The following is a 72089-nucleotide window of genomic DNA, read 5'->3' as shown; positions in this document are numbered from 1 at the left end:
GTCTACAAACGATAAATGCTAAAGGGCTTTTAGAGAACTCTGTACCTTCTAGCTGCTGGTGGAATGTAAAGTGGTAACAGCACTAACGAAAACTGAATGGACCTGCTTGAAAAGGTAAAAATTGAGCTACCAGATGATGCGGCAGGGCACCTTTTGGGCCTATAACCTAAGACCACAAGAATCGGAAAGACAGAGGCAGGCAAATGTCTAAGTCTGTATCTGTTACCATGTTACCATGTCTTTAACGAGGAAATGTCAGAACTGACTTATCAAAAAAAAAGTGTTTGTTTGTTTGTTTTAATTACAGTCACGGTGAGTAAGACGTAGCTCAGAATAGCTAATGTGACTTAGTGATTCTCTCATCAGGAAATACAGTTTCTACTTCCCTGTTTATTCTCCACATCCTGTAGTAAGCAGAGTTTCAATGAAAGATAAATCTACAGGGCGAAAAGAAAAGAAAACTTACATGTGTTGATAAGATCATTTTGACAGGTTGCACCACGTATGTCAGTGTTTCTGGGGATGGACACAAGCCAGAGCTCCTTACTCTGACATTTTCACTGATGTCATTCCCCTTGATCCTCAATTTGAAAGTGGATAAAAATATTTTCTATGTTTTCTTCTTTAAGGAATTAAATAAAGAATGCTTTCTAGACATGACTCTCTAATGATTTTCAGTCAGTGGTCATCAACGGAGGTAAAGCACAGAATCTCATCACCACAGAAGGGTGACATTCAGTCAGGTAAGAAAATTCTCCCCGAAATCAGAGCTTCATCTTTAACATGAAGTCAAAGGCTTTCACAGGTTCTTCATCACTCTGCACTCAGCCCTACCATATGGGATTGGCTCTGAGAATCTCACATCAGATGACTGACAAACATGGCATAGTACACTGATCTGGTACCAGATCCTACCTCTCTTAATGATCTCCTGCAGGGACATTGGAATATTCTAGGATATTTCCTGGAGCCCTCTACTCTATACAGGTACACTTCCAAGTAGAAACAGAAGCTTTGATTTTCACTGGGACCCCTGCTCTGTCCAACCAACCTCTCTAGAAATATGATGTTCTAATCTCTCCTGATTAGAACATTTCAAGGTCTCTCCCTGTGCTAATTTAGTAAAGAGAAAAGAGAAACAAGAAAGAGCAAACTATGCAGGGAGCAATATATAAGATTCCTTTACTTAATGTATTTACCTGATATACCCAAATATTGAGAAATATAGATTCATTTCATAATGGTCAAGAAAAGAGGAGGAGGAACCTCCATGCCAACAGTATATATAAAATGGAATCAATATTGCATAAGCTCCAGCTTAAGCTTAGCTACGAGGTACTAACTCTTCTCATAAAGAAGCAATAGTTCTCCATCATTTGAAGCACACTGAGGACTCAGACAGCTGGACACTGAGGGTGCAGTCTCCTCACTCGAATTCTGTACCTGCATCACAGAGCCATGAAATATTCCCAAAGAATTATTAAGGATGAGGTGGGGAGCCGAAATAAAAAAGATGAATCCATAGTCTGCCCTACCATCTGTTCTGCTGGATATTACCACCATCTTGGCCCAATATGACATTCCCACTTCTCTCTGGGCCTCCCTACTTTCTACCTCCATCCTCTCATTATATCTTACCTACACTTGGAAACGACTCTAGTTTTTCCACTTATCTTTATCAACAAGTAATCCAAATAGCAACTGTGTATATAAATCCTTAGAAACCTCAGGACTGACTCACTAATACATGACCTTCGAAGTCCACAGTTTTCCTAATTCCCTTTATTATTTTTTTCTAATTTCCATGTACTTACACTCTCAGGACCTCCACTGTTCTCAAGTTCGTCTTCCCTGCAAAATCTGTCAACCTAGACATAGACTTAAGTACCACCATCTAAATATCTCCTAGGGAATCCAGTTTTTAAAAAAGCCTCAGCAAGCCTTATGGACTTTATTAAAGACTCTTTAAGATAACCCATGGGAGATAGCAGTACACCCATAGATATCTATTTAATACACCCTCAGAGTAATTTTTTTTTATAAAGTCTCTTCTGGCCAATGAAGACTCTCAGTTCTTCTTCTTCAACATATGCAGGGTCTCACCCTTCTGATTACTCTCTGCTCTACCCCAGGTCCACTCCCTTTCCTGATATTACATTCTTTCCCAATTGTGTATGTTGGTAAAATCAAATAACATAAAATATAACATGTTAATTATTATAAAGTGCACCATTCAGTGATATTAAATACATTCATATTATTGGGCGATCAACATCACCATTTATCTTTCTAATTCTTTTCTACGTTTTAAAACTGTAACTCTGTATCCTTTCAACATAACTTTCCTTTTTGTTCCATAACCACCTGAAAAGCATCATTACCCTCCCAATTTCTATGGTTTTGACTACACTAAGTACCCCATATAATTGAAATAAGTAGTTGTATTGTTATGACTCACTTAAAGTCACAAAAAATGGCATTTTTGGTAGCTCAATTTCCTCAAGATTCATCCATGTTGTAGCATATTCCTAGATCTTTTCCTTCTTAAGGCTGAATAATATTGTGTTATATGGGTATACCACACTTTGCTTATCCAGGAACTAGTGGATGAACACTTAGGTTGCTTTCATATTTTAGCTACTGTGATTATTACTCCTCTAAACACTGGAGTACAAATATTTCTTTAAGACCCTGATTTCAATTCCTTTGGGTATACCTCATAGTAAAATTCTTGGATCATGTAGTAATTCTATTTTTCAATATCTGAAAAATTGCCATACTCTTTTGCAAAGCAGCTGTATCATTCTACATGCCCACTGTCATAGCACAATGGTTCCAACTCCCTCACATCCTCACCAGTACTTGTTTTCTGCTTGTGTATTTGTGTGTGTATGCATGCACACAAATATATAAACATGCATTTAGTGATATGGAGCATCTATTCAAGTGCTTAGTCATTTGTACATCTTTCTGAAGAACCATCTATTCAAGTCTTTTATCCATTTTTGAAACAGGGTGTTTGCTTTTTATTGAGGTATAGGAATTCTCTGTGTATTCTGAATAGAAATCTCTTGTCAGATACATGGCTTTCAAATATTTTCTCCCATCTTGTGGGTTGCCATTTTATTCCGTTTACATTTCTTTGATACACATTTTTTTTAAATTATGTACTGCACATTTTTAATTGTTTTGTTAGCTGTACCTTTGTTGTTCTGTTGTTTCATATTGAGGAAAACACTGCCAAATCCAATGTCATAAAGCCCTTGTCCTGTATCTTCTAATAAGACTTTTTATTTTATTAGGTCTTATAGTTAGTTTCTTGATACGTTTTCATTAATTTTTGCATATGATGTTAGGTATGGGTCCATCTTCCTACTTTTGCATGTTGACAACATGACTTCTCAGCACCATTTGTTGAAAATACTATCCTTTCTACTTTGAAAAGCCTTGGCAACGTGTCAAAAATCATATGGCCATATATCAGGGTTTATTTCTGGGTGTTCTATTCTATTCTATTGGTCTTGAATAAGGGAGAAAATAGTATAACCTATCCAGGTTGATGAAGAACATAAAGAAAGACCAGGACTGAGAATTAGGAGGGCAATATAAAACAGCAGGGAGTAAAAGACAGTGTGAGAGAAGGTCTTGTATTTGCGAGTTCATGGAAATAGGATCATGCTAAAACCACTAAACGCCTGACTTTGAACAATACGGTAAATGTGCTAGCAAGAAACATAACACTTACCCATCTCTGGGAAATATAGTATGGGCATAAAGATAAACTACACACAAATATATTAAACAGGGAAGGGTTTTCATGGTGTGAAAATATTGTGGGATTTGAAATACAATTCACTTCTGTTCTACCATTGTCTCTAAAATTTATGAAAGTGTATATACAAGCAATACCAATTCTAGTAATGTGCTTGACAGGTTTATATATGAACTCCAGCAGACCAGTAAATGTACATTCATACTAGGACTCTTCCCTAAACCAAAAAACAAAACTCAAAAACTGGAAAGACTAGAGTTCACTTTGTCAACACACATACAGATGCAATGATGGTTAACGGTCCAAAAACAGAAAGTGAGCATGGGTGCAAGAGGTTAATCCCCAGGCTGGGGTGGGGTGCAGAGTTTGAGGGTAACACAGGTCGAAAAGGCTTTTGTCCTATCCTTGATTTTTGAGGTATGGAAATTCACCGGCCACTACCTTCATTTCAAACTGAATGAATGCACTATTCAATTTCTTTAAACAGGCGAAGTAAACATGAGTGATAATAAATTTCAAACTGTCGCTAATCAAATAAGATACTAAGAAAAATTAAATAATGTGATTTAAGAAAGAAGTGGACAGATTGTCCAATATGGTAGCATTCAAAGACCCAGAGCTTGATGCCTCTCATGGGGACACCAAAGTCACAACAGTTTACAGAACAGCAATTGATGAAAAAGACCGGGACCTACCGTAAAAGATGTTTTACAGCTAAAGACATAAGGACGGCACCTCGACAAGACAGGAAGGAAGGGCAAAATCTCAATAGAGTCAAGACCCATACCACCAGGTGGGTGGCCCACAAATGGGAGAATAATTACAATTGCAGAGGTGCTCCCAGGTAGCAAGGGATATGAAGCCAACATCAGGCTCTCAAGCCCAGGGATCCTGTTCTGGAAAGAAGAGTTCCTAGAAAGTTGGGCTTTGAAGACCAGTAGTGCTTATTTTCCAGAGAGCCAGAGGGTTGTGGGAAATAGAGATTCCACTCTTAAAAGATGCTCACAAAATCCCACATGATCCGAGAATCAGAACAGAAGCAGTCAGTCATTTGAAAGGATCCCGGGTCACACCTACCTCCTGATCTTGGAGAGTCTCCCAGAGAGGCAAGAGGCAACTACAGCACAGCCTCAGGGACAGAGACACTGGCAGCAGCCATTCGGGGGAGCTCCTTCTACCTCGTGGACACTGGTACCAGCAAGCATAATTTGAGAATCTTCTCTCTATCTTTTTAGCCTCAGGACCTACCCCTACCCATTTCCACCAAACTAGAGACACAAGTACTAGGATGCTGCAGGCCAAGCAACTAACTGAGCAGGGGCATAGCGCCACCCACCGGCAAACAGGCTGCCTTCAGACCCTCTCAATGCACAGCTGCCCCTGGACATGGGCCCAGCCACCAAAAGCCCCAGGACCAGCCTCCTCAGTGGACAGGCACCAGCCCCAGAGTCCCTGGCCCCTCTGACAAGTGAGTCTACTCTGGCCTTGGAGTCAGCCTCACCATTGGCAGGTGATAACTGCACAGGGACTGGATGGAGCTTGGACCTACCCAACAGCAAACCTGCTCTAGCATTGGGATCAGCCTCATACACCAACAGGCACACACCAGCTCCAGGAATACCACAGCCCAGCAGCCTGTGTGACCAGAACACTCACTTGCAGGCCAGAAGCAGCCATGGACTCAGCTGGGTCCTGACCCTGCCCATCAGAATGCCAACACAAGATTAGGGACACCCCAGACCCTGCAGATAGCTGTGTCAGGAACAGTGATCCAACACCAACTCTGCAACTCCTGGGCCCTGCAGCCAGAACTCAGGACCTGTCTCTTCCTCCCAGTAGCCAGCATAGCCCCAGGACCAGTGACTGGGCACTAACCCTGATATCACATGGACTGCAGTTCTACCCATAAGTGAACCAGCACTAGATTTGGTGTCCCCCAGAGTTGTGCAGCCAGCTGCCTTATGATTTAGTCTCACCAAGCAGCACAGACAGCCTCCATACAAGGCAGAGCCTGGCAAACAAGCAGCCTGGGGGCAGCCAAGCCTACCAGACCACCCACAGTAGTCAGCCCACCACAACAGAAGAGCCCAAGCAGCCCACATAGGGGGTACACCTAGAACATATAGTTCTAGTGACCAGGGGACACTGGGTTGCTGGGACACATAGGACCTCTCCTACAAAAGGCCACTTCTCCAAGGTCAGGAAATGTAACGAACCTACTACATACATAGCAATAAAAACAGCAAGTTAAGAAAAATGAGGTGACACAGAAACACGATCCAAATGAAGGAACAAGATAAGAACTCAGAAGAAGATCTAAGTGAAGTGGAGATAGCCAATCTGCTCAAGAAAGAGTTCAAGGTAATGACGGTAAAGATGATCAGAGAACTCAGGAGAAGAATGGACGACCAGAGCAAGAAGTTAGAAGTTTTTTTAAAAAGAGTTAGACCATTAAAGAACAACAAAACAGAGATGACGAATGCAATAACTGAAATGAAAAATACACTAAAAGGAAACTACTGTAGACTAAATGATACAGAGGAATGAATCAGAAAACTGAAGGACAGAGTACTGGCAATCACTGAAGATGAACGGTAAAACAATAGATTAAAATGAAAAGAGGAAAGTTGAACAGACTTGTGAAACAACATCAAGTGTACTAATATTTGCATTATACAGGTCCCAGAAGCAAAAGGGAAGAGAAAGCAGTGTAGAATCTACCTGAAGACATACGAGCTGAAACCTTCCATAACCTGGGAAAGAAAACAGACATCCAAGGCCAGTAAACACAGTAAGGCCAAAACAGGATCAACCCAAAGAGGACCACACCAAGACTCACTGTAATTAAAATGGCAAAAAAAATAAAGATAAAAAGACACTATTAAAAGGAGCAAAGGAAAAGCAACAAGTTACAAACATGGGAACTTGCATAAAGTTATCAGCTGACATTTCAGGATAACCTCTGCATGCCAGAAGGGAGTGGCACGGTATATTTAAAGTCATGGAAGGGAAAAGCCCATAACCAAAAATACTCTACCCAGCAAGGCTCTCCTTCAGACTTGATGGAGAGATCTAAAGTTTTACAGAGAAGCAAAACTAAAAGAGCTCAGCATCGCCAAACCAGCTTTATGAGAAATCTTAAGGGGGCTTTTCTAAGTGAAAAAGAAAAGGCCACGACTGAAACATAAAAATTAGGAAAGGAAATTTACTAAAGGAAAAACCTCATTGCTTAAGGCAAATATTCAACAGAGGTAGTAAATCAACCATGTACACAGCTAATAGGAAGGATGAAAGAAAACAGAAATAAAACCATCTATATTCACAATAAGAAGTTAAGGGACACACAAAACAAGTAGATGTAAAATATAAGGTCAAATTCAGTAACTGTGGGGGAGGAGGGTAACAATGCATGGTTGGTAGTGTCCATGTGAAATTAAGAGCTCAGCAACTTAAATAATCACACACATACACACTCACACAAAACTGAAAGAAATCCAAACATAATATTAAAGATAGTCCTCACGTCACAGATGAAGGGAATAAACGGGGAAGAAAGGAACACTGAAGAAATTAAAGAGGGATTCTAAAAATACCCAAGACAAATGAAAATGAACACACAATGATCCAAAATCTATGGGACACAGCCAACGCAGTTCACGGGGGAAGTTACAGTGATACAAGCTTATTCTTAGGAAACAAGAAAAATATCAAATAAACAACCTAACACTACACCTGAAGGAATTAGAAAAAGAAGAAAAAACAAAACCCAAAGTTGTCAGAAAGAAAAATTAAGAAAACTATACCATATGCAATCACATCGAAAAGAATAAGAGGGCTTCCCTGGTGGCGCAGTGGTTGAGAATCTGCCTGCCAATGCAGGGGACACGGGTTCGAGCCCTGGTCTGGGAAGATCCCACATGCCATGGAGCAACTGGGCCCGTGAGCCACAATTACTGAGCCTGCGCGTCTGGAGCCTGTGCTCCGCAACAAGGGAGGCAGCGATGGTGAGAGGCCCGCGCACCACAATGAAGAGTGGTCCCCATTTGCCGCAACTAGAGAAAGCCCTCGCACAGAAACGAAGACTCAACACAGTCATAAATAAATAAATAAATAAATAAATAAATAAAAGAACGTGAATTTCTTTAAAAAAAGAATAAGATACCTAGGAATAAACACACCTAAGCAGGTAAAAGACATGTGCTCAGGGCTTCCCTGGTGGCGCAGTGGTTAAGAGTCTGCCTGCCAATGCAGGGGACACGGGTTCGAGCCCTGGTCTGGGAAGATCCCACATTCCGCGGAACAGCTGGGCCCGTGAGCCACAACTACTGAGCCTGCGCGTCTGGAGCCTGTGCTCCGCAACAGGAGAGGCCGCAATAGTGAGAGGCCCACGCATCGCGATGAAGAGTGGCCCCCGCTTGCCGCGGCTGGAGAAAGCCCTCGCACAGAAACGAAGACCCAACACAGCCAAAATATAAATAATAAATAAGTAATAAATAAATTAAAGAAATCACTATAAAAAAAAAGACGTGCTCAGAAATCTATCAGCCATTGGTGAAAGAAGTTGAAGGCAACACAAAAAGATGGAAAAACATAGCATGTGCATGGACTGGAAGAATTAATACTCTTAAAATAACCATACTACCAAAGACAGTCTACAGATTTAATGCAATCCCTATCAGAATACCAAAGCATTTGCACAGAACTTGAAAAAGTAATTTTAAAATTTGTATAGAAACACAAAGGCCCCAAATAGCCAAACAATCTTGAGAAAGAACAGAGCTGGAGGCATCACGCACCTTGACTTCAGACTATACTGCAAAGTGACAGTAATCAGAGAGAATCGTACCAGAGCAAAAACAGACACAAAGATCACTGGAAGAGAACAGCGATCCCATAAATAAGCCCACACACTTATATTTAATTGATTTATGACAAAGCAGGCAATATGGAGAAAAAACTGTCTCTTCAATAAGTGGTACTAGGAAAACTGGTCAGCTACATGGAAAAGAATAAAATTAGATTATTTTAGAACACCATATATAAAATAAATGCAAAACTGAATAGACACCTAAATGTAGGACCAGAAACCATAAAACCCCTAAAGGAAAATATAGAACATTCTTCAACATAAATGATAGCAACAGTTTTAGGTTCAATCTACTAAGGCAAATGAAACAAAAGCAAAAATAAACAAATGGGACTTCACTAAACTTAAAAGATTTTGCACAGCAAAGGAAACCAAAGACAAAATGAAAAGACAACCTGCTGAAGGAGAGAAAATATTTGCACATGATAAGAGGTTAACACCAAAAAGATGACTAAGCAAGGGTTCATAGCTAAACTACAGAAAGAGCACATACAACTCAATATCAAAAAAACACCCAAAATCTTTTTTTTTAAAAAATGAGAAGACCTAAATAGACACTTTTCCAAGGAAAATATACAGATAGACAGCCAGAACTCACAAAGATGCTAAACATAGCTAATCGGCAGTAAAATGCAAATCAAAACTATGAGATATATCACCTCAGTCTTGTCAGAATGGCTGTCATCAAAAAGATCACAAATAACAAAGGTTAGTGAGGATGTGGAGAAAGGGAAACTCTTGTACACTCTTGATGTGAATGTGAATTAGTGCAGCTACTGTGGAAAGCAGAATGGAGGTTCCACAAAAAACTAAAAATAGAACTACCATAATATCCAGCAGTTTCACTCTTGGGTATATCAGAAGAAAACAAAAACACTATTTCAAAAAAATAACTGCACCCCAATGTTCAAAACAGTGTTATTTGCCATAGCCAAGATATAGAGTCAAACTAAGTGTTCATCAATAGCTTAGTGGATAAAAAAGATTTTTTATGATGACTTCAGCAAAAAATAAAATTTTGCCATTTGCAATAACATGGATGGACTTGGAGGGTATTATGCTTAGTAAAATAAGCTGCAGAGAAAACAAGCATGGTATGTTATGAGAAAACAAGCATGGTATGTTATCACTTACACATGGCATCTGAAAAATTGAATACAACAACAACAACCAAAAAACAGACTCACAGATTAAAAAACAGACTAGTGGTTACCAGCAGGGAGAGATAGGGTGGAGGAGCAAAATAGTGGTAGGAGATTTTGAGGTACAATCCACTATGTATAAAATCAATAATCTACAGTGGTGTACTGTATAGCATGGGGAATATAGCCACTCTTTTATAATAACTATAAATGGAGAAGAAGCTAAACATTTATGAATCACTGTTGTACCTCTGAAACTAATATAATAATGTAAATTAACTATAGATCAATAAAATATAAAGTAAGAAACAATAAAGGGGAGACAGATTATTAGATAGAAATCAATTAAATAAACACAAGTTTTGGAAATCAGGAATTAAAACACAACATGTAAGACACAACATTGGCATTTAAACTGTACAATCTATTCATTTAAAAGAAATCATTTAAGTGGTAAAAAATGGTACCCATTCTCACAATTTTGTATATCTAGGATAAATTATTATCTACAAAAATATGTTACAAATATTCACTCAAAAAGAAAGAGAAAATTTGGATAAACCCATTTTAGTATACAAATTTAATATCAAAGTCTCTAGGTAAAATTGATTTGAATAAGTTCTGTTAGCCACTTCTAGTTTCTTTGTGATGTAAAATCTTTTAAAGCATAAAAATCAGCCTTTCTACATTATACCACTAGACATACATGGAAGTTAAAAGAAATGAGAAGACAGAACAATCAACCAGGAAGGTGAATTTACTGAGAAACAGTCATTCGTTCTCCCTCCTCCTTTTCTTTTCCTCCTTTTCCAGGTCTCTTTCGGTTCCAATCAAGAGAAGTCTTGAGAGTTCTGAGAATATTTCTTTGACGGCTTCAAATCACCATACCTACATCCTCTGACACAACTACACACACGGGAACAAAAATAAACCTCTGCTATCTACTCATGTAGGAGGGATTCATGCAAAATTAACTCCTACATGGAGACCAACAGGTGAGTTTTCTACCTGTTCTTTATAATGTCCTTCCATTATAGTAAATCCCACACATTATGAGGCAGAAGTGGTTACGTGAGCTTTTCCTTCAAGTCAAAAATCTTGCATTCATTTCAAGCACCTGGTGATCATAGGGTACAGCCAGGGAAGGTGCCATCCCCCCTGGGGGTGGGGGGTGGCGGTGAATGGGCTCCCACACCCATGCACCTCCTGATGTACAGATTCTGGAGAAAAGAAGGGCGATCATACCGCAGTCAGCCTGTCAGGCTGTCGGGCCACTGGGCGACCGGACCAGCCTGGAAGGGTCCCATCAGCTGCTGAAAGCAAAACTCTGTCCCCCCCCTGTGACGTCAGGCAATTTGGGCCAGAGAGTCAGAGGATAATCAAATCAGAGAGTCAGAGGACAATCAGAGGTAATCAACTCCTCCTCTCTGCTCACCTCCTTGGGGTTACAGCAACCCCATCTCCAAACCCAAATCTGACCCTGGAGTGCCAAACTGGGAGTGGCAGGTGGGCTCTGCCCGTGCTTCAGCGCCCTCTGGAGGTTGTCTGCTCTAAAGGCAACTCTCAGCCCTTCCTTCTCCTTCCCTAGTCATGGGGGCTGCCTTGGTCTCCTGCAGCTGCTGGCCTGATTTCATTCTTCTTTTTTCTCCAATTACAATGAAGTGTCTTACAGAAGTTTGGAATCTCTTGAAGAAGGAAGATCTTTTAGTCAATACACCTTAACTGTGAGAAGTTGGTATCAAGAATGAACCTGAAATACTGTATTTTTCTCCTGATGATTCCAAGGAGAGACAGCACAAGTTTTCTAAATCATAAGAAGAACCAAGGTAAATATGATATTCTGAGCCAGAGATGAAAAAGCAGTTTCTAGCACCCCTTCCTCATGTCATTTAACTGGGATTTAAATCAAACAACTGCCACTGGATTTTAAATCACATGACCCAACTTTAAATCAATCAGCTGCTTCCCTGTAACTCACGTGACTTGGCTTTGAATAGTAAGAAATGCAGAGGTATAAAAAGGATGTTCTGAACAATAAATGGAAAAACAACATTTTAGAAAGTTTTTTTCTTTTCGAATGGACCATTCATTGCCTACAGAATAAAGGATTCTCTTGTGGATTTCTTGAACTGTAAACACATACAATGTCTCCGTTGGCTTGATTGACTTAGATTTGGGTTTTTTTGTTGTTGCTATTGTTAACATATTTCTTGGAGTATAATTACTTTACCTTGTTGTGTTAGCTTCTGCTGTATAACAAAGTGAATCAACTATTCGTATACATATATTCCCATATCCTCTCCCTCTTGTGTCTCCCTCCCACCTTCCCTAACCCACCCCTCTAGGTGGTCACAAAGCACTGAGCTGATCTCCCTGTGCTATATGCAGCTGCTTCCCAATAGGTATCTATTTCACCTTTGGTAGTGTATATATGTCCATGCCACTCCCTCACTTCATCCCAGCTTACCCTTACCCCTCCCTGTGTCCTTAAGTCCATTCTCTACATCTACGTCTTTATTCCTCTGCAGCGACTCCTGCTAGGGATGGATACTTCCTTTTATGCTCAAGGAAATCCCCTAGTTTGAATATGATTTGAGTTTGATCCTGTGAAACCATCAGAACTTCCCACCAGAGATAAATGAGGAGATTCTGGCCTTTATTAGTATGCACGATGAACACGGGTGTCCTGGCTGTACTTGCCAACCCTCCTATTTACCTACCTATTTTTATCCACCTTCCTCCCTGTGAGTACCTTTGACCAACCCTGAGCTCAGACTCCTGACCTATTCCAGTGACTTTGTCAGTCTTTCTTTAAAAATGGACAGGTAATGAAATGAAATTGACCTAGAAGCAGCAGCTCAGTAAGGGAAATAAAATCATCAGAAGTTATCTAATCACAGCCACAGCCATCCAGGGCTCTGTCTTATCTCCTGGGTCATAAGAATGGTACCTTCCTAAACTTGAAGGACATCCCATCAAATAAGCAAAAGTGTTGCTCACCTCTGGCTCTTGGAGGGATTGCTAGGCAATCTACACAGTGTATACTAACTGCAAAACACTGTCATGGTTTTGAAACACCTATGATCCAGGAAAGCTTTTTGGGGTGCATGGGGAAGGTTTCTTTTAGACATCAAGCAAAAAATAAATCACCAAGCTCTTTGAGCACAGGGGTTCTTAAGAGGGCAGTAGAAGGAAGGAATGGGCAGAAAAGATGATCTCCAATGAAGTTAAGGAAATTTTTCCAAAAGAGTAGGATTTAGTCTCAGTTTAAGGAGAACACTTTTAAATAGCTGGGACAGCTCCAAACTGCAGTTTAGGGAACGAGTGCTTCAAAAGAACAGTGCTTTAAAAGTCCTGGCAAGGCAGCAAGAGGATGAAGAGTTGGTTTTGCATAGTTTTGAACACAGGAGTAAAGAAGCAGAGGCATCTCTGACTAAAAGGCCCTGAGATCCTATGGCATCAATGCGTCAGTTGCAGGGGCAGGGGTGTGGGGGGCGATATTTCTCTCAATGTCTCCCAGGGCAGCCACCCCTCCCTACCCTAACCCCCAGTCCCTTCACCCTTCCTCCCTCCACTGTTGGGTCCCCAGGGACAGCACTTCTTACGCTGGAGTGCTCAGGCACCATTTCTGCAGTCTGGATTCTTCCTGGAGCCTGGCAAGTTCTGGGACAGGAAGACAGGTCTGCAAGCCCGCTGTGGTGCAGTCGGACCTGGAGGCCTGGAGAGGAACTGGAGCCCTGAAGCCCACCCACGTCCTTGAAGCCGAGGGAGGAACACATCCTCCTAACAGTACTTCTCAGGGGTCAGCATGCTCCCCACCCGATGGTGATCCATACTCACTTGAGGCAGCAAGCACTGCCTCTAACTGGCCCCCTCGATTCCGCCTTAAGGGTCCTCGCACATGTGTGATAGCGCAGGCCCCGGATCTCTTTAGTCAGCTGAGGCCAGTGCTGCCGGGATCCCTCCAGTCCCATCCCCCAGCCCCTCCCTCTCGGACTGTATGTAACAGAAGAAAGAGCACAGAGGAATAGGCTGAATCAAGGGATCTGGGAGCCTGGGTATGAGTTTGAAGACCGAGAACCTAAGGCGCAATTACATATTACTGAAAACTCTTGTGGGGTGTGTGAGGGGAGGTTAGGGGGCTGAGAGGCTGAGTCGACCTGGTGAGTCCAGCCCCAGGACACCACACAGCCCCGCCCCCCTTTCCTTGCCATCAGACAAGGGTGACGCAACTCCAGCTGGTACTCTGCACTTCCCCCTCCCTGATTCTCCAGAAGAGCAGGTGGCCCCCCTCTGAGGGCAGGGGCAAGACCACGGACCAAGTCCCCCTGCACTAAGGCACTACTGGAAGCTCTTCCTGAATAGCAGTCCTGGCTTGGAGCGAACCCAGGTACCGCCAAAGCTGGTCTCGTCCTGCAGCTGAGGGACACAGGCTTTAAGTCAGCTGCCTTGGCTTTAAATCAATCAGTCCCCCCTTTAAGTCAGGTGACCTGATTTTAAATCACTGTGTGCCCCTCAAGCCTGCAACTTCAAAAGTTGGGAACTTCACTTTGATCCCAGCACCTCACACAGCTGAATGCACACTGTAGTCACCCCCAACCCTGGCTTAGAGGCAGGATATAAGGTAAGGGGATGGGCGTGCACACATGGTGATGAGGGTGTACTTCATGTACCAGAAGGGTCCAGGTACTCTGGGCACAGCAAGCAGTGCACGATACAGCAGCTCCCTGGCAAAGCTGGTGATGCACAGGGGGAGCAGGCACACCCAGGCATGCAGAGGTTCCAGGGCGGGAGCTGGGGCACAGCCAGCCGGGAGGGTGTGAAAGCGGAGGATCTGAGCCTTCTGGTGAAAGGCAGACACAGAATATGGATGAGAAACAAAGACCAGATGAAACATGGATTTGAAAAACACACCATGCTCTTGAAATTGGGGTGGGGGGCACCCCAGATTTGAGTCTTCTTACTCCCCAGTAGCTAGTGCTTTGGCATTTGCCCAATTACTTATAAAATGTGACTGATAATATCTAACCCATAGAATACAGCATTTGGAGTGGTTTGCGTGTTTATGTTTCTATAGGGGAATAAACTTTTCTACAAGAAAAATGTATATTTTCTGAAATAAATTAAAACCCCTTTTTAAAAAGTACCGTATCGGACTTCCCTGGTGGCGCAGTGGTTAAGAATCTGCCTGCCAAGGCAGGGGACCTGGGCTCGAGTCCTGGTCAGGGAAGATCCCAAATGCTGCGGAGCAGCTAAGCCCATGCGCCACAACTACTGAGCCTGGAGGCCACAACTACTGAAGCCTGCGCGCCTAAAGCTGGTGCTCCACAACAAGCGCAACAAGAGAATCCACCGCAATGAGAAGCCCACGCACCGCAACAAACAATAACCCCCGCTCCCTGCAACTAGAGAAAGCCCACACGCAGCAACGAAGACCAAACGCAGCCAAAAATAATTAAATTAATTTTTTTTAAAACTACTATATCCTTCTATACATCTTCTTGGGGAAGAACAGAGGGAAGGAGTGGGAGAGTGAGAAAGACCAATACTTAGTGCACATCCCGGATGCAGGTGCTCTGCTGGCTCAGATAGTTTTATCCCCACTTTACAAAGGAGGAAGTAAGCTCAGAGAGGTTTAGTAATTTTCCCAAAGCCAAACAGCTATTGAGTGGCAGAACCAGGATCTGAACCAAATCTGTAACCTTCAAAGCCTAAGCCCTCATCACACCAAAACTCAATTAATATTTACATTTATCGAATTACATTGCAACCTGGGGAGTTCTTGGCACAGTCCTGAATAAGAGTGAGAAAGAAAGAAATAGCGTTGTTCATCCAGTCAACCAAATTTTTTTTTAATGCTATTCTTGTCTGCTTACATTCTTTTTATTTATGTATGTATGTATGTATGTATGGCTGTGTTGGGTCTTCGTTTCTGTGCGAGGGCTTTCTCTAGTTGTGGCAAGCGGGGGCCACTCTTCATCGCGGTGCACGGGCCTCTCACTATCGTGGCCTCTCGTTGCCAAGCACAGGCTCCAGACACGCAGGCTCAGTAATTGTGGCTCACAGGCCGAGTTGCTCTGCGGCATGTGGGATCTTCCCAGACCAGGGCTCGAACCCGCGTCCCCTGCATTGGCAGGCAGATTCTCAACCACCGCACCACCAGGGAAGCCCAACCAAAATTTTTGAAGCAGCTGCTAGATGCCTGGCCCTGTTTGGAGTTCAGCAGTGATCAAGACAGGAAGAGTCCTACTTTCATGAACCATGTAGTGGGGAGGAGAGAGAGGTGCAACTTGGGTGAGGGATTTCACCTTGCTGGGCCTCTGTTTTCTCATCTGGAAAATGGGATGGGTGTTTCTCATTTTCTGGGATTGTCCACCCCTCACATTCTCTGATTCCATAAGAAGCATTTGTTTTCCTGTTTTTTAAAATTCAATCAGGCCATGAGCTGTGATGAATGTCGTTAGCTGCTCCCCAAATCACTCTATTTCCACCCATTTCCTGTGATCAGGTCTATCCCCCAACATGACTCAAAATCAATCAAGTCACAGAAGCTAAGGGGCAACCAGCAGAAGAATTCCAACCCTGGCTTCTCAGGAGCTCTGCGGTCTACCTGGCCAGGTAAACTTCACGCACCTGGCACAAGGTGGCCATCCCTGGTTTCACATCAACATGATCTCAGGCACAAACCTCCTTGTTTTTCCATCTTTTCTTTAAGTTACTTGCTGAAACAACTGCACAAATATGAAAAAGATATAAAAATCAGGCATCCTCTGCCCTCACTGCCTACTAATAAATGATTTTCTGCCACTTTAATGATAAAGATACAATATTTCAGCATTCCGCTGCCCTTATTATTTTTCATTTTGTTGATATTTCTACTGAATACATCTTTCAATATTTTAACAATGGAACATATATTTAGGTTGTTCCACACACAGCCTTTGGTGGTAAGGGTTTTGTTGTTATATTTCTATTATGTTTCCTTTAAAAATAATTATCCTGTTTAAATGGATTATGTCAACTTTATAGGCATTTTTTATATGATACTGATGAAATTAATACATAGAGGGCAGTAGTACAAATTGATTGGAATTGAGAGTCTCTATTAGCACAGTTAAATATAAATATTATATATATATATATATATATATATATATATATATGCCAAATTACATGCTGAGTGAGATTCTCCTACTCTTTTTCACTCTCTGCCCCTCAAGCCTGTAAGAAATGGAATATTTCTTGCCATATCAGTAAAAAAAGGATGTCACAGACATCAGCACTTGCAGCCCTCCAGTGTGAGCCAGCAGGCCCTGAGGAACTCAGGATATGCAAATACAGAATGCTGGCCCCAGCGAGCTGAGGTGCATATCAAAGGAATGATTTCAGTGAGCCCAGACGCTTGCATCTTCCCATACAAAGAAAAGCGCTACATTCCTCACCTTGGGAGAGCTGGTTTTCCTTAGTTAACAATCACCTTTTGATGTTCCCCATTACCTGCGCCATTCCCCTCCCCTGTCCCCTCCCCCCAGTACTTTAGCTCAGGGAGGAAGGAGCGCAGAGAGACTCGGCTGAACAAGGGACCTCCGAGCCTGGGGATGCGTTTTCAGCTGCTTTCCCCGCAGTCAGGAGGAGGGGCGCTGACGCTCCAACCGGACCCTGCGCCTCCCTTTCCCCGTTTCCCCTCAGGACGCTCAGGCCGACCCACTCCCCACGCCCACCAGGCCCCGCGAGCCAGGCCGAGGGCAGGGGCGAGAGGAGGGACCGAAGTTCCCCGGGACCAGAACGCTGGGGGCCGCTCTTTCTGCACAGCAGCGGCGGGTGGCAGCGAACCCCTGCCCCTCAGAAGCTGGTCTTGCACTGACGCCCGGGCACCAGACCAGGAGGAGGGTTGGCGCCCACTTACCCGGCCCGCGATCCCCAGGACTGTCGCGGCTTTGGCCGCCGGGGCCCCTCCAGAGCCGGCAGCCTCAGTGAGGCCGCCCTCCCTTCGGGCTCCGGGGCACTTCAGTGACGGCGGAGGGAAGAGACCCCGAGCCGGGAGTTCCAGCTCTGCGGAAACGCGGGATCCGTTCTGGGCGAGGAGGTGGGACCGCTCTGCCCCCAGGCCTTCCGGGAGGGAGGGTGGCGCCGGGGGAGAAGCCGCCTGGAGCCTCCAGGAGCCCTTCTGGGGGTCCTGGAGGGGCGGCCCGGCCTGGGGGGCCGGCCCACTGTGGCCGCAGCCCAGGCCTTTTTCCTGGAATCCTACACAAGAAAGAAAGATACACAGTCTATAGTAAATATTCACAAATGATTGTTGCTGCTGTGCTTACTATTCTATTAAAGGTGTAAAATCCATAAAACACTTTAAGTTCAAAGTTAAATATGAATTTTTACCTTTCTAATTATGTCTCTGCTATTCCCAACTGTGGTTAATGAATCAGAGACTGTGGCATCACTAGTTAAAAATGAGCTTGAGGAAAAAACAGAACTCAGGCCCACCAGACCTACTGAATCACGATCTGCACTTTTAAAATCTCCCCAGTGTACTTGTGTACCCATGAATAGTTGAAAGGTACATTTCTACCTCGACATGTCTTTTCTGTCTGAGAAATACACACATTTTATCCAGTTTGATATAAATAAAACACTCAAAAATGCATATGCCTGTGTTGAAACCATCATTCTATCATTTCTTTTCCAGATAAGTATAGTCTCTACACTGGTTTTGTGGATCACATGCCATACTCTTTTCTTGTAGTTACAAATAAGGTAGAGAAAGTTACTTTGTAAATATATATATATTAGTGGATAATTGAAGACAGTCTTCTATAATTAAAACCAGTTCTCTTAACTTGCTGTTTTCTTCTTGGGTCACATTATGAACTCTTCCCATGGCCACATGGCATGTGTACTTTTAATTTCAGGGACTGCTGCCATTCCAGGATGTGGCCATAGATTTCTCTCAAGAGGAGTGACAATGCCTGGACCAAGATCAATGGGAATTCTACAGGGGTGTGATGTTAGAGAAGTATAGGAACCTGCTCTCCTTGGGTGAGGATACCTTCCTTCCAGAATTCCTTTTCCAACCACAGGGTTTAGAGTCCTTCATTTGTAGAATGTCTCCTGGAATCTTCTGCTTCCTACAATAGGGTTTCAGATTGCAATGTTTCAGGAAAGACTGGGAGTTTGTGGGTATAATTTATCTTATTCTTTTAAAATCGCAGCCTCCCTTTTAATATACTTTGTAACTGCTTGGGATGTGTCTATATGAACTGTGTATTATATGCTTCTGTTATAGTCCTTACAATATTTTTTTGTCTTATTTTCTGTAACAATTTTCCATGGATTCTTTGGGCTTAAGGTATATTAAAAGGGAGACTGCGATTCTGGGACTTCCCTGGTGATGCAGTGGTTAGGATTTCGCCTGCCAATGCAGGGGACCCTGTTCGATCCCCGGTCTGGGAATTTCCCACGTGCCACGGAGCAACTAAGCCAGTGGGCCACAACTACTGAGCCTGCGTGCCACAAGTACTGAAGCCGGTGTGCCTTGAGCCCGTGCGCCATTTATTTTTTGGAGAATAAAACTGCCTCTGAGTGATTAAAATCTAGACCAGCTAGTCAAAATGCTTTATCACCTGTTCTTCTAAACCACTGATCAACGGAACAAGTTTTACTAGGGATAACAGAGTAATTGTATTCTGGAGTTCATATCAGCAATATGTTTTATGACCTTGATGCTGGATCACGACATTTCAATGGTATAACTGCTATTAATTGTCTGTTTGTTCAACGATTAAAGTCTCACGTGATCTGAGTTCAGACTGGAGTCATCCTGGTTGGTTTCTGTCTATTGCAGATTTCTTCCAGTATGAAAGGACAAGAGCAATACGGCTTACTTTACAAAATGTCTTCAAACTAAATGATGATATAATCTACATTCAGTTAATTTATACATACCCTACTGTAGAACAGGGTTTGTTACGGTGGCAGAGCCCGGTAATTAGGTAAAACTGAAACATTTATCTGCAGTGGTTCAAGTTCTCTTCCTAAGAATATATTTATAATCAACATTCTTTCACAAAGTACCCAATTTAATTCACCATAGCATTCCTCATATTAACTAAATGGAGAATCCTAGGCTATATACAAATCCAGAAAGGGCCAAAAGTCATCAGCCCCTATGGATTATTACAACCCATTACTGAGACATTCAAATTATTTATTAAAGAACCACCATGACCATCAACATCATCAATTTATATATTATTGCCCCAATGCTAGCCTTAACCCTGGCTCTCACAACATGAATTCCTCTTCCCATATCTTATCCACTAATTGATATAAATGTAGGCATACTATTTATATTAGCCATATCAAGCCTAGCCATTTATTCCATCCTCTGATCTGGTTGAGCTTCAGATTCAAAATACTCACTCACTGGAGCTCTACGGACAGTAGCACAGACAATCTCATATGAAGTCTTGCTGGCAGTTATTCTATTCTCAGTCCTAATGCTAAATGGATCATTTACACTTTCAACAGTAATTATTACACAAGAACACCTATGACTAATTTTCTCCTGACCCCTACCCAGAATTTGATTATCTCCGCAGTAGCAGAAATCCAATGAAGCCCCACTTGATTTAACAGAAGTAGAATCAAAACCTGTCTATGTCTTCAATGTAGAAAATGTAGCAGGCCCATTCACCCCGTCCTTCCTAGAGAATATGTCAATTTCCTTATAATAAACATTTCCACAACATTCTATTTTTAGGAGCATTCGACAATCCCTACGTGCCAGAATTATATACAGCCCAAGTCATCATTAAAACACATCTAACAATCTCCTTTCGATGAATTCGAGCATCCTACCCACAATTTTGATATGATCAACGTATACATCTCTTATAAAAAATCTTTTTACTACTAACATTAGCCCTATGTATATGAGAGTTTTCACTACCTGTCATCATACCAGGCAACCCACAGCAAACTTAAGAAATATGTTTGACTAAAGAGTTACTTTGATAAAGTAAATGATAGAGGTTTAAATGCGCTTATTCCTGGAATTGAACTTATTTCTAAGAATTTTACATTCTCCATGCTACCACATTACACCACAATGCTATATAGTAAGGTTCTCTAAGAAAGCTTCAAGGCCCATACCCCCAAAATATTGTTGTATATCCTTCCTGTACTAATAAACTCTCATTGTTTTTTACTATCATTCTACTGACCATTATTTCAGGAAATATAATTGTAGTAACAAGCTCACACTGGTTAATGGTATCCCCATTCTAATAAAAAACATGAACCCATAAGCTACAGAAGCATCCAACAAATATTTTCTAAAACAATACACCACATCAATACTACTTATAATGGCTATTATCATTAATCTAATATACTCTGGTCAAAGAACACAATGGATTACAAAAATCTTTAATCCAGCAGCATCCACTATCATGACAATCGTCCTTGTCACAAAAGTAGGACATTCCCCATTTCACTTCTGAGTGCCCGAAGTAACTCAAGGCATTCCATGAACAGCAGGCCTGATGCTATCAACATGACAAAATTGCACCCCTATCAGTTTTATACCACATGTCACCATCCATCAACCTAAACATACTGTTAATCATAGTGATATTATAAATCATAGTTGGACGCTGAGGCAGACTTAGCCATACTCACCTGGAAAAAATTACAGCCTCCTCATCAGTTGCCCATATAGGATGAATAACAGCTATTATAATGTATATTCCAAGTATAACAATCCTAAACATACTAATTTATATCATAACAACACTATCTTCTTCCTATTTATACCCAGATCATGTACTACAAGGGTATCATTATCACACACATGAGATAAAACACCTCCCATCAGGATCCTTATCCTCAGCATTATAGTGTCATTAGGAGGTCGCCCACCATTATCAGGGTTTTGACCCAAATGAATAATTATCCAAGAGATAACAAAAATGATAACATCATTCTACCAACACTAATAGCCATCACAGCAGTCCTCAGCATATACTTCTACTTGCAGCTAACATAACCCACATCACTAACTATATTCCCTTCATTAAACAACACAAAAGTACAACAATTTGAACATACAAAACAAATAACTTTCCTATCATTACTCATCATAATAGCCACACGATTACTACCCATAACACCCATCCTATCAGTGCTGGACTAGGAATTTAGGTTAGCTTAGACCAAGAGCTTTCAAAACCCTAAACAAGTACAATTTACTTAATTTCTAAAAATAAGGACTGCAGGACTTTCTCCTATATCAATTGAATGCAAAGCAAACACTGTAATTAAGCCAAATCCTTACGAGATTGATGAGTTTTAACCCCAGGAAATTTTAGTTAACAGGCAAATCCTCTAGTCAACTGGCTTCAATCTACTTCTCCTCCCTTTGAGAAAGAAAAAAGAAGAAAAAAAAAGGCAGGAAAATCACCGGCAGAATTGAAGCTGCTTCTCTCAAGTTACAATTCAATCTGTTGATTCACCACAGGGTTTGCCAGAAAGAGGGCTCAATCTCTGTCTTTAGATTTACAGTCGAATGCTAGCTCAGTCATTTTACCTCTGTTCATACACTGCTGATTATTTTCAACAAATCACAAAGATATCGGCATTTTATCTTTACTATTTGGTGCTTGAGCTGGAGTAGCAGGCAGCGCCTTAAGTATATTAATCCTGGCTGACCTATGCTAACCTGGAGCGCTACTTGGAGATGCCCAAATCTGTAAGGTAGTCATAACAGTCCCTGCACTTGTAATAATTTTCTTTATAGTTGTACCCATTATGATTTCAGGATTTGAAAACTGACTTGGGCCACTAATAACTGGGGCACCTGAGGTAGCATTTCCCCCAGTACATCATATAAACTTTTGACTACTTCCCCCATCATTCTTACTCTTACTCATATCACCAATAGTAGAAGCTGGTTCTGGTACAAGTGGAACCCTATATTCAGCTCTAGCCTGCAATCTGGCCCATGAAGGAGCCTCTGTCGATCTAACCATTTTCTCCTTACATTTAGCAGGTGTCTCTTCAATTCTTGGTGCTATTACTTTTATTACTATAGTCTTTAATACAAAACTATCAGTCATATCCCAATACCAAACACCAGTATTTGTTTAATCTTTCCCAACTATAGCCATATTACTATAATTACCACTCTCAGTCTGAGCAGCCAGAATTGCCATATTGTTAAGAGACAGAAATCTAAACACTACTTTCTTTGACCCTGCAGGAGGAGACTGAATCCTATACCAACACCTATTCTGACTCTTTGGTCACCCTGAAGTCTGTATTCATGGCCTACCAGGCTTTGTTATAATCTCACATATCATTACATACTATTTAGGACAAAAAGTGCCTTTCAGCTATTTGGGACTAGTATGAGTCACGTCCACTGGCTTTTTAGGATTTCTCTTGTGGGCCCATCATATGTTTACCATAGGGATAGCTGTCGACTCAGGAGCATACTTTGCATCAGCTACCGTAATTACTTCTATCCCTACAGGAGTAAAAGTATCTAGCTGATTAGCAACTCTTTATTTAAGTTTTCTTTCTCGTTTCTTTTTTTTTTTGGCTGCGTTGGGTCTTGGTTGCTGCACGTGGGCTTTCTCTGGTTGCGGTGCACGGCCTTTTCATTGCAGTGGCTTCTCTTGTTGCAGAGCACGGCCTCTAGGCGTGTGGGCTTCAGTAGTTGTGGCTTGCAGGCTCTAGAGGGCAGCTCAGTAGTTGTGGTGCATGGGCTTTTTGCTCCGCGCCATGCGGAATCTTCCCAGACGAGGGCTCGAACCCATGTCCCCTGCATTGGCAGGCGAATTCATAACCACTGCGTCACCAGGGAAGTCCCTGGTTAGCAACTGTTCACGGAGGTAATATTATATGACCTCCCACTATACTATGAGTTTTAGGCTTTAGTTTTTCTTTTTACAGTAGGTGGTTTGACAGGAATCATCTTAGCCAACTCATCCCCAGACATTGTCCTCCAGGATACATACTATGTAGTAGCACACTTCCGTGACCTAATGTCCATGGGAGCAGTCTTCACTATTATAGGAGGCTTCCTACACTGATTCCCACTATTCTCAGGTTATACAGTTAACTCAGCATGAGCAAAAATTCACTTCACAAGTATATTTGTAGTAGTAAATATGACTTCCTGCAGCACTTTCTTGGCCTCTCAGGGATGTCACTACGTTAGTCTGAGTACCCTGAGGCACACACAACATGAAATATTTTATCTTTAGGCTCATTCATCTCCGTAGCAGCAGTAATGCTAATAATCTTCATACTTTGAAAAGCATTTGCATCTAAACAAGAAGTCTTAGCAGTGGAAATTGCTACTCCTAACCTAGAATGGTTACACGAATGCCCTCCACCATATCCTATGTTTCAAGATCCTACCTATGTAAATGTGAAATAAGGAAGGACTCAAGTCCTTTTCAACCAGTTTCAAGCCAACACCATAACAATTATGTCTTTCTCAATAAATGAGATAAAAGTAAAAAGTGATGTAGCTTTGTCAAAGTTAAATCATAGGCTAAAATCCTGTATATTACTAAGGCATATCACTTTCATCTAGGCTCTCAAGATACAACATCACCGATTATGGAAGAACTTTTACATTTTCATCATCACACATTAATAGTGATTTTTAAAATAAGTTCTCTAGTCCTCTATATCATTTCACTAATATTGACATCTAAACTAACTCACTTGCATACAATAGATGCACAGGTAGAGAAAATGTGAACAATTTACTAGCCATTATTGTAATCTTAATTGCCCTATCATCATTGTGAATCCTTTACATGACACATGAAATCAATAACTCTTCCCAAACCATAAAAAACTATGGGTCAGTAATGATACTGAAGCTACAAATACACAGATTATGAAGATTTAAATGTTGACTCCTCTGTAATCCCCACATCAGAGCTAAAACCAGGAGAATAATGACTAATAGAAGTCAACAACCGAGTAGTTAGAGATAGTCATTGAATATTAGTTTCATCTGAAATTGTTGTACACTCCTGAGTTGTTCCTTCTCAGGCCTAAAAAGAGCTATCCCAGGATGCCTAACTTAAAGAATCCTAATACCAACAGGACCAGGCCTATGTTGTGGACAAGAGAACTCGTTTTCCTGAGTTCAAAGACAGGACAGAGGGATATGGCTGAGATATGGGGTGAATCTGGAGCCCATGGGGATGCACTCTCCAAGCTCCAGGATAGGAATGGGGCCTCTAGGGTCCCAGGCCACCCACCACACCCTCCCGAGCACGATCTGGACAACATTCCCTGTCAGTGATGAGGCAGCCCTAATACTGGTCATGCCCCGATGTTGTGTCCTATGTGGGCCCCATGCTCTTGGGACCACATCCCACACTCTGCAGGTCCATGCTACAGGGTCCTTCGTGCCTCAGGAGTACAGACCACACAACAAGCAGTTCCCTCCCCAACCAGCAGGAGGAGGGGAGGAGAGCAGGGGCACCAGGGAAATCTCACTCAGACAACAACACCCCAGGGGTGCCAGCGGGGACAGTGATGATGCAGATGAGGCACAGACCAAGAGATGGGACCAGAGGACCCAAAAGGCAGCTGGTCAGGTCCTGGCTCATCTGCACCCAGGACACCTTTGTCCCTCATACACCCCCTTCCTCATACACCCTCTCCTTAAATGCAGATTCTTCAGATGCAAACAGGCAGAGCTTCAGACTGAAAGTCAGCTCTTCCAAAATGACCCATCAGCAAACACTGCAGGATTCCACTCCCTGTGCTTTGTGGCTGCTTCCCACTAGCTATTTATTTTACATTTGGTAGTATATATATGTCCATGCCACTCTCTCACTTCATCCCAGATTACCCTTCCCCCTCCCTGTGTCCTCAAGTCCATTCTCTATGGCTGAGTCTTTATTCCTGTCCTGCCCCTAGGTTCTTCATAACCATTTTTTTCTTTTTTTTTTAGATTCCATATATATGTGTTAGCATACGGTATTTGTTTTTCTCTTTCTGACTTACTTCACTCTGTATGACAGTCTCTAGGTCAATCCCCCTCACTACAAATAACTCAATTTCATTTCTTTTTATGGCTGAGTAATATTCCATTGTATATATGTGCCACAGCTTTATCCATTCATCTGTCGATCCTGCCAACACTTTTACTTTACTCAATTGAGACCAATGTCAGACTTGTAAGGTAATAAATTTACGATGTTTTGAGTCACTCAATTTGTGGTAATTCGTATGAAAGCAATAAAAAAACAAATACAGAGGTCCTACAAGAGCCAGGCTATATATTTATATTTAAGTATTTCTAAAATGAATTTAACCCTGTGATTGACAGCAGCAGCAGCTTCCAAGGGATCCCACCACACACCTGAGGCGAAAGCAGCCTAATAAAGAAGCAGTGACAGCAGCAGGTCACTGCCCCACACTTGGGGTAGAGGGGGATTTGATCTACTGTAGCAGCAGCATAGCCTGAATGGGAATGCATCCTCCTGTGGCACTAGTCCCATCAGCATTAGTCTAATCTGCTAGCATCTGCTGTGCCAACAGGCCCAACGTATACAAACCCTCCAACTCAGTAGCATTAAGTGAGCCAGGCTCAGTGTTTCCTGAAACTCATATCCAATGGCACTGGAAAGCCCAGATATCACCTACTGTTATGCAAACATAAAAAAAAATAACAGAAGACTGGCAACTTCAGAAAGAAAAGGGGAACAATGGAATGGGTGAAAACAAGTGGGATAAATATAAGAGACTATCATTAGCCTCATGAGTTTCTTAAATTCCCTCTGATGGTCAAAGCAAAAATTATGACACCATCTGATGTGGTTCTCAATGTATATAAAGGAAATACTACAGAAAATCATACTTTAAAACTGGGGACTATTAAGAGACCTAAATGGAAGTAAAATTTTGAAACTTCACTTGAAGTAATAAACCACTGATTCCAGTAGGCTATGATAAGTTACATATGTATAGTGTAATGCCAAAAGCAACCACTAAGAAAACTATACAAACAGTATCCACAAACGATTATAAATAAATTAGATTAAAATGGACTTATTAAAAAATGTTTAAGTAACCCACAAGAAGGCAAAATAAGAGAAACACAGGATTGAGAAACTGAGGTAAAAGACAAAACAAAAAATAAAATGGTAAACTGCGGTGGGGTGGGGATGGTGGTGTGCTGAATTGGGCGATTGGGATTGACATGTATACACTGATGTGTATAAAATTGATGCCTAATAAGAACCTGCAGTATAAAAAAACAAACAAACAAAACAACTAATACTAAACTTTCATTGGGTTATTTGTATGGAAATATGTTAATATAAATGTTTCAGACATTACATGAAATTTCTAAAAATCTTATATTTGTATTTGTATTGAAATATGTATGGAAATATGTTAATATAAATGTTTCAGACATTACATGAAATTTCTAAAAATCTTATATGTTCTGGTATAATGTTATAAGTAATAATCCTAGTTATTACTTTAAAATGTATATCTCAGAAATAACTAATTTTCTTGTCAACTGCATTATTATGAACTTTCATCAAATCTTTAACTGTGGTCATTTTTAAGTCTTTTCTCATTTACAGACAGTTCTGGGTGTACTCTGATGCTTTGGCAAATATGTTCCTATAAAAGGGTTTCATCTTCAAGAAATTCATGGAAAAGACTCTGACAAGTACAGGTTTCTGGTAACTGACTGTACTACTGAACTGAATGAATAAGCATTTTCAGAACTCTAATGAAAAACTGATGAACTCATAAAAGTGCTAACAAAAGATCAAGATGAAAAAAAATTTAATTACATGGGACTGAGTGAACTGATGAGGATGAGTATAATTTTTGTGACTTTCCGTCTGAATTAAAAAAAAATCTCACAAGGACTCAGAGGCAAAGAATATACAAATCAATTTTCACTGCAAAGTAAAGGAGCTGTTACAGTGGAGGATTACTGGACTGAATGTCAATATTATGACATAGCATGAGTGTGTTTCATGTTTGGTAATTGCAATCATTGTTGCTTTTGTTGTGGTCATCCATGTAGAATGCTTGTTGTCAGTCTATTTATCTCTTGTAAAAATAAAATACAGTGTGTGTGTGTGTGAAAAAAATAAAATAAAAAATAAACATAAAAAAAATAAAATGCTAGACCTCATCTTTAACATAGCAATCGTTACATTAACTGTAAATGATCTAAATAGCCAAGTCAAAGACAGACATTGGAAGAGTAGATGAAAAAATCACAAGCATGATCCAACTATATACTGTCTATAAGAAGCTTACTTTAAACATCATGATATTGGTAGTTCAGAGTAAAAGGATGAAAAAGGTATATCATGTGAACATTCATCAGAAAAAGCAGAAATGGCTATATTAATATCAGATAAAGTAGATTTCAGAGCAAAGGAAATTATTAGGGGCAAAGAGGGTCATTACATAAAGATAACAGGAATAATCCACCTAGATGACCTAGTGATACTAAATGCGTGTGCACCAAACAACAGAACTTCAAAACACATGAAGCAAACACTGAAAAAGGTAAAAGGAGAAAATTTCAAATCCACAATTATTATTTGAGACTTCAACACAGCAATTTATAGAACTCCCAGAGAGAAAAATCAGCAAGGGTATGGAAGAACTGAAAACATCATCAATCAACAGGATATAACTGACATTTAAAGAACACACTCAATAAAAGCAGAATACATATTCAAGTGTCCATGGAACATTCACTCATATACCATACACTGGGTGATAAAAAAACATTAGCAGATTTAAAAGAATTAAAATCAGAGAGAGTATGTTCTCTAGCCATAATGGAACCAGACTAGAAATCAATAACAGAAAGACAACAGGAAAATCTTCAATCACATGAAAACTAAACATCACAATTCCAAATAACTCATGGGTAAAAAGTCAAGGAAAAAATTTTAAATGCATAGAATAAAAGAAAATGGAGATATAACAGATCAACGTTTGTGGAATGAAGTGAAAGCAATGCTGAAAGGCAAGTTTATAGCACTAAATTGGGAAAGAAAATATTTCAAAGAAATAGTCTAATTTTCTATATTAAAATAGTAAAAACGGAAGAGGAAAAAACACTAAACAAGCAGAAAGAAGGAAATAATAAAGATGAAACAAAAATCCATGAAACTAAAAACAGGAAAATGGGGGGGGGGAGGAAATCAATGAAACAAAAGGCTGGTTCTTCAAAATAAACAATCTAATCAAGAAAGATGTAGCAAGACTGATAAAGATAAAAAGAGAGATGGCACAAATCACAGATATCAGAAATGCAACCAGGGATACCATGACATATCCTGCAGGTTAATAAGGGACACGTTATTATGAACAAGTCTACACTATAAATTCAAAACTGTGGATGAAATGGACCAATGCGTCTACACCCAAAATTACCAAAACTCAGCCAAGATGAAAGAGACAATCTCAATTTTCCTGTAACTATGAGAAACACTGATTTTTCATTTAAAAACTCCCAAAAGAAATATTCAGGCTTAGATGTTTCACTTTTACCCAAGACTTAAAGCATTAACACCAATTTTACATGACTTGATAAGAAACGGAAGTAGAGGGAACAGTTCCTAATTAATTTTATGAAGCCAGTATTACCTTGATACCAAAACCAGACTGGGACAGTATAGAAAGAAGAAAACTACAGCCCAGTATTTTTTATGAAATTGGCTGTAAAAATCCTCAGCCAAATATTAGCAAATTAAATCCAGAAATATATAAAAAGAATAATATACCATGACCAAGCGGTATTTATTCCAGTTATGCAAAGTTGGTTAAATATTTGAAAATCAAACAATGTAATCTACCATATCCAACAGATTAAGGGGGAAAAGTCATGTGATCCTAATCATTAATGCAGAGAAAGCATTTGATAAAATCCAATCCCATTCATGATTTTAAAAAAAGAAGAAAAAAAACTCCAAGCAAACTAGGAATAGAAAAGGAACATACTGAAACTCATAAAGATGATCTACAAACAACCTATACCGACATTATATTTAACTGTGAAAGACTGAACGCTTTCTCTGTAAGATCAGAAACAAGGCACCGATATCTGCTCTCACCACTTTTATTAAATATATTACTGGAGGTTCTAGTAAGAAAATAAAGCAAAAATAAATAAATAGATAAATTTAACAGTTAAATTTTTAAAAAGTTTATTTAAAAGATGAAAGAACTATTCCTACTATGTTGAATAGGAAGGAATATATCCTACTGAATGTTGAATAGTAATATATCCTATTATATTGAATAAGGAAAACTAAAACTGTCTATATCTGAAGATGAGATGATAATCTAAATGGAGAAAATACCAAGGAATCCACAAAAAGCTTGAGAAATAATATTCGTTTGTAAATGTTTTAGAGTACAAGATCCACACAATTTTATCAAATTACATATTAATAACAAATGTGTAGAAGCTTAAATAAAAATATGTGATGCCATTTACAACTGACCTAAATAAATACTTAAATAGAAGCCCAATAAGACATTTATAGGACCTCTATACTGAAAATTACAAAATGCTGATGAAGAAAATTTTAAAAGTCCCAAACAAATAGGGAGACATACCTTGTTCATGGATTAGAAAACACAACATAATAAAGATGTCAATTCTCCCCAAGTTAACAGGCTTAACACAATTACTCTTAAAATGCCCTCAAGGTTTTTGTGGATATAGACAAGCTTATTCTAAGATTTATATGGTAGGAAGAGGCTGAAGAATAGCTAAAACAATTTGTAAAGGAAGATTAAAATGGGAGGAATTAATCTACCCAATTTCAAGATTTCGCCATAATGATGGAGGGTAGATACACAGATCAATGGAATGGAACAGAGAACCCAGAAATAGACCGACACAAATACATTTAACTTGGTTTTGACAGCAGTGCAAAAGCTATCAGGGAAGAATAGACTTTTCAAAAAATGGTACTGAAACAGTTGGACATCCCTCGACAAAAACAAACAAACAAACAATGAACCTTAACCTAAACCTTACACATCTTACACAAAAATTAAATCAAAGTGGATCATAATCTTAAATGTAAAAGCAGGACAGTTTTAGAAAAAAAAAATAGGAGAAAATCTTTGGCATCTAGAACTAGGTGAATAATTCTTAGACTTGACACCGAAAGTATGATCAATAAAAGCAAAAACTGATAAATTGGATCTCATCAAAATAAGTTAAAAATGCTTCATAGAAGATCCTTTTAAGTGGATGAAAACTCAAATTACACAGTGGGAAAACATATTTGAAAACCCCATAGGAGACAAATGACTTGTATCTATAATATACAAAGAACTCTCCAAACAACTTAAAAAAATCCAACTAGAAAATAGTCAGAAGACAGGAACAGACATTTCATGGAAGAGAATATACACATGGCAAAGAAGCACATGAAAAGATGTTCAACATCGTTAGCCGTCAGGGAAATGCAAATTAAGACCATAATGAGATATCAGAGAATAACTAAAATTAAAGTATAGTGACAACATCAAATGCTAGCGAGTACGTAGAAAAATTATATCACATCACTGGTGGGAAAATAAAATGGTTTAGCCACTCTGAGAAACAGCTTGACAGTCTCTTTTAATCCTAAAAGTAGATTCACCCTACAATGCAGTAATTGTACTCTTGAGCATTTATCCAAAAGAAACAAAAACTTAATGAAGTTCCCACAGAAACTTACACATAAATGTTCATAGCAGTTTTATTTCTAATAGCCGAAAACTGGCAACTACCCAAATGTCTTTCAATGGGTGAATGTTGAAACAAATTGTGATAAAATCTTATGATAGAATACTACCGAGCAACAACAAGGAACAAATTATTAATATATGCAAAAATTGAAATGAACTTCAAGGGAATGATGCCGAGGGAAAATTTTTTAAAAGCCAATCTCCGAAGATTAAGTAATTCATGATTATGTTTACATATTATTCTTAAAATAACAAAACTGTGGAGATGGAGAACAGATTAGAAGTTGCCAAGGGTTAGAGATGGGGGTAGAAGGTACAGCAGGGGAACTTCGTGAGGTTTTTGTGGTCCCAGTACAAATAATACAGCAATCTTGGTTTTAATCCCTAAAGATTTTTTAAAGCAATTCCTAATAAGAGGTGTCCAGATATTTAGCAATGGCAGCAGATTAGAGGTATAGCTCCCCAACATGACAACTTCGAAAGAGATCTATACTATCAATACTAATTTAATGCATATGTTAATTTTTAAAAGGCCAGTCACAATACTTAAATGGTACATATCTTAACGATATTACTCCGGGTATCCAGCTATACCAGATGGACTAGCAGGAGTTTCTGTACATTCAATCTTATTTAAGACAGTAAATCTTATAATAAGACAGTTAAAAAAAGAAAAAGAAAAAAAACAAACCTCAACTACAGTTGGATATTCTCACAGCAAGATGAGGTGAAAATACGTAGCAGCGGTTCAAAAGCTTAAGCAGTGGCACCTAAATTTGGCTGCACATTAGAATCCTCTGAAGCACTTTTTAAAAACCCTCACACCGACGGTTGGTCATGCTAGACCAATACAATCATTTTAACTCTCCTCAGACGATGCCAATGTCTAGCCAGAACCGAGAACCAGCGGACTAAGCAGAAGGGGATGTTTCTACAAAGATCTCTTAACAATAAGTCCTCTCACCCAATCAAGATTTACCTCCCCGCAAAGGGGTAAAGGAGGCTAGATGTTGTCCATACTTGCTTAGCTTTAATTAGCACTTGTGACTTGCCCAAAACCTAGATCATGTTTCCCCTAAATTTCATGTTATTCCCTAAGTTTTTCAAACCCAAGGCTAAGGGGTTTGCCAGGATGAGATTTTAAGTGCTCACACAGGGGAAGTCCCTGGCAAACCAGGACAGCGGTCACTCTACATTGCAATGTAAAGCATCCGAAATAACCCTGCCACTGCTCCCAGATACTACTAGTCTGTGCCAACCAGTGGAGAAAAGGCATTCTCCATTACTACCATGGCAAATGCTACTGTACTTACCTTGGCTAGTCCCTATCTTTTCCAGGCGCCACTCCCCTTCACCTGCTGGTGGATGCTTTGGCCAGCTGACAATGCAGATATTTTCAAACTTTAAGGTGAATAAAAATCATCTGGAGGGTCTGTTGTAACAGAGATCACTGAGCCCCACCAGAGTTGCTGATTCCATAGGGCTGGGACCGGGCCCTAAAACTTGAATATCTAACACATTATCAGGGGATGCTGGGAAAGCTGGGCAGGTAATGGTAAAGCTGGCCAGGAAAAAGAAACCCGACGTGTCAGATCATAAAGTACGGAAGGGCAAGCCCGCCAGCAGTTCAGGCCGGTGGGGGGGGACCGGGGTCCCCAGCCCTACAGGGCCAACGGCAGACCGGCTCGGGCGACCCTCGGAAGCGCGGGGTCCCCGCGGCCGAGTCTGTGCCCCCGGCCGGCCCCGGCTCCCCTCTGCCCACCCTGCGCACGGGGGCTGGAAACGGCCGCGGAGAAGCAGGCAGGGCGGGAAGGGGGGCTCCAAAGAGGGTCTGGCGACTCGAGTCGCTCCGTTTCTCGGTGGGCTCAGCGCGCGCCCTGGGGGAAGAGAGGTGGAGGTCCAGGAAGAGGGGACGGGCGGCACTCACGTAGACCAGCAGCAGCCATGGGTAGACGGCGGGCTCGGCCACCACGGGCGACTCCAGCCTCAGCTTCTCCCCCACGTTTTCGCGCGCGGCCCCCGCACCAGGCTAGTCTGGCGGTTGGGGGAGGGGCGGGGCGCCGCCGGCGGGGGCGGGACAGGCGGGCGGGCGGGAGGCTGAGGGGAGGGAGCCTGGCCTGGGCCTCAGCCGGCGCCGCCGCCGCGCCGCCGCCGCCGCCGCCGCCGCCGCCGCCGCCGCCGGCGGCCTGCTCCCGTCCGGCCCCCGGCTCCCTCTTTGTGGTCACAGGCCCGGGGCCTCCAGCGCTGCTGCCAACTGGGGCCGGCGTGAGGCAAGCACAATGAGCCGGGGGCCAGCTGAACCACTCACTCGCAGCGAGCGCCTCCCGCCCCGTGGACCCGCCCCCTCGCACGCACGCACGCACGTACGAACGCACGCACGCACGTACGCACGCAAGCACGCACGCACGTCTTCAGCTGCCCCCGGCCACACCCACCGGCCCGAAGTGGAGACCCGGGGAGACCCCTCGGGGCCTGGGGTGGCGGGTTCGACTCCCGCCCTTGACGTACCGTGACACCTCCCCCCCAATAATAAGACTATAATTCCTCATTAAATATGGCAGCCGGAATCCTGGCTTCTGTTCACAAAAATGCTGTGTATTTAGCCTATGCTAGGCACCAGACCTGGACGCTCAGTACTGGCAAAAAAGGAAATGCCCTGCCCTCATGGCGCTGCCATTTTAATTGGAATAGTAGTGACAATGGTCAAGGGAGAAAATAAAGTGTCATCGCCACGGGGATGGTTAATCTCATGTGCGCACTGCGTGGGGCCCCGGCAACCACAAACATTATTCCAGATGTGGCCAGGAAGGTATTTTTCAGAAGAGATGAACACTGAAATTGGACCACTTTGCATAAAGGAGATTGTCAATGCCGTGGCGTGGGTGGGCCTCGTCCATCAGTTGAAGGACTGGAGAGAAAAATGAGGTTCCGTAGAAAGAGGGAACTGTTCCTCCAATGGCCTTGGCACATCAGCTCTTCCCTGTGTCTCCAGCCCAGAGTCCTGCCCTGACTTGCCTGCCTCACGGTCACATGAGTCAACTCCTTAAAACAAAACTATATATGTAAAAATACTGAATATATACAAGCCTATTAATTTGTATATGTGTGTATACATATTATATATATGTATACACATATGTTTATATGTGCGTGCGTTTGTAGTATATGTGTAAGTACTATATACAGTATACATACAAGCCTATATATTTGTGTGTATATATTGTATACATGTATGTATGTGTATATATATATATAGTATACATATTATAAATGTGAACATGCTGTATATATACACACACCCATATATTGATTTATGGGTGTGTGTATATAGACAGTGTATGTACACTGTATGTATGTATGTATACAGTGTATATTTATATATAGGTGTGTATATCTGTTGTATACCTGCATGTGTATATGTTTCTAGGTATTATATGTATATATGAATATACTATTATATACACACTTGCGTATGAATTTATATGTGTATGTCCATGCGCATATTTACATATAGGTGTGTGTGTGTGTATACATTGTATATATGTATGTGTATATATCTTATATATATGATATATGTATGTATATATACGATGAATTTCTATATACAGTACATATATATTTTTATGCTATATGCTTTTATATGTAGGTGTATATGTGTGTCTATATGTATGTACGTGTATGTATTGCATATATTATATGTGTATGTATGTATACTGTCTATATGCACACCTAAATATCTTTGTATGTGTGTATATATGTATGATATATATGTACCTAGGTGTGTATATTGCATATGTTATACGTATGTGTACATACTGTATATATACAAACTATGCATTTTATATGTGTGTATGTATAGTGTATATGTATGTGTGTATTGTATATATTATGTGTATATGTGTGTATACATACTGTATATATACAAACTGCATTTTATGTGTGTATATATGTATGTGTTTATTGTATATACTATATGTGTATATGTGTGTACGCATACTGCATATGTACACAGCTGTATATTTTTGTATGCTTGTACATATGTACGTGTGTGTGTATATACACACACACCCCGTATGGATTCTGTTTGTCTGGAGAACCCTCACTGATACGGACACTTATGACAATTGAGTACCTGCTCTTTGCCAGCCAGGGAGCCAAAGGCTTGTCTTTCGGGGTCTCCCTTAAGTGTCACAAGTCCCAGGAGGGAAGGTGACGCTGCTCCTACCAGTTGAGGTGCCTCAGGATCAGTTAGGTGGACAGGGCAGGGGGCTGGAGCCTGGTGGAGCCCAGGTGGAGTTCTAGCAGCAGTACAGCCTAGCAGTCCCACTTCCCCGGGTGCTTCTCACAAAGACGCCGAGGGAGAGTCGGGATCTGAAGGAGGGGATGAGGAAGCTTCCGTGGGTCCGCAAGCCCAGACCAAGGCTGACTCGTCAAGAGTGTTAGAGGTCAGGACTGTGGTTACCCTGGGGGTGGGCTTACACAGAGCCATTCATATTCTGAAAAAGTATCCATTCTGCTCTTGTTTGTATGGTTACCCCCCTCCCCCAAATCTTTTAAAAACAGATTCTCTTGGTTGCTGGGAACACACATGGGGAAGTTGTGTGTGAGGGGGTATGATCCAGGGGACAGGGAGGATAAGCCCCCCACTCGTAGGGCCAGGAGTGGCTCAGCTTTGTGAGCTGAGGATGGCCCACGAGGTCCCAGAGAGAAGGGTCCCTGCTCCGTCCCTGCTCTGTGCACCCCATTCCCAGCCTGAGAAGCCCAGAGCCAACCCCCCCACCCCCCCGCTGCAACACACACACACCAGGGAGGAGAGCCAGTCACCGTGGCTCCCAGGCTCCGGCTCCAAGGCTCCCGGCACTAGGAGCTATTTTCAGCTTTCATGCCCTAGGACACGGCCAGAGCTATTGTCTCAGGAAACTCTCTGTCTGTCTCTCACCCGGCCTCCCTCCCTTCCTCCCTCCCTCCTCCGCTTCTCCCCCTCCAGCTCCACCTGTCCTCCCCTCCACCCTGCATTTCTACACAGGATGGCTCACAGACAGCTGCTCCCTGTGCCCACCTGCCACCATTCCATGGATGTCAAAGCAAGCCCTGGGGACTTCCCTGGAGGTCCAGTGATTAAGACTCCGAGCTTCCACTGCAGGGGACGCGGGTTCGATCACTGGTCAGGGAAATAAGATCCCACATGCCGCACGGCACGGCCAAAAAAAATGGATAAATAAAGTTATAGTGATGAAACAGCCCTAGTGGTGCAAGGATGGGACGTATAGCTCTATGGTATAGAATAAAGGTCCAGAAACAGATATATGAGAACTTGATATGATAGAAAGTAGGGAAATTAAGGAGTTTTCAATAAATGGCATTAGGACAATTGCATATCCATGTGGGAAAAAGTAAATTAGAAAATAAAAAAAAGCAAGCCCTGGTCAGGTGTGACCTTGGGCCCAGGGCCATTGGCACATGTTGTCATGTGGGACGTTCTTCCTTAGACTCCTCCCTCCCTCCTGTGTCACTGTCACTTCCTCCAGAACCTTCCTGGACTCCACTCCACAAGCCCGGGGTGTGCCCTCACCCGCCCTGGATCACCAGAATTCCAATCCCGGCCCACCCTTCCCTGCCAGGTAGAGAACTGTGCATGGTCAATAAGACCGTAGAGGTCATTGGCCATTGCTATTGCAGCTGGAATTGTTACTGTGTTTAGATAGGGTGACCAACACCCGCCCCCAGTTTGCCCAGGACTGCTCAGGTTTGAGCGCTGGAATTCTGGGGAAACCCTCAGTCCCAGGGGACCCCAGAAGGCTGGTCAGCCTATTTAGGACAGATCTTTCACTTGATCTCCCAACCCCCGAGAGCCAGAAAGGGAATCTCCCCCCTCCTTCCATTGTAACCTTCATTCATTCATCCACTTATCCCTGTATTCAACTCCTTTATTCAGCAAGTATTTATGAAGCATCTACTACAGAGCAGACACTATTCTAGGTGCTGGGGACATAACAGCATCCCTGTCCTCAAAGAGCTCACGTTCTAGCGAGGGCAGCAAACAGTAAACTGAGAAGGTGTGATTTATTACTTGGGGATGATGTCTCGGAGACCACTGCAGGGCAAGGGAGGTGGGAGAGGAAAGGGGCAGTTCTAAATTCAGGCGCTGACGGGATTGGGGCAGACCTTGCCCTGGGCCAGGCTGGTTGCTTCAACACAGCTGTCCTCGCCCAGAGCCATCCTGCCCCCGCCTCACCCAGTTCTTCCGTGATGTGTGTGGAAAATCTGTGGTTGTCACAACTGGGGGGGAGGGGACCCTGGAATCAAATGGGTGCGGCCAGGGATGCTGCTAAACCCCACACAGTGACCAGGAGAGGCCCTCAGCAGAGGATGACCCGCTCCGAATAAACCCAGTGCCATGGGGGATACCCTGCACTAATATTATTCAGACCCGCTGGTGCCCCCAGATTCCTGCACAGGCAGGGACTCTAACCGGGTCACCTCTGTATCCCGAGGTGACCTAGAGTGGGGCAGCCAGGAGGGCTGAGATGAGTATCGGGGGTGGGTGAAATGACAAATTTCTGTGCCCACTGTCCCCGCCGCACCCCAGGGGCGATGGCCTCTATCTCCTCCCTGTGCAGGTAGCTTTTCCCTGAGCCATTTCTTCTTGTCAAGGTCCCTGTCGCAGGTTGGGTTCCCCGAAGATGACGTTGAGAGCAAGGATTGGAGTGCAGGTGGTTGATGTGAGGCGTGCAGGAACAGATACAGCTGCCATAGGGTCCCACAATTCCACTCCTGGGCATAGATCCGGAGAAAACTCTAATTCAAAACTATACATACACCCCTGGGATTTCCCTGGTTGCCCAGTGGTTAAGACTCCGCGCTTTCAGTGCAGGGGGCATGGGTTCCATTTCTGGTCAGGGAACTAAGATCTCACATGCCGTGTGACAATAAAAGAAGAAAGAAAAAAGAAAGAAAGAGAGAAAGAGAGAGAGAAAAAAAGGAAGAAAGAGAGAAAGAGAGAGAGAGAAAGAAAAGAAGAGAGGAAGAAAGAAGGAAGAAAGAAAGAAAAGATACACGCACCCCAATGTTCATTGCAGCACTATTTACAGTAGCCAAGACATGGAAGCTACCTAAATGTCCACTGATGGATGAATGGATAAAGAAGATGTGGTACATATATACAATGGAATATTATTCAGCCATAAAAAGAATGAAATAATGCTATTTGCAGCAACGTGGATGGACCTAGAGATGATCATACTAAGTGAAGTAAGTCAGAAGAGAAAGACAAATATCATATGATCTCACTTATATGTGAAATCTAAAATACGACACAAATGAACTCGTCCACAAAACAAAAACAGACTCACAGACATAGAGAACAGACTTGTGGTTGCCAAGGGGGAGAAACAGTGAGGGAGGGTTGGATTGGGAGTTTGGGGTTAGCAGATGCAAACTATTAAATATAGGATGGATAAACTACAACGTCCTACTGTCTAGCACAGGGAACTATATTCAGTATCCTGTGATAAGCCATAACGGAAAAGAAAAAAGTTTTATTTATAGGTTCCATCCCTAACTGAGCTGGCCCATCCCCTCCCATGGTTCTAAGTGCAGCCCGAGGCTGCAGACTTCCCACCGTGGTCTTCAGCTCCAGAGCAAGCCACCTGCAAACCACCCACATCTTCCCAGGGGCTGGCAACTCTCCTTTGCTACTGATGCCAAGACACATCCAGATAGCAAAAATGTGACCATGAAAAGAAACTCAGGCATGTTCAAATCAGGGAAATAACATTCTTAGCTCTGTTCAGTACTCGCTTAATTTTAGAGCTTAGAGTTACAAAAAAGTTGCAAAGATCTGTACAGAGTGTACAGAGTGCCGTGGACCCTGACCCAGTACCCCTATTTCCAACTCGTTAGTACCTTAGTACGACATGTTTATCCAACTAAGGAACCAAGATGGATACATTGTTATTAACTAAAGTCCAAACTTTATTAGCATTTCCCTAGTGTTCCCCTAACATCCTTTTTCTGTCCCAGTCTCCTCTGGGCTGTGACATTTCTCAGACGTCGCTGGGTTTTGATACCTTGAAAGTTTTGAGGAGGACTGGTCAGGTATTTTGTCCCTCAATTTGTTTGTCTGTTTGTTTTCGGATGTTTTCTTATGGTTGGTCTGGAGTTATGGGGTTTGGGGCGGAAGACCCAGACAGAGATAAAAATGCCATTTTCCTCAGGTCACATCAAGGATACACACCATCAACGGGACTTATGACAAACGATTTTACCCTTGATCACCTGGCCAGTATCGTCTTTTTTTTCTTGCTGCGTTGGGTCGTCGTTGCGTGTGGGCTTCTGTAGTTGTGGCACGGGGGCTCAGTAGTTCTGGCTCCCAGGATCTAGAGTGCAGGCTCAGTAGTTGTGGCCCACGGGCTTAGTTGATCTGCAGCACCTGGGATCTTCCCGGACCAGGGCTTGAACCTGTGTCCCCTGCATTGGCAGGCGGATTCTTTTCTTTTCTTTTTTTCTTTTGCAACCAAAACTTTAATCCCAAGGATTCTCACAAAACATATTACAAATGACAGCATGAAAAAAAAAAATTGCACAGTAACTCAAAGTTCAGCTCTACAATATACTCTTAATCTGGCAGGACATTGGTATCTTGATAATCTCAAATTTCCAAAGAATATTACAAAGAGCTATGTATTCATGTACAGCAAACACAGAGGGGACGTATGACCTAACTCAAAGGTAAACTAACTTCCTTGAAACTTCTTAGATTTTAAACTCCCTGGACAACCTCTTGTCCAGTGTGAAGACTAGTGGAATTTTTAAACCTCTAATCTAGGGTAAGGGTGCGGCTTTCATTTTTACCTGCTGGCTTGGATTCACAGCACCTTTTAAAGACTGCTTGCTTAACTACAGCTGCATACCATATCCCAGCTACAGAAAGTCTTTTCAATGTTTGCCAGTGTTGTTTCCATAATAGTAAACATCACACTTTAGGTGGGCAGGAGTTAGAGTTTCATTATCAGTCTAGGCAAGACCAAAAATTCAAAGCAAATTCAATTTTGCTTAAGGGAACATTGTAAGGTAACAATTCTTCATATTACATGCCTCATAGGATCCATTTCAAACCATAGAGAATGACACCTTTATGTGTCACTGTCCCAAGAGACAAACAAGTGTGAACAACTAAAACATTTAAAAAGTGCACCAAGCTTCGGAAGTCTCAAACAAAACTTGAATATTCTGTACATACTCCTGCCAAATGAAGTTATTGCCTGTACACCACTCCTCTTGCAAAGTGGTCTTCCATTTCCCTTTCATTTGACCTAGATCGGCTAGGAGACCTAGAGAAAGATCGGGATGGCTTGTGATTTCTCTCTTGGGACAGGGATCTCTCTCTTCTCCTATATCTAGAAAGGGACCTGCTCTGGCTGACGGAGAAGGCTCTCCATCTTGGAGATGTGTGGGAGGTGGAGGACTCCTCCTCCGATAATCATCTCGAGGGCGACGACCCCAAGAAGGAGGCGTCACGATTTCGACTTCTCTTTTCCCCATTCGACAGGTCCACTCTTACTCGGCAGCCACATAGTGTTCTCCCATCTAGTTCTCGGACAGCATCAGCTGCATCTCGGGGATCTTCACATTCAACAAGAGCGAAGCCAGGAGGGTTTTTAGCACCCCACACACTTCAGAGTGGTCCATAATAGCCTAAAGCTCGTTCCAATTCAGCCTTGTTACCACTGTTTCCAAGATTCCCTACATAAACTTTACAGTCCAATGGACAGGAATCACGATGCAAGACCCTCGTGGCTCCTGGGTTTCACGGGCCACAGGGTGGTCCCGGGCCTCTAGAATCTGGCAGCTGAATCTGCTTACACAAGCTATCCTGTGGGGATGCTTTCCCACCTATGTTCCAGCCCGGGGCCCTGCTGTCTTGGCCCAGCCTCCCGGGTGAGAGGGTGAACCCCAGCTCCCTGGAGCAGACACTCAGAGCCCTGGTGACCGGACTCACAGCTGACGGGGCTGGAGCAGCGGCTGGACATTTGTGGCCAGCCTGGTGGTGTTTGGCCCCGTCTGCAGTTCCAGTTCCAGCTGAGAAAGAGCCTCCCTGTGTTATTTTCTCCTGGTTGTGTAAGGATCCCCGGTGTCATTTGACAGAAGTGTAGATGGTGTGTTCTTTCTCTCTTTTCTCCCTGCTTCCTCTCCTCCCTCTATCCCTCCCTCTCTCCCTGTCCCTCTTTCCCTGTTCCACTCTCCCTCTCCCTCTTTCCCTCTCTTTCTCTCCATCTGTCTCTCCCTCTCTCCCTCCCTCTCTCCCTCTCCCTCTCTCTCTTTCCCCTCCCTCGCTCCCTCTCCCTTTCCCTCTTCCCTCTCCCTCTTCCCTCTCCCTCTTTCCCTCTCCCTCTCTTTCTCTCCATCTGTCTCTCCCTCTCTCCCTCCCTCTCTCCCTCTCCCTCTCTCTCTTTCCCCTCCCTCGCTCCCTCTCCCTTTCCCTCTTCCCTCTCCCTCTCTCCCTCTACCTCTTTCCTCTCCTTCTTTCATCTCCCTCTTCCCTCTCCTCTCTCCCTCTCTCCCTCCCTCTCCCTGTGCCTGTTTCCCTGTCCTTGTTTCCCTGTTCCGCTCTGCCTCTACCTCTTTCCCTCTCCCTCCCTCCCTCCTTCTCCCTCTCCCTCCACCTCCTTCCCTCTCTGGAGAGGGAAGGAGGTGGAGGGAGAGGGACAGAGAGCAGGAGAGGGAGGGGGAGAGGGAGAGAAAGGGGGGTAGAGGGAGAGAGTGATAGAGGGACGGAGGGAAAGACATCTCTCCCTCCCTCCCTCTATCCCTCTCTCCCTCCCTCTCTCCCTCTCCCTCCCTCCATCACTTTCCCTCCTTCTCACTCTCCCTCCCTCTTCCTCTCCCTCTCTCCCTCCCAGAGAAGGAGAGACAGAGGGAGAGGGAGAGGAGGGGAGAGAGGGACACGGAGAGGGAGGGAGGGAGGGAGACAGAGAGGGAAGCAGGCACCCTCTGTCCTTCTCCCTCTCCCTACCTCCTTCTCCGACTCCCCCTCTCCTTTGCTCCCTCCCTCTCCTCTTCCTCTGTCTCTCCCTCTCCCTCCCTCCCTCTAGGAAAGGAAGAGGAAGGGAGGGAGAGGGAGAGAGGCAGGTGGAAGGAGAGGGAGAGGGAGAGATGTCTTGCCCTCCTTCCCTCTCCCTCCCTCGCATTTTCCCTTCCTCTCTCCCTCCCTCTCCCTCTCCCTCCCTCTGTCTCTCCCTCTCCCTCTGTCTCTCCCTCTCCCTCCGTCTCTCCCGCTCCCTCACTCGCTCCCAGAGAGGGAGAGATGGAGGGAGAGGCAGAGACCAGAGAGACGGGGAGAGGGAGGGGGGAGAGAGGGAGAGGGAGAGGGAAGAGGCAGAGAGGGAGAGAAGGAGGAGAGAGGGAAAGAGAGGAAGGAAGAGACCTCTCTCTCTCTCCCTCTCTAATTCTCTCCCCTCTCTCTCTCCCTCTCTCCCTCTCCCTTGTCTCTGCCTGTCCCTACATCTCTCCATCTCTGGGAGGGAGTAAGGGAGATGGAGAGACGGAGGGAGAGGGAGAGCTGGAGGGACAGGGAGAGGGAGGAGAGGGAGCGAGGGAGAGGGATAGAGGGAGGGAGAGACGGATAGAGGGAGTGAGGGAGAGATATCTTTGTCTTTCCCTCCTTCCCTCTATCCCTCTATCCCACTCCCCCCTCTCTCTCCCTCACCCCCTCCTTCTCCTGCTCTCTGTCCTTCTCCTTGAAACTCCTTCCCTTCTCCCTCCTGGCCCTTTTAGGCCACTCAAGCAAGCAGGAAATGCAAATCAGCACTACAAAGAAGTCTCACTTCACAACGGTCAGAAGGGCCATCCTAAAAAAGTGTAAAAACCAGAAATGCAGGACAGGCCAAGTAGAAAAGGGAGCCTTGTTAGGCTGATGGGTGGGATGGAAATTGCCAACGGCCACTCTGGAGAAGAGTATGGGCTTTCCTAAAAGATCTAAAAAACACAGCTAGAGAGCATATGGCACTTCCACTCATGGGCGTATAAATTGGGAAAACTAAAAATCAACAAGACACAGGCACCCCAAAGTATAGGGCTGCTCTGCTTACAAGAACCTCCACTTCGGTACACCTTAGATATCCCAGGAAAGAGAAAAATGGATATAGAAGTTGCGGTACTTATGTACAATGGAATATCACTCAGCCATGAAATCAATGTCATAAGGCTAGTAGCAGCGTGATGAGTGGATTTAGGCACGAAGATTCTAAGTGAAATAAGTCAAAAGGAAAAAAACACCTTTCAAAAGATATCACTTATAGAGGAAATGTAAAAATCGCTACAGATAAACTGAATTACAAAACGGAACAAACTCACACATTTAGAAAACACACTAGGGCTGCTTAATGGGAAAGCTGAGGTGGGGTGATGCATAAAACAAGGGTATGAAATTAGCACAGATACCGTTCCATAAACCAAATATGTGATAGAGAAGACCTATTCCTTGCTCAATGAACTGGACTCAACACCCTCTATTCACTGCACAAGAATATATCTGACTAGTAAGAATCTTAAAACCTATGTACTGAAATCTCTAAGTAAGAGAAGCAAGTGGGTGTAAAGCAGCATAAACACAGCATTGAAAATCAGATAAACCCCATTATAAAAATAAATTCCAAAAAAATAAAGACAGTGAAAGAGAGAGACATACTTACAAAATTCGTTCGGGGGCTGTGATGCAACCTGGATTGACCATATCTAGACCCACAGCTGAATGAGACATAAGGCTGGACACTCGTCGGGTTGCGAGGTTTGGTGAGGTTGGGTGCGCAAATGCAGACCCGTTAAAGTAATACTGCGTGGTAATCATTCCATGGGCCCAAAATCTCCAGGTTCAAGGGAATCTTCTTGCAGCAAAAACATGTATAGGAAACCCAGAGGATGGTACACCGTGTGATCGGGAAAGGTTTCTAAAACGCACCTCATTTCTCATCTCCTGGTGCTCTGGTTCGCCATTCCAGCCACTTTCCTAACAATCTCCCCAGTTGGAGAATCAGCACCTTTAAGCTCCTGTTTCCTACAGGTTGCAATTTGTCCTGAGGATGAATGGGAAGAGGGGCAACCAATGAGAGACTAGCTCTAGCTCTTCGGACAGGCACTTGTCATTCTAATTTCCCATCAGGAAGAAGAATTAACCACAGGCTCAGCCTGCTCCACGGAACCAAAATAGGGCCTGAAGCAATCCTCCGTTTTTGCAGCCAGTTCGCCAAAAGCGAGTTGAATAATGGAGCTCAGGGGCACTGCAATTCACAAACCTGCAGAGTTATAAATGATAACTATCGTCCAAAAATATATTGAGGGAAGGAAACGAAGAGGATTTGAAAGTAAGGCAGAATTGCAGGAAACAGATTTCAGGAGGTAGATTCGAATCGCCTTTAAAGCACCTGAAAAGCGGCAAAACGTTCACAATGATGCACTTGGCCAAAAAGGGCGTATGCGTTTTTTCCTGAATATATTCAGGAAAAAACGCATACGCCCTTTTTGGCCAACCAAGCAAGCGGGAAATGGAAATCAGCACTACAAAGAAGTCTCACTTCCCAGCGGTCAAAAGGGCCATCCTAAAAAAGTGTAAAACCCAGAAGTGCAGGACAGGCCAGGGCGAAATGGGAGCCTTGTTACGCTGATGGGCGGGATGTAAATTGCCAACGGCCACTCTGGAGAAGTGTATGGTGTTTCCCAAAACATCTGAAAAACACAGCTAGAGAGCATAGGGCACTTCCACTCATGGGCGTATAAATAGGGAAAGCTAAAAATCAACAAGACACAGGCACCACAATGTTTACGGCTGCTCTGTTTACAAGAACCTCCACTTCGGTACACTTTAAATATCCCAGGAAAGAGAAAAATGGATAAAGAAGTTGTGGTACTTATGTACAATGGAATGTCACTCAGCCATGAAATCAATGTCATAAGGCTAGCAGCAGCATGATCAGTGGATTTAGGTACGATGAGTCTAAGTGAAATAAGTCACACAGAAAAAGACAATTATCATAAGATATCACTTATAGAGGGAATGTAAAAATCGCTACTCATGGACTGAATCACAAAACAGAACAGAATCACACATTTAGAAAACATACTATGGCTGCTTAACGGGAAAGGTAGGTGGGGTGATGCATAAAACAAGGGTTTGAAATTAGCTCAGATACCGTTCCATAAACCCAATACGTAATAGACAAGACCTACTCCTTGCTCAGTGAACTGGACTCAACACCCCCTATTCACTGCACAAGTATATATCTGACTAGTAAGCATCTGAAACCTTATGTATTGATATCTCTCTGTAAGTGAATCAAGTGGGTGTAAAGTGCCATAAACACAGCAGTGAAAATCAGCTAATCCCCATTATAAAAATAAATTACAAAAAAAATACAAAGACAGTGAAAGTCAGAGAAATTCTTACAAAATTCTTTCAGGGACTGTGATGCAACCTGGATTGACCATATCTAGACCCTCAACTGAATGAGACATAAGGCTGGACACTCTTGGGGCTGCGAGGTTTGGTGAGGTTGGGTGAGCAAATGCAGACCCTTTAAAGTAATACTGCGTGGGACCCATTCCATGGGTCCCAAATCTCCAGGTTCAAGGGAATCTTTCTACAGCGAAAACATGCATGGGAAACCCAGAGGATGGGACACCGTGTGATCGGGAAAGGTTTCTAAAACGCACCTCATTTCTCATCTCCTGGTGCTCGGGTTCGCCATTCCAGCCGCTTTCCTAACAATCTCCCCACTTGGAGAATCAGCACCTTTAACCTCCTCTTTCGTACAGTTTGCAATTTGTCCTGAGGATGAATGGGAAGAGGGACAACCAATGAGAGACTAGCTCTAGCTCTTCGGACAGGCACAGGTCACTCTAATTTGCCATCAGGAAGAAGAATTAACCACAGGCTCAGTCTGCCCCCAGAACAAGAATAGGGCCTGAAGCAATCCTGTGGTTTTGCAGCCAGCTCCCAAAAAAGCGAGTTGAAAAATGGAGCTCAGGGGCACTGTAATTCACAAACCTGCAGAGTTATAAATGATAACTATCATCCAAAAATATATTGAAGGAAGGCAACGAAGAGGATTTGAAAGTAAGGCAGAATTGCAGGAAACAGATTTCAGGAGGTAGATTCGAATCGCTTTAAAAGCACATGAAAAGCGGCAAAACGTTGACAATGATGCCCTTAGCCAAAAAGGGCGTATGCGTTTTTTCCCGAATATATTCAGAAAAAAACGCATACGTGCTTTTGGGCCAACCAAGCAAGCAGGAAATGCAAATCAGCGCTACAAAGAAGTCTCACTTCCCAGCGGTCAAAATGGCCATCCTAAAAAAGTGTAAAAACGAGAAATGCAGGACAGGCCAGGGAGAAATGGGAGCCTTGTTACGCTGATGGGCGGGATGTTAATTGCCAACGGCCACTCTGGAGAAGTGTATGGTGTTTCCCAAAACATCTAAAAAACACAGCTAGAGAGCATAGGGCACTTCCACTCATGGGCGTATAAATAGGGAAAGCTAAATATCAACAAGACACAGGCACCCCAAAGTTTAGGGCTGCTTTGTTTACAAGAACCTCCACTTCGGTACACCTTAAATATCCCAGGAAAGAGAAAAATGTAATAAACAAGTTGTGCTACTTATGTACAATGGAATATCACTCAGCCATGAAATCAATGTCATAAGGCTAGTAGCAGCATGATGAGTGGATTTAAGTACGATGATTCTAAGTGAAATAAGTCACACAGAAAAAGACACATCATAAGATATCACTTATAGAGGGCATGTAAAAATCGCTACACATTAACTGTATTACAAAACAGAAGAGAGTCACACATTTAGAAAACACACTATGGCTGCTTAACGGGAAAGGTGAGGTGGGGTGATGCATAAAACAAGGGTTTGAAATTAGCACAGATACCGTTCCATAAACCAAATGTGTAATAGACAAGACCTACTCCTTGCTCAGTGAACTGGACTCAACTCCCCCTATTCATCGCACAAGAATATATCTGACTAGTAAGAATCTTAAAACCTATGTATTGACTTCTCTCTGTAAATGAATCAAGTGGGTGTAAAGTGGCATAAACACAGCAGTGAAAATCAGCTAAACCCCATTATAAAAATAAATATATTCAGAAAAAAACGCATACGCCCTTTTTGGCCAATCAAACAAGCGGGCAATGCAAATCCATACTACAAAGAAGTATCACTTCGCATTCATCAAAAGGCCATCCTGGAAAAGTGTAGACAGCAAAAATGCTGGACAGGCCATGGAGAAGAGGGAGCTTTGTTTCACTGATGACGGGGATGTAAATAGCCAACGGCCACTCTGGAGAAGTCTATGGTGTTCCCTAAAACGTCTAAAATACAGAGCTACAGAGCATACATCTCTTCCACTCTTTGCCGCATATCTTGGGAAAACCAAAAATCGACAGGACACAGGCACCCCATACGTTTAGTGCTGCTCTGTTTAGAAATGCCTCGATTTGGGTACAACTTACATGTCCTTGGAAGCAATAAATGGATAACGAAGATGTGGTACTTCTGTACAATGGAACATTACTCTGCAATTAAATCAATGAAATAAGGCCAATTGCAGCAACTCGTGGAGACTGAGGTATGATCATTCTAAGTGACCTAAGTCAGACATAAAAGGAGACTTACCATAAGGTATCACTTATAGATAGTGTCTAAAAATGGCTACACATGAACTCAATTACAAAACAGAAACAGTCACACATTTAGAAAACACACTTATGGCTGCTAAAGAAGAAAGGTGGGGTGGGGTGATGCATAAACCAGGAGGTTGAAATTAGCATAGATACAGTTCCATAAACAAAATAGGTATTCGACAGGACCTACTGTATAGCTCAACGAGCTGGACTCAGCACACTGTTGTCACCGGAAAAGGATATATAAGACTGGTAAGAATCTGTAAAACAATTTATTGATGTCTCTCTTTAAGTGAATCAAGTGGATAGATGCAGAGTAGGAAGAAACACAGTATTGAAAATCAGCTATACCCCATTATAAAATTAAATAACAAGAACAAAAAAAAAGACAGTGAGAGAGAGAGAAATTCTTACAAAATTTGTTCAAGGGCTGTGATGCAACCTGGACTGACCACATCTAGACACAGAGCTGGATGGGACCTAAGGCTCTACACTCGTTGGTCTAAGAGGCTTCGTGAGGATGGGACAGCAAATGCAACACTTTTAGAGTAATACTGCCTGGCCCCCATTCCATGGGTCCCATATCTCCAGATGCAGGGGACCCTTCCTACAGCTAAAACATTCATGGGACATCCAGAGGATGGTACACCGTCTGATCGGGAAGAGTTTGGAAAAGTCACCCCATCTCCACTTCTCCTGGTATTCGGGTTCCCCAGCTCCTTTCCTTAGAGTCTCCCCACTTTGGGAAAGCAGCACACTCAACAGCCAGTTTTTCACGGCTTGGAATTTTCCGGTGAAGAAGGGGAATGGGGGGATGGAATGAGACACGAGCCTTAGATGTTTGGACAGGCATATGCCACTCTAGTTTCCTAATCTGGAAGAAGAATTTCCCTAGCCTTCAGGTGCCCCAGTAACCGGAATGGGTCTGTAGAAATCCAGCCCCTTTGTGTCTGCTTCCCTAAACAACAAGTTGAAAACCGGTGCTCAGGGGCACTGCAATTCACAAACATGCAGGGTTGTAATTGACACCTCTAATGGAGCCATTTCTTCAGCCAAGTATTCCTAAAGGCCTTGTAAGCAAGGCAGAATTGCAGGAAAGGAATTTCAAGAGGTAGTTTGCACTCGCCATTAAAGCACATGCAAAGCTGCTGAACATCGCCAATGATGCAGTTTGCCAAAAAGGCCGTATGCGTTATTCCTTAATATATTCAGGAAAAACTCTTACTCCATTTTTGACCAACAGAACAGGTGGACAATGTAAATTAATACTACAAAGAGATATCACTTCGCACCAGTCAGAATGGCCAACCTCACAAAGTGTAAAACCTGAAATGCAGGACAGGGTGTGCAGAAAAGGGAACCCTGACAAGCTGATGGTGGGAATGTAAATTGCTAACAGCCACTCTGGAGAAGTGGGTGGTGATTCCTTAAAAATCTAAAAACCAGAGCTTCAGAGCATATGGCGATACCACTCCTGGGCCTGTATCTTGGAAAAAACGTAAATTGACAGGACCCAGGCATTCCAAAATTTATGCAGCCCTGTTTACAAGAGCCTCTACTTGGAAGCTACCTAAAAGTCCTTGGAAGGAAGAATGGATAAAGAAATTATGGTAGATATGTACAATGGAATATTACTCAGCCATGAAATGAATGAAATAAGGCCATTTGCAGCCACTCGGAAGGACCTAGATACATTCATACTAAGTGTCATAAATCAGACAATGAAAAATATCATATGATATTACTTATCAGGGGAATCTAAAAATTGATAGAAAGGTACTATCTTACAACACAGAAACAGAGTCCCAGACTTAGAACACAAACTTATGGTTACCAAACTGGAAAGGTGTGTTGGAGGCATAAATCATGAGGTTGGAGTTAGTATATACATATTTACAGAGAGAAAACTTGTAATCAACATGGACCCGCTGTAGAGCACTTGGAACTCTTCTCAACACCCTTTAGTAACCTCAATGGGAAAATAATTCTAAAAAGAATATATAGTCATCTCTGTATAAATGCATCATGTTGGTGTATGTCAAAAATGAACACAATATGGTAAATCAACTATACTCCATTATAAATTTAAAATTAAATTACAGAAATGAAAAATGATCACTAAATTCGTTTAGTCGCGGTGAACGTGCTAGTGTCACATCCCTGGACACAGACCCAATTTGGTCCCAAGACTGGACTGTTGTGGGCCTGAGGACCTCGGGAGGATATGCCAGCTAATTCACCCCCCTTGAACATGTAGTACCTGGTCCCCTCTGCATGGGATCACAATCTCCAGATCTAAGTGTGCCCTCATACTACTAAATCAACCCTCTGACACCCAAAGGATGGTGGACTCTCTGGGCTGGATGACACTTGGAAAATCACCTGGTCTCAACATATCCTGGTGTTTGGGTTCCGACCTCCAGACTTCTTCGTTAGGGTCATCCCACTCTGCAAGACAGCACCCTCAACAGGTGATTTTGCAGGGGTTTGTATTTGTTCGGGGGATGAAGGGTAAGGGGGAAGAAGGAATGGGACAGAAGCCCTTACATGTTTGGTCAGGCACATTCCACTCTAATTTAAAACCCAGGAATAGGACTTTCCCTACATCTAAGGTTGTGTCAGCAACCAGACAGGGACAGTAGAAATCCTGCCGCCTTCTGTTTCCCATAACAACAACTCTAAAAACTGGACCTTATAGGCACTTCATATTCAAAATGCCTGGGGAGCTGTAAATGACAACAGCCCTCAAAAAATGTCTTAGGGTAGGTAATCGAAATAGACTTCAAAACAAGGCAACCTTTCAATAACCCTTTTTCAAGGGGTAAATTTTACTCACACTGTTCAAAAAGAAAAGCACATATGAAGATGCTCACCATTGCTTTATGTTAGACAAATGCAAATCAGATGTACAAAGAAGTATCACCTGGAACCACTCAGAATAGCCATCATCACAATGTCTACAAACACGAAATGCTTCAGATGGTGTGGGAAAAAGAGAAACCTACTACTTATTATTATTTTTTTTAATCTGCATTGGGTCTTCATTGCTGCATGTGGCTTTTCTCTAGCTGCAGCAAGCGGGGGCTACTCATCGTTGTGGTACAAAGCCTTCTCTTTTCGGTGGCTTCTCTTGTGGAGCACAGGCTCTAGGCACACAGGCTTCAGTAGTTGTGGCTCGTGGGCTCTAGAGTGCAGACTCAGTAGTTGTGGTGCACGGGCTTACTTGTTCTGTGACATGTGAGGTCTTCCCGGGCCAGGGCTCGAACCTGTGACCCCTGAAATGGCAGGCAGATTCTTAACCACTGTGCCACCAATACTACGCTATCAGTGGCAATGTCAATTGGTAATAGCCACTATGGAGCACAGAATGGAGGTTACCAGAGTGAGGGGAGGCGGCAGGGATAAACTGGAAATTGGGATTGACATATACACACCACTATATATAAAAGAGAAAACAAATAAGGGCTTACTGTATAGCACAGGGAACTCTACTCAATACTCTGTAATGACCTGTATGGGAAAGGAATCCAAAAAGGATTGGATATATGTATAACTGCTTCACTGTGCTGCACAGCAGAAAGTAACACAACATTGTAAATCAACTCTTCTCCAAAAAAATTGAAATTGAAATGAAATGAAATGAAATAAAATAAAATAGAGCTACCAGATGATCCAGCAAGTTCACTCCTGTGCGCATATCTGGAGGAAAGCATAAATCGAAAAGACACATCTTCCCCAATGTTCACTGCAACACTCTTTACAATAGCGAAGACATGGAAGCAACCAAAATGTCCATCAACATATGAATATAGGTAAAGAATATGTGATACATATATACAATGGAATATGACTCAGCCATAAAATAGAAGAAAATAATGCCAATTGCAGTCACTTGGATGGACCTAGAGATGATTGTACTAAGTGAAGTAAGTCAGACAGAGTAAGACAAATATTGTATGATATCACTTCTAGGTGGAACCTAGAAATTGATACAAATGAACTAACTTGCAAAACAGAGGCAGACTCACAGACTTGGAAAACAAACTTATGGTTACCAAAGGGGAAAGGTGGGGGGTAGGGATAAATCAGGAACTTGGGGTAAACATACGAATACTACTATATATAACATAGATAAGCAACAAGGACCTACTGTATAGCACAGGGAACTCTACTCAATATTCTGAGAATACCTTTATCAGAAAAGAATCTGAAAAAGAATGAATATATGCATATGTGTAACTGAATCACTTGCTGTGCAGCTGAAATGAACACAACATTGTAAATCAACTATACTCCAATAAAATTTAAATTACAAGATAAAGAAAATCACCTATATTTCAAAAGAAAATAAGAATCCCCATCTATTTTTATGGCTTGATAGTTTACTTTTTTAGTGCTCAATATTATCCCATTCCCAGAATATATTAATACTATATCATTTCATTCACCTACTGGAGGACACCTTAGTTTCATTCACATTTTGGCAATATTGAATTAGGTGCTATAAATATCCATATGCAGGTTTTCCTCTGGAAGTATGTTTTAAACTACTTTCAGTAAATATCCATGAGAACACTTGCCGGATTGTACAGTAAGGGAATGTTCAATATTATAGCAAGTGTGAATCAGACTACCAAAGTAGCTGTATTATTTTTCATTTCCACCAATAACAAATGACATTTCCTATTGTTCCACATCTCCTACAGAATTTGTTCTTGTCATTGTTCACATTTTAGCCATTCTAAGTGTTACATGGTGGTATGTAATTGTATTTTTAATTTGCTTTTTCATGGCAGCATGTAATCTGGATTATTCTTCTGTATACTTATATGCATAGTGTCTATTTTCTTTGGTGAGGTGTCCATAAAGTATATTGGTCCACATTTTATTTAGGTTGCTTTCATTTTTTTCTACCCAATCTGTATTTGTTTTATTTATTTTTGTGCCTTATTGCATTAGCAAGGACTTGAAGTAAAATATGGAAAAGGAGCCATGAAAGAGGACATCCTTGCTTTTACCTGAACTTAGTGGAAAAGCTTCATGTTTTTGACCATTAATCATGATGTAAGATAAAAGTTTCCTGTAAATCTTTGTTATCAACTTGAGAAAGCTCCAGTCTATTTCTTTAACTGAGAGTTTTTATGAAGAATGGGTGTTAGATTTTTTCAAAGGGCTTCTGAATCTATTGATATGCTAATGATTGTCTTTAGGGTGTTGATATGATGGCTATAATTATTTGATTTTAGAATGTTGAACCAGGCTTGCATACCTGGGATTATTCCCTCTCATTCATGATATAAAATTCTCTCAAAATATTGTTGGATTCGATTTGGTAATATTTTGTTGAGGATTTTTGCACTGATGTTCCTGAGAGATATTGGTCAGTTTTCTTTACTATTCGGATGTTCCTCTAAGTTTGGATGTTGTGGATTTAGTGTCAGACATTCATTTGGGGAGATTCTCAGTCATTTTTAGAAAATATTTTCTGTTCTTTGTTATCTTTATTCTCCTCCTGCTATACCCATTATGTATAGGTCGCAGCATTTTTCATTGTTCCACAATTATTGATTACTCTGTTCTGTTGATTTCTTTCCTGCCCATTTTCTCTTTTCTTTTGAGATTTAAAGGTTTCTCTTGATGTTTCTTCAAGCTCACAGATATTTCTCCTCAGCCAGCTCTTTGACTGCTAAAACAAAATATGAGAGACTTGGTATTTTATAAACAACAGAATATTTTTGTTTTCTCATAATTGCTGAGGCTGAAAAGTTCAAGAACAAATTACCAGGGGCTTCCCTGGTGGTGCAGTGGTTAAGAATCTGCCTACCAATAAAGGGGACAAGAGTTCGAGCCATGGTCCGGGGAGATCCCACATGCCATGGAACAACTAAGCCCACGCACCACAAATACTGAGCCTGTGCTCTAGAGCCCACAGGCCACAACTACTGAGCCCGTGAGCCACAACCACTGAAACCCGTACGCCTAGAGCCTGTGCTCCGCAACAAGAGAAGCCACCCAATGAGAAGCCCGCACACTGCAACAAAGACCCAACACAGCCCAAAAATTAATTAATTAATTTTCTAATTAATTTTTTAAAAAAAGAACAAGTTGCCAGCTGACTTAGTGTGTGGCGAGCGACCAATTTCTGGTTCATAATATGGGTCTTCTCGCTCGGCAATGAAATCATGGAATGGGCATAAGATATTCTGTGTGCTACATTTATTAGGTCACTAAGCCCATGTTTGAGGTCTCTGGCCTCATGACCTAATCACCTCCCAAAAACTCCTCCTCCTAATACCATCAACATGGGAGCTAGGTTTCAAAATTTTAAAATTAGAGGTACAAATTGTTTACACCATAACAGGGACCACAGAGTTAACTGACTTTTCCTTTCATGTTAAAGGTTTGTACATTTATATTTATTATATAATCCCCAAACCCTTGTTTTTTTTTAAGATTCTTTTTCTGTATATGCCAGTACAGACCATTGAGTAGAGTTCCCTGTGCTATAAAGCAGGTCTTTATCAATACTTATCTATTTTATATATAGTAGTGTGTATATGTCAGTCCCAATCTCCCAATTTATCCCTTCCCCACTTATCCCCTGGTAACCATAAGTTTGTTTTCTATATCCATGACTCTATTTCTGTTGTGTAAATAAGTTCATTTGTACCTTTTTTTTTTTAGATTCCTCATATAAGCAGTATCATATGATATCTGTCTTTGTGTGTCTGAGTTGCTTCACTCAGTATAACAATCTCTAGGTCCATCCATGTTGTTACAAAACCCTTAATTGTTAAGGATAACTCTCAATTTTTTCCAGTATCATCAGCAATTCTTTCTGGCAGACACGTGATAACACTTTAAACAGGGATATTGAGACCAAGGCTCCTGACCTGCAAACAAACAAAACATCATTCATATAGTGAAAACTTTGCACATAAAAGGATGAAAGCACTTGGTCTAAATCCCTTTGCACCCACTGCTGACAGAGGGCAGAGGAGTTTGATTCACTAATCTTCCTTACGTGCACTTCTTCCTAATGGGGTATTCCATGTAAAACTTATAAGAAACGGGAATGCATCATGGAACACACCAATCTCTACTACAGATTCTGAAGCAGCAAAAAAACAAAACAAAACATGATGAATCCATCCAAAGAGTTCTGTCCACATTGTTACAATAGCTTCCCTCGCACTGTGAACCCTTTTCAGACCCTATCACTTGAACCTATTTTTATTTTTTTCAACAAAAATAATGTTAATCTGCAGTCAGACACTCCAGTAATATTACACTATCCCTTGTGCAAGTATGTAGGGATTTGAGGAGCTATGTGAGTCCATCATGAGAAGTTGCCTAGAGTAATTAGGACATTTCATTTAATGTTGGCTCTTCTCCCTAAGATGTCTGCTGTCCTCTTCTTTTTGTAGCTACTAGCATTGAGAAAGTGACCAAGATAAGGCCCTTCTCTTTTACTGCCCATGAACGCAGCTGTGATTAACCCCACAGAACTTGGTGCTTCCAGAATCCCCTGAACCTACTGACCCTCCATGAATGGCATGACATAGATAAGAATGGTGACGTGTATCCTTGTACAGAGTATGCTATAAAATTTTCGACTCTTCCCTTCCTCATAATTCCAAAGAATAGATTTCTTTGGATTTCTGCTTAATGCTGCTGGAGTTGGTACATAAGTTGAGGGAGGTATCAGGGCACACCAAAAGAGAGGGTAACTGCACAGAAAACACAAGCAGATACATTTCTGTGTAGTTTCAAGCAGCTTATTTGCTATATCAACCATGGTGACATGTTGACCCTTCCTCTTTCTACTAGTAGTACAACAAACATAAAGGATATTTAGGCTGCTTGTTTTATTCCCACCTCTCACAATTGATCTGCATTAACATATAGGACAATGAAGGGCCCTTTCTACCATCTTAACCAATATTTGAGAACTAGAAAATGTCCAGATTTTTCTGGGGATTATTTTCATATTCCCCAATCAGGCCTATGAAGGAATCTTACCTATTGTGTTTAATGAAGTCATATCTCTGACAACATTCCATCATCAACAAAACTGGAAAGAAATTTGAAGGGTCTTCGATTTTACCATATTTGAAATAACAATATTTTAGCCTGACACGTTTTTGGATTTTAGAAAAAAATATTTTAAATGAGACAAAAAATCATTTTTATGGCACAAAAAGACAGCAATAGTTTTATATTTTTATCTGTTCCACTTGCACACAAGTGTCTCATGGGGTTATGTAAAGCACTCCTGTTGGGTGCTGTGCAAGTATGGATTAAAGCTTAGGAATCTTAAGCTTCAGTCACCTGAAACATTTAAATTAGGATGCAAGCAATCCTGTCCAGCATTTGAACAGAGCAAGACACTCTCTTTATTTTATTTGTCAGGTAATTAATCTGTCTTTTCCCCAAGGAGAGAAACAACTGGCATCTTCCATCAATGTGTTGTACAAAAATCTTTGAACAGAGAGTGCAAGCAGAGGCTGATACAAGATGTGAAAAAAAAATGAGAGACCCTTGTGGCATTTTCTCCTAACTTATTGCAATCTCCCATTTAAAATGTGGGAATAATCAATCTTCTGAGGAAAAAGGCCCAAGGAAGGTTTTTGCTTCTGTGGAATAATGGGATTGCTAAATATTTCAGGAGGCAAGACGAATTAGTGAGAATGACCATGAGAAATCAGAGAAAAGTCAGATCCATGGATGAAGTGATGTTTACCACTGTGAATCAATGAGAAGTAGGAGCAAATGAAAAGAAAACTGAATACAACATTTTCTGAATAAATGTAACATTTCAGCTGTCATAGAAAAATTAATACTCACTATGATACAACATATTTAGTTTAGAAAGTTAACTTAATTTTAAAGCTTAATAATTAGATTTATTAAAGAAACGAAAACATATTTGTGGTTTAGAATAAATAATGTGTTCTGCTACAGATAAGAAGACTACATAAATAAATAGAAATAAGACTAAATAAATAAATAAAGAAGAAAATAACAAATTAGATGTTATTAACATTAAAAACTGACACTCATCTAAAGAAAGAGAAGGAGAGACACAAAGAGAGAAGAACTCATATCAAGCATATATTAAAAACTCTTAAATAAAAAGTCTTCAGATGTTAAAAAAAAGAAGTCTTCAATAAGAAGATAATGGAATAGCAAAATGGGGAAAATATACCAAAAGATATTTCAAAAAAGAGAGTACAGAATGTTAAGTAAACATATCAAAAGATGCTTGGCTTCTTAGTAGTCAATTAAATGCAAAAACGTGATACCTGGAATTATCACTCACCAACCAGAAAGTTCAAATGAAAATGACAAGTATTATCAAGTTTGACAAGAATGTGTATAATCCTTGAATCTCATTCATTGCTGCTGAGGATGAAAAATCATACAAATGTTTTGAAAATATTTAGAAATATCTAAAAAGATAAACACAAGAAAGCTATGACTCGAAAATTTTACTACTACATGTATACTGAACAATAATTTACACACACACTGCCAAAGCTCAAGTTCTAGAATTTATATACCAGTGCTGTTCTCAATAGACACAAACTGAAAATCACTCATATTGTAATACACATTGGAATAAATTAATTAATAGTTAAATATTTACACTATGGAATCCTATGCATCAGTGGCAATGCATGATCACAACAACAGGCAACCATATAGGCATATTCACAAACAACATAAAATAAAAAAGCCCAATCCAAAAGTGATTTTACTGTGCCATAACATTTATATAAAATACAAAATACAGGTAAAGTTATCTTTTTGTTAGATACCAGAACAATATTAAACCTTAAGGGGAGTCACTAGAATGGGACCAGGGGACCTCTGAGTATCTGGCAATTTTCTGTGTCTTTATCTAGAAGCTATGTAGAGAGTGTATTCAGATGCTGAATTTTCTGAAATTTGTCATTTCCTTACAAACCATGCATGTTTTTAGTTGTTTTTTATACATAACAAAAAGTAAAAAAGATAGACTAGGGAAGGTAATTATATTAGCACTTTAATATCCATGCTTTTCAAGGTGGAAGTGAAAGGTATTAAATACTTGACATTGTGATTACTTCTTAAATGTAAGGTGAAACTTTGAGGTTAATGAATAAGACATACTTCTTCATATATAATCCTCAAAGAGGAGGGGTAGAAAGGAGTGTTATTTTTTTTTCTTTAATAAAAAGAATCGTTAAGATAGAAAATAATGAAAACAGACTAGGTTTAAAAAAGAGCACACTGGACTTCCCTGGTGGCACAGTGGGTAAGAATTTGCCTGCCAATGCAGGGAACAGTGGTTCAATCCCTGGTCTGGGAAGATCCCACATGCCACAGAGCAACTAAGCCTGTGTGCCACAACTACTGAGCCTGTGCTCTAGAGCCTGCAAGCAACAACTATTGAGCCTGCATGACACAACTACTGGAGCCCATGCACCTAGTGCCCATACTCCACAACAAGAGAAACCACCACAAGGAGAAACCCACGCACCACAACGATGAGTAACCCCTGCTTGACACAACTAGAGAAACCCTGTGCAGCAACGAAGACCCAACGCAACCAAAAATAAATAAAATTAAATCTTTTGACTTCTGAGATGACTCACTCACGTGGCTGTAGGTAAGAGGCCTCAGTTCCTTGCCACATGGATCTCTCCTTAGGGCTGCTTGAGTGTCCTCATGACATGGCAGCTGGCTTACCCCAGGATGAGTGATCTAGCAGAAACCAAAGCAGAAGCTGCAATGTCTTTTATAACTTTGGAAGCTGCACTTTGTCATTTCTGCAATTTCTTATTAGTTAAACAGTCAACCCTTTTCAAGTGTGAGGAGCCACACAGGTACATGAAGACTGGGAGATAATTAGGGGATAATTAGGGCCATCTTGGAGGTTGGCTACCAAAGTGGCTGACAAGCCGAAGTCTGAATTTTGTTTTCTTCACTTCTGGAGAGAAAATGGTCAGTGATTCTCATTGGTGGTCTTTGAGATGTACCAAAGTTACCTCTTGCTCTCACCCCCAGCCATGTGGCTGACAGGGTCTTGGTACTCCAGCCGGGTGTCAAGCCTGTGCCTCTGAGGCGGGAGAGCCGAATTCAGGATATTGGTCTACCAGAGACCTCCGGCACCTTGTAATATCAAACGGCAAAAGCTCTCCCAGAGGTACCCTTCTCAATGCTAAGACCCAGCTCCACTCAGAGACCAGCAAGATCCAGTGCTGGACGTCCCATGCCAAACAACTAGCAAGACAGGAATGCAGGCCCACCCATTAGCAGAGAGGCTGCCTAAAATCATAATAAGGTCACAGACACCCCAAAACACACCACCGGATGCTGACCTGTCCACCAGAAAGACAAGATCCAGACACACCCACCAGAACACAGGCACCAGTCCCCTCCATCAGAAAGCCTAAACAACCCACTGAACCAATCTTAGCCACTGGGGGCAGATACCAAAAACAACGGGAACTATGAATCTGCAGCCTCCGAAAAGGAGACCCCAAACACAGTCCCCAAAGCCAAATGAGAAAACACAGAAACACACAGCAGATGAAGGAGCAAGGTAAAAACCCACCAGATCAAACAAATGTGGAGGAAATAGGCAGTCTACCTGAAAAAGAATTCAGAGTAATGATAATAAAGATGATCCCAAATCTTGGAACTGGAATGGAGAATAGACAAGAAACGTTTAACAAGGACCTAGAAGAACTAAAGAGCAAACAAACAATGATGAACAGCACAATAAATGGAATTAAAAATTCTCTAGAAGGAAACAATAGTAGAATAACTGAGGCAGAAGAATGGATAAATGACCTGGAAGATAAAATAGTGGAAATAACTACTGCAGAGCAGAAAAAAGAAAAAAGAATGAAAAGAATTGAGGACAATCTGAGACACCTCTGGGACAACATTAAATGCACCAACATTCGAATATAGGGGTCCAAGAAGTAAAAGAGAAAAAGAAAGACACTGAGAAAATATTTAAAGAGATTATAGTTGAAAACTTCCCTAATATGAGAAAGGAAATCATTAATCAAGACCAGGAAGTGCAGAGAGTCCCATACAAGATAAACCCAAGGAGAAACATTCCAAAACATATATTAATCAAACTATCAAAAATTAAATACAAAGAAAAATTATTAAAAGCAGCAAGGGAAAAAACAACAAATAACATACAAGGGAATCCCCATAAGGTTAACAGCTGATCTTTCAGCAGAAACTCTGCAAGCCAGAAGGGACTGGCAGGACACATTTAAAGTGATGAAAGGGGAAGAGCTACAACCAAGATTACTCGACCCACCAAGGATCTCGTTCAGATTCGACAGAGAAATTAAAACCTTTACAGACAAGCAAAAGCTAAGAGAATTCAGCACCACCAAACCTGCTTTACAACAAATGCTAAAGGAACTTCTCTAGGCAGGAAACACAAGAGAAGGAAAAGACCTACAATAACAAACCCAAAACAATTAAGAAAATGGTAATAAGAACATACATATCAATAATTACCTTAAATGTAAATGAATTAAATGCTCCAACCAAAGACATAGACTGGCTGAATGGCTCCGAGAACACGACCGGTATATATGTGGTCTACAAGAGACCCACTTCAGACCTAGGGACACATACAGACGGAAAGTGAGGGGATGGAATAAGATATTCCATGCAAATGGAAATCAAAAGAAAGCTAGAGTAGCAATTCTCATATCAGACAAAAAAGACTTTAAAATAAAGACTATTACAGGAGATAAAGAAGGACACTACATAATGATCAAGGGATCAATCCAAGAAGAAGATATAACAATTGTACATATTTATGCACCCAACATAGGAGCACCTCAATACATAAGGCAAATGCTAACAGCCATAAAAGGGGACATTGACAGTAACACAATCATAGTAGGGGACTTTAGCACCCCTCTTTCACCAATGAACAGATCATCCAAAATGAAAATAAATAAGGAAACACAAGCTTTAAATGATGCATTAAACAAGATGGACTTAATTGATATTTATAGGACATTCCACCCAAAAACAACAGAATACACATTTTTCTCAAGTGCTCATGGAACATTCTCCAGGATAGATCATATCTTGGGTCACAAAGCAAGCCTTGGTAAATTTAAGAAAATTGAAATCGTATCAAGTATCTTTTCCGACCACAACGCTATCAGACTAGATATCAATTACAGGAAAAAATCTGTAAAAAAATACAAACACATGGACGTTAAACAATACGCTACTTAATAACCAAGACATCACTGAAGAAATCAAAGAGGAAATAAAAAAATACCTAGAAACAAATGACAATGGAAACATGAAGACCCAAAACCTATGGGATGCAGCAAAAGCAGTCCTAAGAGGGAAGTTTATAGCAATACAATCCTACCTCAAGAAACTAGAAACATCTTAAATAAACAAGTTAACCTTACACCTAAAGCAATTAGAGAAAGAAAGAAAAAAAAACCCCAAAGTCAGCAGAGGAAAGAAATCATAAAGATCAGATCAGAAATAAATGAAAAAGAAATGAAGGAAACAACAGCAAAGATCAAAAAAACTAAAAGCTGGTTCTTTGAGAAGATAAACAAAATTGATAAACTATTAGCCAGACTCATCAAGAAAAAAAGGGAGAAGACTCAAATCAATAGAATTACAAATGAAAAAGGAGAAGGAACAACTGACATGGCAGAAATACAAAGGATCATGAGAGATTACTGCAAGCAACTATATGCCAATAAAATGGACAACCTGGAAGAAATGGACAAATTCTTAGAAAAGCACAACCTTCCAAGACTGAACCAGGAAGAAATAGAAACTATAAACAAACCAATCCCAAGCACTGAAATTGAGACTGTGATTAAAAATCTTCCAACAAACAAAAGCCCAGGACCAGATGGCTTCACAGGCAAATTCTATCAAACATTTAGAGAAGAGTTAACACCTATCCTTCTCAAACTCTTCCAAAATATAGCAGAGGGAGGAACTCTCCCAAACTTATTCTATGAGACCACCATCTCCCTGACACCAAAACCAGACAAAGATGTCACAAAGAAAGAAAACTACAGGCCAATATCACTGATGAACATAGCTGCAAAAATCCACGGCACAATACTAGCAAACAGAATCCAACAGCACCTTAAAAGGATCATACACCATGATCAAGTGGGGTTTATCCCAGGGATGCAAGGAGTCTTCAATACATGCAAATCAATGTGATACACCATATTAAAAAGCTGAAGGATAAAACCATATGGTCATCTCAATAGATGCAGAAAATGCTTTCGACAATATTAAACACCCATTTATGATAAAAACCCTCCAGAAAGTAGGCATAGAGGGAACTTTCCTGAACATAATAAAGGCCATATATGACAAACCCACAGCCAGAATCGTTCTCAATGGTGAAAAAGTGAAACCATTTCCACCAAGATCAGGAACAAGACAAGATTGCCCACTCTCACCACTATTATTCCACACACTTTTGGAATTTTTAGCTACAGCAATCAGAGAAGAAAAAGAAATAAAAGGAATCCAAATCGGAAAAGAAGAAGTTAAGCTCTCACTGTTTGCAGATGACATGATACTATATATAGAGAATCCTAAAGATGCTACCAGAAACCTACTAGAGTTAATCAATGAATCTGGTAAGGTTGCAGGATACAAAATTAATGTACAGATATCTCTTTCATTCCTATACATTAAAGATGAAAAATCTGAAAGAGAAATTCAGGAAACACTCCCATTTACCACTGCAACAAAAAGAATAAAATACCTAGGAATAAACCTACCTAAGGAGACAAAAGACGTTTACTCAACAAACTATAAGACACTGATGAAAGAAATCAAAGATGACACAAACAGATACAGAGATATACCATGTTCTTGGATTGGAAGAATCAACATTGTGAAAATGACTCTACTGCCCAAAGCAATCTACAGATTCATTGCAATCCCTATCAAACTACCAATGGAATTTTTCAGAGAACTAGCACAAAAAAATTTCACAATTTGTATGGAAACACAAAAGACCCTGAACAGCCAAAGCAATCTTGAGAAGAAAAACAGAGCTGGAGGAATCAGGCTCCCTGACTTCAGACAATACTACAAAGCTACATTAGCCAAGACAGTATGGTACTGGCACAAAAACAGAAATATAGATCAATGGAACAGGAGTGAAAGCCCAGACATAAACCCATACACATATGGTCACCTTATTTTTGATAAAGGAGGCAAGAATATACAATGGAGAAATCACAGCCTCTTCAATAAGTGGTGCTGGGAAAACTGGACAGCTACAGGTAAAAGAATGAAATTAGAAGACTCCCTAACACCACACACAAAAATAAACTCAAAATGGATTAAAGACCTAAATGTAAGGCCAGACACTATAAAACTCTTAGAGGAAAACATAGGCAGAACACTCTATGACATCAATCACAGCAAGATCCTTTTTGACCCACCTCCTAGAGAAATGGAAATTAAAAAAAAAAACATAAACAAATGAGACCTAAGGAGACTTAAAAGGTTTTGCACAGCAAAGGAAAATGTAAACAAGATGAAAAGGCAACCCTCAGAATGGGAGAAAATATTTGCCAATGAAGCAACTGACAGAGGATTAATCTCCAAACTTTACAAGCAGCCCATGCAACTCAATATCAAAAAAACAAACAACCCAATCCATAAATGGGCAGAAGACTTAAATAGACATTTCTCCAAAGAAGATATACAGATTGCCAACAAACACATGAAAGAATGCTCAACATCATTGATCATTAGAGAAATGCAAATCGAAATTACAATGAGATATCACCACACACAGGTAAGAATGGCCATCATCAAAAAAATCTACAAACAATAAATGCTGCAGAAGTGTGGAAAAAAGGGAACCCTCTTGCACCGTTGGTGGGAGTGTAAATTGATACAGCCACTATCGAGAACAGTATGGACGTTCTTTAAAAAACTAAAAATAGAACTACCATATGACACAGCAATCCCACTACTGGGCATATATCTGGAGAAAACCATAATTCAAAAAGAGTCATGTTCCACGATGTTCATTGCAGCTCTATTTGCAATAGCCAGGACATGGAAGCAACCTAAGTGTCCATCAACTGATGAATGGGTAAAAAAGATGTTGCACATCTTCAATATAAAATGGAATATTACTCAGCCATAAAAAGAAATGAAATTGAGTTATTTGTAGTGAGATGGATGGACCTAGGGTCTGTCATACAGAGTGAAGTAAGTCAGAAAGAGAAAAACAAATACTGTATGCTAACACATATATGTGGAATCTAAAAAAAAAAGAAGAAAAAATGGTTGGGAAGAACCTAGGGACAGGACAGGAATAAAGACGCAGACATAGAGAATGGACTTGAGGACATGGGGAGGGGGAAGGGTAAGCTGGGACGAAGTGAGAGAGTGGCATGGACTTATACATACTACCAAATGTAAAATAGCTAGCTAGTAGGAAACAGCTGCATAGCACAGGGAGATCAGCTCAGTGCTTTGTGACCACTTAGAGGGGTGGGATAGGGAGGGTGGGAGGGAGATGCAACAGGCAGGAGATATGGGGATATATGGATATGTATAGCTGATTCACTTTGCTATAAAGCAGAGACTAACACACCATTGTAAAGCAATTATAGTCCAATAAAGATGCTAAAAATAAATAAATAAATAAATAAATAAATAAATAATTTATGCCCCCCCAAATTAAATCTTTTTAAAAAATAAATAAATAAAAAAGAGCACTCAATGACATGGAACTCTAAACCGAAGTATTTTCAGTACTATAGTAAATGTAAATGGATTAATACCTCCTATTAAAGTGTAATTTTTTATATTATGTGCAACTAAATTTTCTTCACAATATACAGGTAAAATAAAAGAACTACATTAGAAAGGAGAAAACATTCCATGTTTTTAAAAATAATAAAACAATAAGCATATAATATGCATCTTAGATATAAGTAGTCTTTAAGTTCAGAACAATTTGTCATTATTGTAATTAGTATTATTATACCAATTTCTTAAAAACATTTCAATACTTTTTGTATTCGAAAAAATATTTTAATATTTTTTTCTTCACTCTTTTGTGGTCTAATACATGGTAAGTATTTAGATGCTAACATAACTTAAAAATATATTTTGTTTTTTTACAGCTGAACAAAACTGAATCAAGAGGAAATAGATAACTTGAACATACTGATCACTAAAAGCAAAACAGAGGGCTTCCCTGGTGGCGCAGTGGTTAAGAATCTGCCTGCCAATGCAGGGGACATGGGTTCGAGCCCTGGTCTGGGAAGATCCAACATGTCGCGGAGCAACTGGGTCTGTGAGCCACAACTACTGAGCCTGCGCGTCTGGAGCCCGTGCTCCGCAACAAGAGAGGTCACGATAGTGAGAGGTCCATGCACCGTGATGAAGAGTGGCCCCCGCTCGCTGCAAATAGAGAAGGCCCTCGCACAGAAACGAAGATCCAACACAGCCAAAAATAAATAAATAAATAAATAAATAAAATTTAAAAAAAATAGAATCTGTAATTTTAAAAAACTCCCTACCAACAGAAGTCCAGGATCAGATGGTTTCACAGGCAAATTCTACCAAATATACAAAGCAGAACTTACACTGATTCTTCTCAAACTCTTTGAAAAGACTAAAGAGTAAAGAATACTTCCAAAGACATTCTATGAAGCCACTATCACGCTGATATCAAAAACAGATGGGGGGGGCGACTTCCCTGGTGGTACAGTGGTTAAGAATCAGTCTGCCAATGCAGGGGACATAGGTTCGAGACCTGGTCTGGAAAGATCCCACATGCCACGGAGCAACTAAGCCTGTGTGCCACAACTACTGAGCCTGCGCTCTACAGCCCACGAGCCACAACTACTGAGCCTGATAGCCACAACTGCTGAAACCTGTGCACCTAGAGCACATGATCTGCAACAAAAGAAGCCACTGTAATGAACAGCCTGCACACCACAGTGAAGAGTAGCCCCCGCTCGCCTCAACTAGAGAGAGCCCGAGCACAGCAACGAACGCCCAATGCATCCAAAAATAAATAGATAAAGAAATTTACTTAAAAAAAACAAAATAAAACAGATGGGGACTTTTCTGGTGGTCCAGCAGTTAAGACTTTGCCTTCCAGTGCAGGGGGTGCAGGTTCGATCCCTGGTTTTGGAGCTAAGATCCCACATGCCTCACAAACAAGGAACCAAAACATAAAACAGAAGCAATATTGGAACAAATTCAATAAAGACTTTAACAAAAAACACAGAGGAAGACACTACCAAAAAAGAAAACTGCAGGCCAATATCTTTGATAAATATAGATGCAAAAATTCTCAACTGAATATTAGAAAACTGAAACTGACATCACAGAAGAGGATCATACACCATGACCAAATTTGATTCATCCCAGTGTCACAAAGTTGTTTCAACATATGCAAGTCAATCGACATGATACATCCCGTCAACAAAGGAAAAACACAAAACAAACGATCATCTCAATAGATGGCGAAAAAACATTTGAAAAACTTCAACATCCATTCATGATAAAAACACTTACCAAAGTGGGTATAGAGGAAACATATCTCAACATAATAAAAGCTATTTATGACAAACCCACAGCCAATATAATACTCAATGTTCATAAGCTGAAAGCCTTCCCACTAAAATCTGGAACAAGACAAGGATGCCCACTCTCACCTCTTCTCTTCAACATAGTACTGGAAGTCCTAGCCACAGCAATCAGACAAGAAAAAGAAATAAAATCCAACCAAATTGGAAGGGAAGAGGTAAAGTTGTCATTATATGTGATGACATGATAATATATATAAAGGAAACCCTAAAAATTCCACACAAACACTACTAGAACTGATAAACAAATTCAGCAAAGTAGCAGGATACAAGATTAACATACATAAATTGGTTGCATTTCTTGGTTTTTCTTTCTTTTTTTTAAATTTATTTCGGCTGCATTGGGTCTTCATTGCTGTGCACGGGCTTTCTCTAGTTGTGGCCAGTGGGGACTAGTCTTTCGTGTGGTGCACAGGCTTCTTATTGCAGTGGCTTCTCTTGTTGTGGAGCATGGGCTCTAGGCACGCAGGCTTAAGTAGTTGTGGCACACGGGCTCAGTAGTTGTGGCTCTCTGGCTCTAGAGTGCAGGCTAAGTAGTTGTGGCACACAGGTTTAGTTGCTCCACGGCATGTGAGATCTTCCTGCATCAGGGCTCAAACCCATGTCCCCTGTATTGGCAGGCAGATTCTCAACCACAGAGCCACCAGGGAAGTCCCTGGTTGCATTTCTTTATACTAACAATGAAATATCAGAAAGGAACTGTAAACAAGCAATCCTTTTTTAAATGGCATCAAAAAAATAAATTCTTAGGAATAAACCTCACCAAGGAGGTGAAAGACTTATATGCTGAGAACTACAAAACGTTAGTAAAGGAAACTGAAGATGATTCAAAGAAATGGAAAGACATCCCACGCTCTTGGATGGGAAGAATTAATACTGTTAAAATGGCTATACTACCCAAAGCAATCTACAGATTTAATGTGATCCCTATCAAATTACCCATGACATTTTCCCCAGAACTAGAACAAATAATCTTAAAATGTATCTGGAACCATAAAAAGTCAGAACTGTCAACACAATCCCCAGGAAAAAGAACAAAGCAGGAGGCATAACCCTCCTAAACTTCAGACAATACTACAGAGTTACAGTAATCAAAGCCACATGGTATTGGCACAGAAAGAGACACATGGATCAATGGAATGGAATAGAGAACTAAGAAATAAACCCACACACCTATGGTCAATTAACATTTGACAAAGGAGGCAAGAATATACAATGGGGAAAAGAGAGTCTCTTCAGCAAGTGGTGTTTTGAAAGTTGGAGAGCCGTATGCAAATCAGTGAAGTCAGAACATACCCTCACACCATACACAAAAATAAACTCAAAACGGCTTATATGCTTAAATATAAGATAGGACACCTTATAACTCCTAGAAGAGAACATAAGCAAAACATTCTCTGACATAAGTCATACCAAAGTTTTCCTAGGTAGTTCTCCTTAGGCAGTACGAATACGGTAAGTCACCTACATACGAACCTTCAAGTTGCAAACTTTCAAAGATGCAAACGTCCATTTGCATGTCAAATCATGTAAGTTAGTTCACGTGTCTGGCATACATTGTCACGTGCGTGCTTCCTCTATATGTGGTTGTGCTTTTGTGTACTTTACAGTACTGTATAGAGTACAGTAGTACAGTATCTTTATTTCAAGCCCAAGATGTCTGGAAGCAAGCGTAAAAGCAGAGGTGATGTAGCTGGTACTGTTAAGAAGCGCCAAGCGATAATGATGGAAACAAAAGTGAAAGTAATTGAGAGAGTGGAGCGAGGCAAAAAGATGTTAGACATTGCTCATTCTTATAACATGAATCATTCAATCATTGTCAGGAATCTAAAGAACAGGGACAAGATCATGGAACATGTGAAGTCTGCTGTGCCGATGATGTTGACAAAATATCGAAGAAGCATGGAAAAGTGATGGAGGAGATGGAGAAACTTCTCAGTGTGCGGATGCAGGATCAACATCAGCGCTGAGTCCTGCTCAACTTAACACTGATTCAAGAGAAAGCTAAAAGCCTTTATGAAGACTTGAAGAAGAAACACGGCAAAGAATCAGAGGGCACATCTTTTAATGCCAACCATGGCTGGTTTCATCGGTTCAAGGCTAGAGCCAACCTTCACAATGTAAAAGTAAGTGGAGAGGCAGCAAGTGCAGATAGGGTAGCTGTCCAGGAACATCCAGAAACACTTTGAGAAATTATTGATGATGGTGTGTATTTACCCAACCAGGTTTTTAACGTGGATGAGACACAACTGTACTGGAAGAGGATGCCAGACCGACGTTACATCAGTAAGGAGGAAAAGTTGATGCCGGGCTGTAAAGCAGCAAAGGACAGGCTAACTGTTGTTTGGTGGCAATGCTTCCAGTGAATTGAAGCTGAAACCTCTCTCAGTTTATCATTCAGAGAACCCAAGAACCCTTCCTGTTGTGTGGAAGCGTAACCCCAAATCCTGGATTACACAGGCCACATTCCAGGACTGGTTTTGCCACCACTTTATCCCAGATGTAGAGAAATATTACTTGGAGAAGGACGTTCCAGCAAAACATTCTGTTGCTGCTTGACTATGCTCTGGGCCACCCCCCATTCATGGATGACTTTCATCCCAACGTCAAAGTACTGCATCTGTCACCGAATACTACGTTGCTCATCCAACCTATGGACCAGGGAGTTATAACGACTTTCAAGAAATATTATTTATGTCACACTTTTTGTCAGGCAGTAAAGGTAAGTAACAAATCAGGAACAACCTAGGGACAACTTTGGAAAGACTATAACATCTACAAGACCATAAAAAACATTGACTTTGCATGGTGTGAGGGTATGGCGGTCACCATGAATAGGGTTTAGAAGAACTTCTGCCCACAGTTTGTTCATGATTTTTGTGGATTTGAGAAGGTAGATCAGAAGTCCAAAGAGGTCTTCAGCAACGCAGTGAACCTCAGTGAGAAGCTGGAGCTAGATCTGCAAGAGGATGATTCCATTGAACTCCTTGCTGTGCAACATGAGGAGCTTACTGATGGAATTGGAGGCCCAGAGAAAGGATGAAGAGGGACAGGAGAAAGAAGAAGTAACTGAAGAACTGAAGAGATTCACGACACAGAAAATGGCAAGGGAATCTTCGTTATTTGAGGAAACACTGTTAGTTTTTGAGGCACAGGACCCGAACCTAGAATGGGACCCAAAGGTGGCAGCAGCCATTCAGAATGCAATCCAGTGCTACCTTGTCATCTATGATGAGAAAAAAAGAGCTACTACCCAGACATCAATGGATCATTCTTTCAAGAGGGTAGATAGAATTAAATCCAACAAGGAACCAGAACATTTGCCATCAACGTCAGGTATGAGTGAATTTGAAGCTTGCCCTCTGTCTCCTACTACTGATAATCCTTCACCTCTACCATCTCCCACCTCCTCTCCCTCTTGAATCAGTAACTCTTCTCGCCTATTCCCTCGATGCCAGCCCGAGTATGCCAGCTGTTGTACTGTATTACTGTAATTTTCAAGTTACTGTACTGTAAGATTAAAAATGTTTTCTTTGTTTTTGTGCTTGTTTTTAATGTATTGTTTGCATGAAAAGTATTATAAACCTATTACGGTACCATACCATATAGCCGACTGTGTAAGTTGTGTACCTAGGCGAACTTTGTTGGACTTACAAACAAATTGGACTTACAAACGCACTCTTGGAAGGGAACTTGTTCATATGTAGGGGACTTACTGTAAAAGCAAAAAAGAAACAGGAACTAATCAAACTTATAAGCTTTTGCACAGCAAAGGAAACCATAATCAAAATGAAAATACAATCTATGGACTGGGAGAAAATATTAGCAAATGATGAGACTGACAAGGGCTTAATTTCCAAACTATACAAACAGCTGATACAACTCAATAACAAAATAACAAATAACTCAATGGAAAAATGGGTAGAAGATCTAAATAAACATTTCTCCAAAGAAGACATACAGATAGCCAATAGGCACATGAAAAGATGCTCATCATCACTAATTATTAGAGAAACGCAAATCCAAATTACAATGAGGTATCACTTCACACTGATCAGAATGGCCATCATTAAAAAAAATCTACAATTAACAAATGCTGGAGGGGATATGGAGAAGAGGGAACGCTTCTACACTGTCAGTGGCCATGTAAGTTGGTGCAGCCACTGTGGAAAACAGTATGGATGTTCCTCAAAAAAACTATAAAGAGAGTTGCCATATGATCTAGCAATCCCACTTGTGGACAAATATCTAGACAAAACTATAATTCAAAAAGATACATGAAACCCTATGTTCATAGCAGCACTATTTATAATAGCCAAGACATGGAAACCACCTAAATGTTCATTGAAAAATGAATGTATAAAGAAGGTGTGATATAAGTATACAATAGATATTACTCAGACATAAAAAAGAATGAAATAATGCCATTTGAAGCAACATGGATGGACCTAGAGATAATGATACTAAGTGAAGTAAGTCAGAGAGAGAAAGACAAATACCATATAATATCACTTATATGTGGAATCGAAAATAGGACACAAATGAACATGTCAGCGAAACAGAAACAAACACACAGATATAGAAAACACAGTTGTGGTTGCCAAGGAGAGAGTGAAGGAAAGATTGGGAGCTTTGGAATAGCAGAAGCAAACTATTCTACATAGGATGGACAACCCACAAAGACCTACTGTTTAGCACAGGAAACTATATTCAATATCCTGTGATAAAACATAATGGAAAAGAATATATATACATATATAGATATACATATATATAGATATAGATATATATCTATATATCTATATATATATAAAACTGAATCACTTTGCTGCACAGCAGAAATTAATACAACAATGTATAAATGCTGCAGAGGGTGTGGAGAAAAGGGAACCCTCCTGAACTGTTGGTGGGAATGTAAACTGATACAGCCACTATGGAGAACAGTATGGAGATTCCTTAAAAGCTAAAAATACAACTACCATATGACACAGCAATCCCACTACTGGACATATACCTGGAGAAAACCATAATTCAAAAAGATACATGTACCACAATGTTCACTGTAGCACTATTTACAATAGCCAGGACATAGAAGCAACCTAAATGTCCATCGACAGATGAATATATAAAGAAGATGTGGCACATCTATACAATGGAGTATTACTCAGCCATAAAAAGGAACAA

General features: G+C 41.3%; 1 long non-coding RNA gene and 1 pseudogene across 2 annotated transcripts; both read right to left on the bottom strand.

The window, feature by feature from the left end:
* Nucleotides 1-18300: 18300 nt before the first annotated feature.
* Nucleotides 18301-33661, bottom strand: LOC309653677. Its single transcript, XR_014259357.1, has 3 exons — nucleotides 33480-33661; nucleotides 32866-32984; nucleotides 18301-18903 (listed from the first exon to the last, which is right to left on the bottom strand). It is a non-coding gene; the product is annotated as an uncharacterized lncRNA (long non-coding RNA).
* Nucleotides 33662-40808: 7147 nt separating this feature from the next.
* Nucleotides 40809-41353, bottom strand: LOC309653676 (serine/arginine-rich splicing factor 3 pseudogene; annotated as a pseudogene). Its single transcript has one exon. The product of its transcript is annotated as a serine/arginine-rich splicing factor 3 pseudogene (transcript).
* Between the last annotated feature and the right edge of the window lie 30736 nt (nucleotides 41354-72089).

The sequence above is a fragment of the Balaenoptera physalus genome, assembly GCF_965194825.1.
Source record: "Balaenoptera physalus genome assembly, contig: HAP1_SCAFFOLD_825, whole genome shotgun sequence".
Taxonomy (NCBI): Eukaryota; Metazoa; Chordata; class Mammalia; order Artiodactyla; family Balaenopteridae; genus Balaenoptera; species Balaenoptera physalus.
This window is presented reverse-complemented; position numbering and strand designations above follow the sequence as displayed.